The sequence below is a fragment of the Globicephala melas genome, chromosome 4 (assembly GCF_963455315.2).
Source record: "Globicephala melas chromosome 4, mGloMel1.2, whole genome shotgun sequence".
NCBI lineage: Eukaryota > Metazoa > Chordata > Mammalia > Artiodactyla > Delphinidae > Globicephala > Globicephala melas.
Window position 1 is genome coordinate 42,626,900 of NC_083317.1, and position 72,089 is coordinate 42,698,988.

The window sequence follows — 72,089 nt, forward strand, 5'->3', positions numbered from 1 at the left end:
TGCCAGTCACTCTTCTTGATGCTTGGGCCACATCAGTGAACAAAATAGAAAAAAATAATAACTCATGCTCCTGTGGAACTTACATTTCCTTTATTACACTGCTTTTCATGAAATTTCATTTATATAGATGAAGTAGCATGATACTAGTAGAGAAAGCCATGGTTCCCCATGCATTTGCAAATGTTATGTCCACTATCCTATATCAGTTATGTATCACCACAGCAATACACTGTAACTGTGAATAAACCATCTCAAGCTTAGTGACACAAAAGAATAAACTAGTATTATTGCTCATGAGTCTGAGTCTGAGTCACCTGGACAATTCGATCTGGCACATGGACTCTTTGGGCACTTCCTATTGACCAAAGCAAATTATAAGGCTAGTCCATATTCAAGGGGTAGAGAAATTGGTTCTACCATTGGAAGGGAGGAGCTGGTCACATTGCAAAAGGCACGAGTAGGTGGTGAGGAGTTGGGAACATTTTGGCATCAATCTACCACTGTTTCTTTTTCTGCAGATTCAGCATCTGATAGAATGAATGCTTATACAGAGGTTTTTGCTTGCCAATTATTTTACACAATTATCTTATTTCTGTATATATTTCCTAACTTTCTGTGATGCATAAAACTAAAAGGTAAAACTTTAGGTTTCTGTGAGTGCCTTGAGGACAAGGAACATACCTAATCTGCCTCCTCATCTCCATGGCACATAGCACAGCACATTGTACAGAACAGACTATCAAAAACATTTGTTGAATCAGTTATTCACTGAATCACTTATATGAATCTGCAATAAAGAGCAGAGGAGTGTCATGTTGAGATGTCCTTTCACATCTACTTGGCTTAAAAGGAACATGAAAACATTGTAACTTAAAGTGCTTTCCCCATATTATTTGGATAGCTGATATACTTCCCTATTTGATGGGGAAAAAGAGCTGTAATACATTAAACTTGACTCACTAACAGTAATCTGGTGATTCTGAGAAGAAATAAGGATTGATTTCTTCAGATAGTTAAAATGCTGGCTAAAGAATAGCAACAGGGCTTCCCTGGTGGCGCAGTGATTGAGAGTCTGCCTGCCGATGCAGGGGACACGGGTTCGTGCCCCGGTCTGGGAAGATCCCACATGCCGCGGAGCGGCTGGTCCCCTGAGCCATGGCCGCTGAGCCTGCGCGTCCGGAGCTTGTGCTCCGCAATGGGAGAGGCCACAATAGTGAGAGGCCCGCGTACGCAAAAAAAAAAAAAAAAAAAAGTCAAGTTGAACTAGGTAGAGCTAACCCATATATCCTTGTGCTTGGGGGAAGAATGAAGGGGTGGTAAAAAAAAATTTATCAAACACTTGCCTTAGGTGAACCAAGCTAAGGATGTTAATAAAGGTGAAACAAATCTTTCAGGAAAAGCATATAAAATACTCTCAGGAGGCCCTAACTATCTGGAGATAAGGTCCAGATTAAAAGATAAAATACAGATAAATTAGAATTTGAGGGAATGTTACTGCTAGAAAACTCTGATATTAATAAAGGAGTTTTTTTTTCTCATTTTTTCCAAGGATATTTTATTTAAATATATTCACTGAGAGAAAAATGAAAAAAAAAAAGAGGAAAGCTTTTTAGCTGTATTTGCTTTTTGCATTTGTAAATGTAACTGTCAACTTTGAAGAGTGGGAAGGAAATAAGATAGTTATGTATGTTTTAAAAAAATAACTTTAGAAGAATTGGAGAGATGAATAATTTTTAGTTAGATTTTAGTTTATTAAAGAATATTCTATTTTTAAAGGATAGGCTATATTTTCTCATATTACTTTATAAGGGAAGATTGGGATTGTTTAAATTAAGTTTGAATTTTAAGACTTTTTTTAAAGCAATTCTTATTTATTTATTTATTTACTTATTTACTTATTTTTGGCTGCGTTGGGTCTTCATTGCTGCATGTGGGCTTTCTCTAGCTATGGCGAGTGAAGGCTGCTTTTCATTGTGGTGCACGGGCTCCTCACTGAGGTGGCTTCTCTTGTTGTGGAGCATGGGCTTTAGGTGCGCAGGCTTCAGTAGTTGTGGCACGTGGGCTCAGTAGTTGTGGCTTATGGGCTTAGTTGCTCTGCAGCATGTGGGATCTTCCCGGACCAGGGCTCGAACCCATGTCTCCTGCATTGGCAGACGGATTCTTAACCACTGCACCACCAGGGAAGTCCCTAAGACTTTGTTTTAAATGAAACCAACACCTAGGTATATTAAAAAAGGAGATTAGAATCTCTTTCATGGGTAGTATAGTATAATTATTACAGAGTATTAATTTAATCAGAATAATCTCTAACATAAATGGAGTAAAATGATAATATTGATGTAAACTATTATATTCAAAGAAGTTCATCTTCCTTTTTTAATAGCATGGGCAGTCAGGTTTAGGTCTTACAATTCTAAATTTGTATTTTGATCAAGCAATCCAGATCTTATTACATTAGGCAAACACTATTCAGGAGAACAGTGGATCATGTAAATACCTTTAATATTATTCATGAATTTTTACTCCCACAGTTGGTCGGAAATATGCTACAGATATTCTCTTATGAATGACCTTATTTAACTTCTGATATTGCATTTCTGCATTTTTTCATTATAATTTAAAGAGGCTCTGATATACTTCCCTGCTACAGATTTAGTGTTATTATGTTACCACTTTTTGCTCCAGTTTTCTTAACTATGTTTCTCCTCTGTTTTTACCTTCCTGCTCTTTTTTTTCCATCCTTACAGGCCTCTTGGCACCAATTCATATCAGCATTCAGGGATGCAGGCTAAAGTTAATAAGTTTAGTGTTAGACAACACAAAGACTTTAGTGTGTGTGTGTGCATGTGTGTGTGTGTGTGTGTGTGTGTGTATTTTTTAATCAGCCTGTAATTTATGACTACTTCACAGTGTGTCATCCCCTGGCAGAACTGAGACCATTAATGAGCCCACACAGCTTTGCTAAGCACTACTGCTCATATGATATCTGTGGGTGTATTATTATCTCAGAAGAATGAAAAAAGAATATACAACATCGAGAACTAGACAAAACTACTTTTGTACTTCACATATTAACATATTTCCTAATCCCTATAAATAATTTTTCCACTTTAGTAAAATAATATTCAGTTAAGCTGAGCATACTTAGGCAATAGGGTCAGGAATTCGAGTAAAGATCTAAAAAATATGTAATGAAATGGATTTCCCTTTATAGTTCAGTTATCCACAATCACGTTCACTCATGCCATTCATTCATTCATTTATTCAATAAATATTTATTGAGTAGCCACAGTGTTCCAAGTACTGTTCTAAGCACTGGGGATAGAACAGTGAACATAAAACTTTTTTTTTTTATCTCTTGCAATTTATGATTTTAGTTGGGAGAAGAGAAATAGCAAATTGATCAGATGCTGATAAATGCTAAATGAAAGTAAATCAGGAGAGAGGCACACAATGACAGGTATGATTTTAGATAGTTTGGTCCTATCATTCCTGACAGGTGATATTTGATCAGAGACCTGCATGAAATATAGGAGTGAACAATGTGATTTCTGGAGGGAAGAGTGTGCTTCACAAAGCCACGTCGTTGGTGTGTTGAGAATGCCAATTTGGCTGGAGAGAATGAGTGAGGGGAGAGTGGGAGGTGAGGTAGGATGGTGGGTGTGGAGGTTGGTGTAGACCTTGTAGAGGGTAGTGGGGGTCAGTCATGCTTAGCCGTCTGAGCCATGGAAAAGGTTCAGGATTTTAGAGAGTACATTTGAAGTCATGGGATAATTTTTGAGTAGAGGAATTTCCACCATGATTTTTTTATTTTAATTTTTTTTTTTACCACTTCTAAATGTGTAATTAGTAACTTCAGTAGTATCAACTATATTCACATTGCTGTGCAACACATCTCTTGCAAAACTGAAATTGTATACCCATGGAATGAACAAAAACTCCCCATTTTCCTCTCCTATCAGCCCCTGTAAACCACTATTCTACTTTCTTTTTCTATGAGTTTGATTACTTTAGAACCTCATCTAAGTGGAATTATAGAGTATTTGCCATTTTGTGATATTTATTTCACTTTTAGATGATTTATATATATGTATACACACATATATATATTTTATGTTTTTGTATTTTTTCTTTCCTTTTTAAAGTATAATTTACAATGTTGTATTAGTTTCAAGTGTACAGCAAAGTGATTCAGTTATACTCACATGTATATTCTTTTTCAGACTCTTTTCCATTATAGGTTATTACAAGATATTGAGTATAGCTTCCTTTGCTATACAGTAGGTCCTTGTTGCTTACTTATTTTATGTATAGTATTGTGTATCTCTTAATCCCAAACTCCTAATTTATCCACTCCCCCCATCCCCTTTGGTAACCATAAGTTTGTTTTCTGTGTCTGTGAGTCTGTTTTATAACTAACTTCATTTGTATCATTTTTTAAGATTCCATATATAAGCGATATCATATGGTATTTGTCTTTCTACTTCACTTAATGTGATAATCTCTAGGTCCATCCATGTTGCTGCAAATGGCATTATTTTATTCTTTTTTATAACTTAGGAATATTCCATTGTATATATCTTCTTTATCCATTCATTTGTCGATGGACATTTAGGTTGCTTCCATGTCTTGACTATTGTAAATAGTACCACTATGAACATTGGGGTGCATGTATTTTTCAAATTGGAATTTTCTCTGGATATAGGCCCAGGAGTGGGATTGCTAGATCATACGGCAGCGCTATTTTTAGTTTTTTAAGGAACCTCCATACCGTTCCCCATAGTGACTCTACCAGTATACATTACCACCAACAGTGTAGGAGAGTTCCTTTTCCTCCACACCCTCTCCAGCATTTATTATTTGTAGACTTTTTAATGATGGCCATTCTGACTGGTGTGAATTGATACCTCATTCTAATTTTGATTTGCATTTCTCTAATAATTAGCAATTTTGAGCATCTTTTCATGTGCCTGCTGGCCATCTGTATGTCTTCTTTAGAGAGGTGTTTATTTAGGTCTTCTGCCCATTTTTTGATTGCGTTGTATGTTTTTTTGATGTTAAGCTATATGAGCTGTTGGTATATTTTGTAAATTAACCCCTTGTTGGTCACATCGTTTGCAAATATTTTCTCCCATTCTGAAGGTTGTCTTTTTGTTTTGTTTATGGTCTCCTTTGCTGTGCAAAAACTTTTAAATTTAATTAGGTTCCATTTATTTATTTTTGTTTTTATTTCCATTACTCTAGGAGATGGATCCAAAACAGTATTCTGCCTATGTTTTCCTCTAGGAGTTTTTTAGTATCCGGTATCCCATTTAGGTCTTTAATTTATTTTGAATTTATTTTTGTATATGGTGTTAGAGGATGTTCTAATTTCATTCTTTTACATGTAGCTGTCCAGTTTTCCCAGCACCTTTTATTTAAGAGACTTTCTTTTCTCTATTGTGTATTCTTGCCTCCTTTGTTGTAGATTAATTGACCATAAATGTATGGGTTTATTTCTGGGCTTTCTATCCTGTTCCATTGATCTATATGTCTGTTTTGTGCCAGTACCATACTGTTTTCATTACTGTAGCTTTGTAGTATAGTCTGAAGTCAGGGAGCATGATTCCTCCAGCTCTGTGCTTCTTTCTAAAGATTGTTTAGGGTATTCAGGGTCTTTTGTGTTTCCATAGAAATTAAAATTTTTTTGTTATAGTTCTGTGACAAATGCCATTGATAATTTGACAGGGATTGCATTGAATCTGTAGATTGCCTTGGGTAGTATAGTCATTTTAACAGTATTGATTCTTCCAATCCAAGAACACAGTATATCTTTCAATTTTTGTTGTCTTCAATTTCTTTGAGATGATTTTTATATTTTTACTTAATTATTATATTATTTTTATGTTATGGCTTCTGTGTGAAAGGGATATAGACTAAGAGAGGGGCAGAGGTACAAATTTTGAGGCTATTCTATAGGCTTGAGATGACTGTACCTTGAACATGGCTGTAGCAGTAGTGATGGTAACAAGTAGATAGACTCTGAATAGATTTTTAAGGTAAAGCCAATGGGATTTGCTGATATTTACAGACATGTGACATGAGAGAAAGAGGAATAGGATATGAATCATTATATAGTGAATTTTTGAATAACTTAATCATGAATCCTTTCTCCATTATTGAGAGTAATAGTTGTAAAATCCCCTTAAATGCTTCATGCCTTCTATAATATTGTGCTGGTGCTAAACCAGCCCATTTGATGGCTCAGGATTATTGTTTTGAGCTTGAGTTTTTATATAGGTGTGGATAGTATAAAACTTAAGGTGTGGGTATGTCAGAAAGATATGGAAATCTGCCAGTAGTGAACATTTCCATGTAGAAGAAAAGAATGTCTGATTTTGACAGCAAGTTGGCTCCACCCCACAAAATATTTTGGAATTTGTCTAGGTGCTATATTGCAAACTGCTTCCTCTGTCCTCCTTGTAAGGTCTGTGCATCATTATCTGAGTGTGTGATGAGTTTGTAGAAACTTGAGACCCAGTGAAGCTAGAGAAAGTGGGGAAAACAGAGGGAAGAATCCTACTTTCCTCTTGACTTCTAGCTTAGTATAAGAGGCAAAAGGAAAAAAAGAATTCTATAGCCAGATTTTTTTGTTTAAATGTATAAGAATATTAAACATAACCATTGAGGAATATCTCTAAGTGCTTAAAAGTTATTGTTTATTATTTGAAACTATGCAATGAAAAACCAATTATATGAGGTTTGAGATTTTTAAAAAATCTGGTTATTTGTGGCATGCCACATTCTTTATGGGACCATAAGAGATGTAATGAAAATGCACATGGCCTCAGGCTGTGCTTCTCTTCCTATTATCATCATGTCCTGTATTTTCTTGATTGACAAGAAGAGACTCAGTGTGTGTTGGGGAGCTGTATGCTGGTCATGTGTACTTTTTTTTTTTTGTAATTTAAATAAATTTTTTTGCCGGAGAAAAACATCTGAACCTCAGGTACAGTCCACAATGATCCAACAATAGTCATAACTCATTCTGGGAGTACTCTTACACAGTTTGCAGGAGAAAGTCCACATGGAGCATCAGCTGAACGTTTATCAGAATTCACAACGCCAATCTAACCTGAGTATTACACAGTACATAATGACCATGATATAATAATAAAAATACAATATCAAATACTACTTTGTGAGTTACAGCTAAAATATAAAGAATTTAGGCTCTTTTTTAAAAAATGAAAAAAAATTTCTATTATAGCTTTATTTCAAGCATTTTTTTTTTTTTAAAGAAGATGTTGGGGATAGGAGTTTATTAATTAATTGATTTATTTTTGCTGTGTTGGGTCTTCGTTTCTGTGTGAGGGCTTTCTCTAGTTGTGTCAAGCGGGGGCCACTCTTCATCGCGGTGCGCGGGCCTCTCACTATCGCGGCCTCTCTTGCTGCGGAGCACAAGCTCCAGACGCGCAGGCTCAGTAGTTGTGGCTCACGGGCCTAGTTGCTCCGTGGCATGTGGGATCCTCCCAGACCAGGGCTCGAACCTGTGTCCCCTGCATTAGCAGGCAGATTCTCAACCACTGTGCCACCAGGGAAGCCCTATTTCAAGCATTTTTAGCTAGATACAGCTTTATATATTTTCACTCAAAATAGACAGCAAAAGAATGCCTTCTTAAGTATCTGTAGATAAAATATATTACTCGTTTAAATGTTTGTACTCTGAAGCATACTTTGCCAGGTATGAGTTCAGATAAGAGTATGAAACTGTGCTGTGGCAAAATCCTGGCTGATGATCAAGACTTGGATAGTTTTCATATTTGTTTAAAAAAACTTACATCAGGGAAAAAAGAAGTGAGGACATAAAGAGAACCAACATTATTCGTTTTCAGTGAAGCAGTCTAATTCCAGAGAATGGGCTTTCCATTTTGAATTCAAGGTGTGTTGTCCCAAAGTTGAGTTCTTTTCAGCTCAAGGAGCTGCTTACGGCTGAGGCAGCACGCAATGATGAAGCGAACTGAGAGGAAAGCGTTAACTGAACTACAGAGATGGTCACTGATAAAACAAATTCCTAGAGGTCCTCGGGCCCACACAGAGGCGAAGGGCAGCCGGAACCATCAACACAGAAGAAAAATGTGCTCACTGAACTGCACACATGGAGCTTCTAAGAGGGTTAACAGTTCTTGACATAGGTTCCTGGTTGTAGTTTACAATATCTTCCTTCACCACCCTCTGTGACTGTTCTATTTCTGCTTTGTTTAACTTGATTCCCAGGATTTCAGCAGCAACTTGCTGAAAACACAGGAAGACAGAGTCTCCTGTCTTTGCTGAGACAGTGGCTACTAAAACCATTTTCCTGGCAAAACCTTAAGTGTTTTTCAGGTTTTATCATTTGCATATGCTCCAAATCAATTTTATTGCCCACCAAGGCAGCCAGTGGCCGAGTTTCTGATTCCTCCCTCACATTCCTCACCACAGAATACCAATCTTCTAAATTCTCAAAGCTTTGATAATTTGTAATATCATATACCAAGAGGGATTCCCTGTGCTCCATACATACATTTATCCAACAGCTTGCCTCCCATTGTCTGCTCTCCTATGTCCCAGACTTGAAGAGTAACATTCAAGTTTCCTGGCAACGTTATTCTTCTCAAAAAGAAATCCAGTCCTATAGTTTGTACTGTTTCCCAAAAGCTCCTTGAGCAAAACACGTAGCTAAGGAGGTCTGCCCTGAGGTGCCGCCCCCCAGCACGACGATTCTCAGTTGCTGGTCCTGGCTCCCCTCCTCAAGAGTCCGACATGGTGTCCCAGGAACCAGGCCCGCCCACCGGAACTAGGCGTGCCGCCCCTCCCTTCCCTTCCCACCCACCCCTACCCGAGGTAGAAGGAGAAAGGGAATGGGGGCGTCTCTGGGGGCAGGGGAGAGGAGGAAGGGCGGCAGGGCAGGCAGCACCCCTGCCCCGGTGGCTCAGCGGTCGCTGGAGGGATCTGGGGAGAATCGCTCGCCGAGTGTCATCTTGCCCACCTCCCTTCCCCCTGCGCCCATGTGTACTTTTTTTTGACCATTCTTAAAGCATGTCAGACAGAGTTTTGTAATTAGCTGAAAAGGCAAGCAATTCAGTTTCACTTTGCTGAACCCAATCTGTAGGATTGACAGCATGCCTTTAATAGATTCCTTCAGTAGATAATTAGTCCAGTTTAATGCAAGTACTGCATGAATTAACATTTGCACTCGAGTATGAACATTCAGGGCTACAGTGCTTTCTGCTGTGAGTTGTTTCCCTAGAATTTGCAGGAGTGCCTATTAGGTGCTTGTAATGTATTGATTAGTACGGAATGGCACCAATTAGAGGGTGTGGGAACATCCCTGGAGTCAGAGATGATATGCTTGTTGGTGATACTTAATGCTTTTTCCTGTAAACTCTAACCCAGACAACAGATAGCCTGCTTCAGTTTTGATGTGCATTTTACTTTAAATTGCCAGGCAGAAAAGTACTAAGATTCCTGGCCTTTCCTGGAATTATGCCGTCTGTTCGCTTTTCCACTCTTCATGAGACTTTTCATCTGTAAGATTAACTCAAAAGATCATATGCTCTAGGTGTTATAAATAAATAATGGAACAAATAAAAGAATCATCGGGCCATTGAAACTTGCCTTTTGTAGTGATAAAAATTGCTTTGGCACAGCTTGCTAGTATATCAAATATTGATTCAAAATTTTATTTGCATTTATTGGGGAATTTCAGAGAACCTTATGCTATATTCAAAATCAGCTCTGAAAAAATAAAAATTTAAATGTATGTACCATTAGGATAAACCTTGTCAGGTAACTTGGAGGTGGAGGGAGGGAGGGATTGGGTAACTTAGAATAAATCAAGTTAATGTTTCTGTATGTGGATTTAAAAGAAAAATAAAATTTAATTGTTTTCTAAAAACTGAAACAGGTGGTATAATATGGTGGTTAAGAACATGAACTCTGAAGCCAGAATGCCTCGGTATGGACCAAGCTTTACCACTCGTTTGCTAGCTGTGTGACCTTGGGTCAGTTACCTAACCTCTCAGTTCAGTCTGTCAATAGTATGATAACAGTAGTACCCACTTTATAAGGTTGTGAGGATTAAGGGAGTTTCATATGTGAAGCACTTAGAGCAGTGCCTAGTACTATGTAAGCCCTATGTATTTGCTCTTTATATTTGCTCATTTATATATATATACACATACACATATGTATGTGTATATATATATTTATACAGTATAGATATTTTGAAATGATCTTTTCTAAAGTATATAAAACATTGACTGTAAACTTTAAATATTTCAAATAGTTCTTACTTATAAGAGGTGACAACTATTCACAGTGGGGTAAACCTTGGATCTCCTTCCCTTCCAGGATTAGCAAGTCCCTGAGCCTTGTCCTCTGCTCCTGTGCCCCGTGCAAGATTGAAAATGCGTGTTTTTGAAGTATAGTTGACTTACAATATTGCATTAGTTTCAGGTGTACAGCATAGTGATTCTGAAGGTTAATGTTAGGTCTAGCTTACAGGTAGTATGTCCATGGTCTGGAAAGCAACCAAATGATTTGAAGTGTACCCTCTCCATGATTTTCAACGTTCCAATCCTACATTTTCGTAATGCAGCAAAGGTGCACATATAGATTGTGTATGAGCACCAGCTTCCAATCTGTGTGTTGTCCTATCCAGGGTTTAGGGCATTTGGATCAAGAATTGGAAAGAATGTTGAAAACTTTCTGTCTGCTGTAATTGAAAATGCCCCCAGGCCTGCATCTCAGTAAGAGAAGACCCATGCTGCTGTCAATAAAAGTGAGAGGGAAAGTAGAACCCCTCTGTGGAAAAATAAGTGGATTCCCTACACAGCAGAGATGAAGAGTTGTGTTACTGCTGGGGTAATTTAGGAATAGCCTGAAGGCCACCTATTCTTTCTTTATGGAATTTTCTTTATAGGTTTTCTAAGTGTTACGTAAATAAAAGTTGCTTAAATTGAGTTGGTAAGAGACCTCAGTTCTCAGAGTTCTAATGAACACTGTCTGCCAGTGAGAGCACAGGTGTCCTTCTTCTTATATGTTCTTTTAATTGAAGAATTCTCACTTTTTGAAACACTGCTTTTGCAGACATGAGAGCTGGGTGAGGCTATGTTCCCAATACATCTAAGAGAATTAAAGGGTGCTTTCTGATCAATACTAATAACATTAAACGGAGTTTATCTGTGGCTTTTTAAATTGGGATTCATCAGATATAGTATAATCATACCTTTTTTTTCTTTAGTAGTGCACAATGAATGCCATTGTCTTGTATCTGTAGTGAAGTCATTCATTTTAACCAGCATACTGCACATATTAAATCTAAAACTCCTGCTCCTCAGTAAAAATAGTGCCATGTTATTCAAGTATTTGTTTATTTGGGGAGATTTCTGTTAGGGGGTTGAAACAATTGATTTTATACAGGAAGTGCTTCAGTTGAGATGAGTGCTGTGATAATAATATAGGATGAGTGCCATGGGGTATTGCAGAGGTTTTCTGTGAGAAAGGCACAGAAGGTACCCTCTGTGTGTGGTGGGGAGGAACAGGAAGGGGGACACTTTTAACTTGGTCTCAGATTGAAAATAACCACCCTGTGTGCATCAGTGTCAGGATTCTGGAGGATGCCTTTTGTCAGAGCCTGGTTAAAACTGATTTCCCACAGCATAGATAAATAAGAATGAAGATTTGCTTTTCAAATATCTGTCAGATGAGATGAGAATGTCAGCATCACTTCTGCTCTTAAATTTTTCTCTTTAGTCTTATATGTGCAAACAGAAAGAGAAAAAAACCTTTCTGTCTCCCAAGTGTAAATCAGCTAGGATTTTTCTAGTTTCTTTCTCTTCTGACTTTAATTTTGCCATTTTGTAAATTGAATTTGTGAAATATAAAAAAAGATTAGCATTCTGTGAATTTCAAGAATTTCCCATAAGAATAAGGGCATGGCATATATTTTAAGAGCAGGTTGTGATGTTGGAGGAAATGTAGGAAATAAATAATAAATATATTATTAAAAGAAAGATAGGGGATTCATAATCAGCTGTTTAAGATTTGGAATTTGTCAGCTGCCTTATTGCGGGGGGGAAAAAGACTGGGGAGAACTTGCAAAATTTTTATGTTGCTCTGCCTACTTCATTCAAATGCCAAGTTAAAGAGTAACCATTTTTATAGGAAACTTAACTATAGTTGTACACTTCAGCATGATACAGCATTGAGTATTATAAGGGGATAATTCTCTTTTAAAAATGATGACTGGGCTTCCCTGGTGGTGCAGTGGTTGAGAGTCCACCTGCCGATGCAGGGGACACGGGTTCGTGCCCCGGTCTGGGAATATCCCACATGCTGCGGAGCGGTTGGGCCTGTGAGCCATGGCCGCTGAGCCTGCGCGTCCGAAGCCTGTGCTCCGCAACGGGAGAGACCACAACAGTGAGGGGCCCGCCCGTGTACCGCAAAAAAAATAAATAAATTAAAAATAAAAATGATGACTTTATGATTAAATTCCAACATGAAGAAATCTGGAAGTGTGATCAACAAAGGGAATCTAGAAAGTTGGAACAAATGAAGCCATCCATTTATTTCTAACAAAAAATATGTGCATTCTCCTGCTGCTGCTCCAGTTTCATTAACACTATGTGTGAGAACAGATATTGTAACTGACAGCTAAGTCTATTACTTAAGATTTTGTCTTTCATATGGGCGTGTGGGATGCGAGTTATGTGTTAGAAATTGTCATTATTGTTCTTAAGTGCATATTCCCCGATGTACAGCGTTGCTTTCTAAGCTCTCATTTTGCCTTTTATTTTTCTCTGCCATTTATTTCTCAAGGTACATACTCATTAGTAAGTTAAAGTTGTTTTTCTTTTTAAATTTAAGGCAGAATGTGTACCTGAAAATATCTTTTCCCTAAGCCTATTTGAAAAGTTTTATGTCTGAAACTTTGAGAAGTTTTATAGAGTATGAATGGCCCCTGAGTTGAAAGTTATGTGAAAATGTTACAAAACTATATCCTCATTTCCTTCCTGATTGCTTCATGTGTTTCCCTGTAAAAGATGTAAATTTTGAACGAGGTATTTCTTCCAGACCTGAGACTAGGAGTACCTTGCATTATAGGGAACCTAACAAGGTCATGTGTCACTAACATGTGGAAATCTGGTGGAGAACCTCAAACCTGAGTGAAAAAAAAAATGATGTCAAACAAATTGGCCTGAACATTTCAGGGTCAAAACTTATTATCTAGGTAACCTTGATCAAGATACTCAACTTTTATGAAACACGGCTTTTTCTGTGATGTGGAAATGATATACTACCCCTATTTCCTAAGATTGTTATTGCAGATTGAATGAAAAGCCTTTGGCTAAGCACTTTGCATAGTGACTGATCCATTACAGGTACTCAGCAAATGGTAGTTAGTCCCTTCTTTCCTCCCAAGGAAAAGAATTTGAACAAGGTTGCTGCTGGTGTCAGTACTCTTGCGTTTTCTAGCTTCTATTTTTCTTAATTAAAATTAAAAAATGTTTTCTTTTGTTTTTATGGGGAAACTGGAGAACCATTTTAAATGAATGGCAACTTGACTATATTGTGGGTAGGAAAACATACTGGTTCAACGTTTGGAATTATACTCTGGCAATATGTAGTAAGAGACTTAAAATCTACATCTTCTTCAAACTCCTTATCCTTAGGAATTAATCAGAGAAGTAAATAAATGTTCATGTAGCATTGTTTATAATATTGAGGAATTCGAAGCAAACTAACTATATTATTAGGGAATTAGTTTAAAATATTTAATGCATGTCCATAATGAAATATTTTGTGGCCATTAAAAATAATGTTGTGGCATTCATAAAGTTATATGGAAAGATGATCATTATGTATTATTAAAAGAAATATACAACAAAACAATATTAGCCAAGTTAAAAGTATTTTCACAATTTAAATAAATATGTACATATTAATGTTTTCAACTGACATCTCTAGATAGTGGAATTTGTTTCTATTTTGTATCTGTTGGTATTGTCAGAATTTTAAAAAACAGTAAGCAGGTGAGGCTTGTGTTTACTTAATTGAAATGATGTTCATTTAAAAAATTCTTTCATGAATGTATAAAATTACTAAGGTAGCACATGCTGTTTGGAAATTCAAACTATAAAATATATAAAGTAAGAAATGAGAGTTAATGCCACCTCCCCTATATATTTAATTTATAAGCAGTAAAAAACACTAAAAATTTTCACATTAATAATCAGATCCTTACTAATCTAAATTGCTATCATGAGAGCAAGCAGCAGAAATAGAGCACAGTATAGCAAGTTTCCTCCTTAAATGGTTTGGTGGACAAAGCCAAGATATTCTGAGGAACCGTGACTGTCACTGTTAACTTTTTCCTGTGATATTTACCATTGTAACCTCATTTGATGCTTTAAATGAATTCAGAATAAAAAACCTGTTGCATTGGCAAACAAGAGCCTTTCCTAATATGCAGAACACACAGGCCCACCCATTGTGTGAAATTGCACTGACAAGATTTTATTGGAAGCTTGCTGTGCCACAGTAAGCTGAAATGTATGCCAATCTACCTAGACCAGACTGAACTCAGTGGTGCTATATGGAAAGGGTCTGCAGGAGATTTGGCTAAACACAGCCAGGAAATCACACCTGGTTTAAACATCCATAATCACAATTAAGGTTGCTTTCTCTTAATTGACACAGAACCATCTGAAAGGTGTCTGTTATATAATCCTCCTGAAGAGCAAATTCTTCAAAGTGCACATGGTAGGGAGCAATGTTTATTTTTGTTCTTAGATTACAAAAATGGATCTCAAGGGATTTTAATCATGAAGAAACAGAGAATTACGCTTTTTAGCAGCTTTGAGAAGTAAGATAATAGAAATTTCATCACTAGTTTCTTTGAGCAGGATGCTATCACTATCAGTAAATGGTATTTTACCACATTATCCTAATAATTAGGTCTCACTCTCTTTGACCCACTTTCATTTGAGGAGTATGAAAAATCTGTAGTATTCACAGGAAGCTGCCTAACAGGAGAATGGGGTCTTAGGGGCCCTCCATATCTTAATAAGGGAGATGGCAAGGGAACTGCTGAAGTCACCAAGCTTGGGATTTGCCTTTCCACCTTGCACAAGCTTCTCCACCTCTCTATTTGGAAAAGCGGGTTGACTTGTGCCAGAAGTGGGGTTCGAACCCAAGAGGATGTAATTCATTGGATCATAAGTCCAACACCTTAACCACTCAGGCATTCTGGTACCTGCTGCTCCTCCACCTCTCTAAACCTTGGCTTTCACGTCTGTGAAATGTGGATACGTTGTTGCTATAATATTTATTGAGCTCCTACTATAGATAAGGCACTCCACTAAGTGTAAGAAAAGAAAGCAAATGCAACAACCATAGTCTTTATCCTCAAGGAATGTAACTGAGCCAAAAGGCAGCCTTAGGCAGAGGTTATGGGGATCCTGAGTATAACTCCTTAGTTCATCACTCAGAGTTGTTGTGAATGGGAAGAACTCAAGTACTTAAAACATCAGTGTTTTTTTTATCCTCTTTCGATGGAATCTGTAAAATAACCAACAATATAAGACAGCATGCTATCAGTGCTCCATTGTTTTGAATATAAGGACTTCTCATAAATTTTGTGATGCACCCAGCATGTTTGGGGATTGTAATAGAAACCTCAAGAAATGGGTTGTTGGGAAAATTAATTGCCCATAATCTCATTAAGTACTTAGTAACTTGCTCTCTGCCATGTTCTCTATTTTCTCATTGCAAAAATGTATCTGTTATATAGGTTACGGTCAAAGAATATCAAACATAGGAATTAAAAATGAGTCCACCTACTTATGTAGAAGACCTTCCTAATATATAACATTTTTCATGATAAAAGTGTATAATATCTAGTTGAGCTAATATTTGTGAAAGATGTAAGGTCTGTCCCTAGTTTCTTTCTTTTTTTTTTTTGGCATGTAAATGTCCAGTTGTTTCAACACTGTATGTTGAAAAGACTATCTGTTCTGTTGTACTTCCTCTGCTTCTTTATCAAAGATCAGTTGACTGTATTTATTTTCGTCTATTTCTGGGCTCTCTATTCTCTTCCATTGATCTATTTGTTTATGCTTTCAGCTATACCACAGTGTCTTGATTACTGTAGCTTTATAGTAAGTCTTGATGTCCAGTAGTGTAAATCCTCCAACTTTGTTCCTCTTTTTTCAATAATGAGTTGGCTATTCTGGGTCTTTTGCTACTCCATATAAACTTTAGAATTGTTTTGTTGATATTCATAAAATAGCTTGTTGAGATTTTGATTTGGAGTGTGTTAAATCTATAGATCAAGCTAGGAAGAACTGACATCTTGAAAATATTGAGTCTTCCTGTCAATAAACATGGGATATCGCTCCATTTATTTAGTTCTCCATTGATAGCTTTCATCGGAGTTTTGTAGTTTTCTTTAAAGATTTTGTACACATTTTTTATAAGATTCATACCTAAGTATTTCTTTTGTGTGGGGGAGGGTGCTAATGTAAATGATAATGTGTTTTTGATTTCAAACTCCACTTGTTCATTTCTAGTATATAGGAAAGGGATTGACTTTTGCACATTAACCTTATATCCTGAAAACTTGCTATAAACGCTTATTAGTTCTGGAAATTTTTTGTTCAGTTCTTTCAGGTTTTCTACATAGACCATCATGTCATCTGTGAGTAAGGACAGTTTTATTTCTTCATTCTCAATATGTATACCTTTTATTTCCCTTTACTGCCTTATCACATTAGCTAGGATTTCCAGTGTGATGGTAAAGGCAGTGGTGAGAAGGGACATTCTTGCCTTGTTCCTGATCTTAGCTGGAAAAGTTTGAGTTTCTCATCGTTAAGTGTGATGTTAGTTGCAGGTTTTTTTGTAGATGTTTTTTGTCAAGTCAAGGAAGTTCCCCACTATTCCTAGTTTGCTGAGACTTTTTAAAAACATCATGAATGGGTGTTAGAATTTGTTAAATGCTTTTTCTGCATCTGTTGATATAATTGTGTGATTTCTCTTCTTTAGCCTGTTGATGTGATGATATACATGAATAGACTTTCAAATGTTGAACCAACCGTGCATACCTCAGATAAATCCCGCTTGGGTATAATGTATAATTCTTGTTATGCATTGTTGCACTTGATTTGTTAATATTTTGTTGAGGACTTTACACCTGTGTTCATGAGAGATACTGATTTATAGTTTCTTTTCCTGTAACGTCTTTGTCTAGTTTTGGTATTAGAATAATGCTTGCCTCGTAGAATGAGTTGAGAAGTATTCCCTCTGCTTTTATCTTCTGAAAAAGATTGTAGACAAATTACACCAATTCCTTCCTTAAATATTTCATAGAATTCACCAGTGAACCCATATAGTCTGGATGCGTTCTGATTTAAAGATTATTATTTATCAACTCAAATTTCTTCAATAGTAATAGGCCTATTCTGATTGTCTACTTCTACTTCTATGCTTTGGCAGATTGCATCTTTCAAGGTATTGGCTGATTTTTAACGATATTGCATTTAATTTAAAGCTCAGTTGGAGAATAAGTGACATAATTATAAGAGTGAGTATCTTTATCAATATGGTATATCTTTCCATTTATTTAGGTCTTTTAAAAAGCCTATAGGAATATATTATAATATTTTTATGGTGATCCTTTCTATTTTTGTTACATTTAGTCCTAGAGACTTTATAGTTTTTCATGAGATTGTTTAACATTTTTAAAAATCTATTTTGTTATTACTGAATTATGAAATGCTGTTGATTCTATATGTTATGCCAACATCCAGAAAATTGATTGAACTTATTATTTCTAAGGGTATACCTGTTTATGCTATTTCCTTTTTGTATGCTGACAGTTATGTTGTATCCAAGAAAAAAAAATGGTCTCTCTCTTTTAGTTATTATTTTCTTTATTTAATTTTATTACACTAAGATTTTTAGACAGTTAACAAGTTGCATTGTACCTGGCTTTAATGTATCAAAAGTTTTGTAATTATTATGTTTGTTCCAGGGTTTTGTTGTTGTTGTTGTTAGATAAATGCCTTTTTTTAAAGTATGCTAAGGTTTTTTAAAAATCATGAATAATTTTTAAAAATCATGAATTAAATTCAATTTTATTTAATGTTTTTGGTGTAGTTTTCTGATTTAATTATTAGTAATAAGGAAAATGCAAATATTTCATGTGAAGAATGTTTTAAAAACCCATGAAAAGAGTGTAACTGTTAGAGAGAGAACAATGATTATAGCAAAGAACAGACATAATCAAGAATGCTCATGTTGAAGAAAGTTCAGGTAGATTAGTGTTTGCTAAAATGTAGGAGGAATGGTGATTGAAACCTTCAGATGACTTTATCTCCTGTAACTGTTTGACCTTAGCCACATGAAAGACTGAGTGTGAGAACCACCTAGTCTAGTCCAATCATCCCCAGAAGCCTGAGACATAATAATAGTATTATTGTATCAATATTTATTTTTTGAGGTGATTAATTGTACCATGATTACATAAGATATCAGCATTAGGAGATGTTCAGTGAATGGTATATAAAAGCTCTCTTTGCTATTTTTGCAACTTTTTGTAAGTAAAAGGTAATTTCAAATTAAATCCCCGGAACCATGATGCATAATAATAAATATTGTTGCTTTATGCCACTAAGATTAGAATGGTTTATCCACAGCAAAATGTATAACACAAAAGTAAAGTATTGTCAACTGAAGCTCATGAGATAGGGATGAAGATGGATTTATTATAAATTAGCTTTTAATTTGAAATCATCTTACACTTACTGAAAGTTGCAAAAATAGTGCAGAGAGCTCTTATATGCCATTAACCCAACTTCTCGTAATGTTAACACCTTGTATAATCACAATAAAATTAATGACATCAAGTAGTGAACATTTATGCGGTGATGTTATTAATTAATCTAGAAACTTTGAATTTTGCCAGTTGTACCACTAATGCTGCTTTTCTAGTTCAAGGTTCTATGCAGAATCCCACTTTGCCTTTAGTTGTTATATTTTGTTAGCCTTCTCAATTCTATTATAATGCCTCTTTGTTTGTCTTTCATGACCTTGACATTTTGGAGAGCATGGACCAGCTATTTTGTAGAATGTCACTCAGTTTGGGTTTAGCTGATATTTTCTAACGATTAAGTTTAATTTATTCATTTTTTAGCAAGAATACCACAGAAGTAATGTTGTAACCTTCTCAGTGTATCATATCAGGAGGTACAGCACTAAGACATGTCTTAACTCATGATGTCTTATTATGCAGTTTTAACTTTTATCACTTGGTTAAGGTGATGTCTGCAGGTTTCTCCACTATAAGGTTATATTTTCATTTGTAATTAATAAGTACCTTGTGAGGAGATTTAAAAAATTTTTTTTTTTGTGGCACACGGGCCTCTCACTGTTGTGGCCTCTCCCGTTGTGGAGCACAGGCTCCGGACGTGCAGGCTCTGCGGCCATGGCTCACAGGCCCAGCCACTCCGCGGCATGTGGGATCTTCCCGGACTGGGACATGAACCCGTGTCCCTTGCATTGGCAGGCGGACTCTCAACCACTGCGCCACCAGGGAAGCCCAAGGAGATATTTTGAAACTATGCAAATATCTTGTTTCTTATCATATTTTTATCTACTAATTTTAGCATCCATCTGTGACTCTTGCCTGATGTAATTATTACTGTAGTGTTTGCCTAATGGTGATTTTCTATTTTCATAATTACTTCCACATTTATTAATTAGAATCTGACTGTAACAAAAGCTGTCCCTTCTCACTCATTTATTTATTCACTTATTTATTTATTTCTATCACTATGGACTATGGATTATAATCCAATATATCATTTATTTCATTGTTCAGGTTGACCTAGGTTTGGCCGTTGAAATTCTCTTAAGTTGTTCTTCAGTTTGCTCCCACTGTCTTCCAGCATTTTCTTTCTTTATGCCACCACAGTATAATCCAGGATTATCTGATATTTTCCCTGCCCCAGCCCTGGAGTCCACCATTCCTCCAGGAACCCTGGTTCCTTTTAATGGAGGACAGTATTTAGAAACTAAGATCTGGGAACTAGGTGTTCTCATTACTACTGGAACAATATTGCTACTAGGGTCTCTCAGTGGCCAGAGCTGTGAAATATACATATTTAAACTATGGTCTTCATATAGACATTTCTGTATTTGTTTCTATATCTACTTATCTATGTTCAAACTGATACGTATATCTCTGATTCCAATCCACCAGCACAGATTTCATCCTAGCCTTCTTTCTTTCTTTATTTGTAAACTCATTTTTCTAACAATGAAAAAATTCACTCTCATATCCACAATATCCTTACATATGAAAATTGATTTTTGTTGGTACTCTCTTCTTTTGTCTCCCTATTCCCTACTTATAACTTGACTACTTTCCTTGCATTTCTGATCTCATAAAGGTAATTTTGTCAATAGAGACAAATTGAGACTATCAGTTCTGTAGAGTTATGCAGTTAAACAGTGCATAAGGATCAGGGCTGATAAGCAAACATAGACATTTAATTAATGTATTTAACTAACTCCATTTTACTAGGCTAATTTCATATTGGTTTAAGAAAATCAGTCATTTGATGGATTTTGTCGAGTGCAATGCTAACACCCTTCATCAGGATTTACAAAAAAAATAGCAAATTGAGACGGAATATATTCAGTAATATATGTCAGACATGTCCTAGAAACTGAAAACACACAAAATTAATATTATACATTATTTTAATTTTGTAAGGGATGTTAGAACACTATTTCTGTGAATGATGCCATACAAAACCAGTTTGTACTGTTCTGGTTATATAGTGACAAGAATAAATAAATATCAATTAGACATGTTTTTCTTTTAAGCTTAAAAAGTTAGCTATAAAATTTGAATAATGTATGTACCTATTTTAACTAATAGTCTGATTTTTTTCTGCTATTTAGTTTAGAAATGATAATTTTAACTTTAGAGCATGTCTTGATTTGCAAATTTGTTACCCAGTCTCTTTTCTTTATAAATAGATTTCTAAATATCCATAACTTTAGAAGTAAAGTACTTCTGTTATGTTCATGAAAGTCCTCATCAGTGAGTTGGATATCTTGCATGATTTTTTTTTTATATATATATAGAAACAATAGTTGCCATGGCAAGTGTGAGTTTTAGACTCAATATTCCCGTGAAGATCATCTTAGGAACTGTCTTCAAATACATAAAGGGTGAATGCTGGACAAATTGTACCAACTTTTTGTAGATGGTTAAAGTATGCACAAGAGAGCCTGAGACTTAAATTAGAGAAAGGAATTTAAATTTAATTCTGAGGAGCAATTTTCTAATAGTGAGGGATGTTAAACCTCAGATACGCTCTTGAAGGTGAGGATTTAGAATTTATTCTCTCAAGGTCTTTATAAACTAATAAATTTGTAATTCCAGGATAGTTTAGGTGTGATCTCACCTTAATATAGAGACATAGACTTAACAAGTCCCCCAAAGGCCCCATCATAGCCTTAAGATTCTAAGAATGCCATCTGCACTGAGAATTTACATCGGAATGGGACCAAGGAGCCCATCTGATTCTACCTGTCCACAGAGAAGTGACACCTACAGAAATGATGTGAGAGAGCTCCCGTATACACACCCACACATCAGTAGGTTTGGGACCAGAACTCCCTCTGATATGCTGGAATAACAATAACAGTAAGATCTTTTGTGTAGTATGCTACATAATTCTTCGGATTATTTTTTGAGAGGTGTATATTTCATTAACCATTATAACAACTATGTGAAGCACAGAATATACTATCTCTACTACACCTTCAGGGAAACAGGAGCAGAGATTTTAGAGTTCTTGTCTAAGGTCAAGAAGCAGAGTTCGGATATGAATGTTTACTTTTTGACAAAAGCCATTGCTCTTTACAGTTTCCTGATGCCTTTCGTTTGAAAATATTTGGAATGAAATGTAAATACCAGACATCAATGAAGAGTCCATGTGTTTGGACTCTTAAGATATACCTGGGTGGGGGAAGAGGCATGACGTTAGGGTTTGATTTAGCTTTGCATAATAGAAAAAAACCCCTAAAATCTCTGTGCTGTATATGAGATTGAAGATTATTTCTCTCTCACTTAACAGAGTCTGGAGGTAAGGCAGAGTGCAGCCACTGTGGTGGTTCTACAATGGTCAAGAAGCCAGATTCCTGCTGTCTTGCAGCTTTCTGGTCTTGACTGAGTCTCCTGCTGTTTCAACTGCTAAGGCTGTAGCCATCCATCTACATTCTGGCCTGCTGAAAGGAGGAAGAGGTGTGGCACAAAGAAAGGAGTGCTTCTTGCCTTTAAGGCTATTTGTAGGTTGTCACACATAACATTTCCACTTACATCTCGTTGATCAGAACTTAGTTATAAGTCCAGGACCCACAGCAAGGGGAGCTAGGAAATAAACCTATTAGCTAAGCAGCAGTGTGCCCAGATAAAACTGGAATTTCTATCAAGGAAGAAGGGATGAGTGGATATGGGAATGGACCCTATCAATGACTGCTACATACACCTATAAAATAGGCTGTGTTTAAAAATGAATTCTGTGGTCAAATAGCCCTCAGAAATGCTAGGTTAAAAATAAGTTAAGCAGATCTCTTTAACACCAAGCTTCTCAAAGATACTAATGCATATTGTGACAGTTTTAGAGTGGGATATACCATGTACAGTTCCCACTCTTTTATGACCTTAGAACTCTTGACTCATGGAGCACCTGTTGGGATGAATGGTCCACAAATATATATTCCTCAAATATACTTTGATGAAATGTTGCTGTAAACTGTAGAATCCAGGATAGGTAATTCTTATCTATTCCCTGCTGCCAAGTACTGACGGCACAAAGTATTGTGCCTCCTCTGATTTACTTAACCTGATTTTATTCTATGTGTAAGTCAGGGATGGTGAAGCATACATAATAAGCAGGACTGTGGAACAATTTGCAAATATAAAGGATTATGGAAATGCCAAGTAATTGGACATTAAAGAGGAAACTCTTAAATTTCTGCCTAAAATATGTCAAGCAATTTTCCTGTAGATAATTCAGTGTTCTCTAATACCTCGATTAAGGGAGAGGGTGCTTTCAAATAGCACAATAATAATAGTTACAGTGAACCTTGGGTGCATTAGCTGGGCTACCCATCCTGGACTGAGGATGCTCCCATGGTCCTGACCAGGCACATCCAGTATGTCTTTAAATTTACCCTGACAATCGCACTCTTTGTCTAGTCCATTTATTCTCTCAGTCTTTTACATGACTGTTTTACAACGTCTTCTCTCACCTCTGCGTTCCAGCTCCTCCTTCCTCACCTTCTCTTTCTGCATATGGATCTGTTTCCTATCTCACTGCATACTCAGAAGCACTCAGAGGGAACTTCCACACACTTCCCTTCATCCACCTGCCTAGCAGCCTTTGTATCTGCATACTTTATTTTCTCACCTCTTACACGGAAGAACTACACACATCTCATTCTAACGTCAATCCCTCTCCTTGGGCACTAGAGTTCATCCCTCTTGCCCACTCAAGGGCATTACCTCTGTGATTATTACCAGTGTCTCCTACATTGCTAATTCTTTTCTCTTTCCTGAGCTGCCCCCAATAACATGCAAACCTGCTTTTCCCCACATCTTAAAAAAAGAAAAGGAGAAAAAGAAATATTTGCTCTTGAGACTTCCCTGGTCGTCCAGTGGTTAAGACTGTGCGCTCCCAATGCAGGGGGCCCGGTTTTGATCCCTGGCTAGGGAACTAGATCCTGCATGCCGCAACCAAGAGCCCACGTACTGCAACTAAAAGAGCCCGCGTGCCGCAGCTAAGACCCAACATAGCCACATAAATAAATAAATAAATATTTTTTAAAAGAAGAAATATTTGCTCTTGACTCCATTTTTCTGCTCCAGTTTGTAATAAGCTCCCTGCTGCCTCGAAGTTTTCTCGTCTCTTCACATTTAACCTCTCCAGTCAGACTTTCCCCCCACGACCACTACTCTGAAACTGCTCTTGTCTAGGTCCCCCATGATTGTCATGCTGCTAAAACCAATGGCCGATTCAATTCTTGGGACTTATTCTTTTTACTCAGATAGCAGCGTTTGGTGCAGTAGATTGCTCCCTTCCTCATACACTTTTTTCATTTGGCTTTCAGTACGTTGCTCTCTTCTGGTTTTCCTCCTTACCTCACTGGGCATTTTGCTCATTGAAAAATATAATACATTAGTCATTCAACATACCAGAATGGGATCTCAATCTAAAGTCTTTTGGGAGTTTCAAAAAGATTTCAAACCCAAAATGGAGTAACACAGAACAGGTTACTTGGACTCTCTGAGTTAGTTTCTTCAGGTAACATGTAGAAGGGTTTGAACTGCATGGTCTTGAAGATATCTTGCACTACCCTGATTCCTGGGAAGTATTATAGGGTCTAAAGTATCCCAGATAATCGCTTCTCGGCCTTTTGGCTAAGATCAAGTGTAAAGTGTCCCAGATAAAGAGACAAAATACCCAATGTTGTAGTGTACAATCCATTCTAACCATATTGGGGCTTTAAGTTAATCTCATAGCTTTTCTCAGCCCTGGTCATCTCATCTGTTCCATGGGAAATAATAACATCTTTTCTTTCTAAAAAATGGTTATAAGTATCAAAACAAATGAAATTCTATGTATGAATTTACTTCAAGAATGCTGCAGTGCTATGTGACAAGGAAGGGGATGGTTACTTCCAGTCTTAGAATCAAAGAGGCAAATTCAAAACACAGTGGAATATTTCACTGTACAAATTTTATGATGTGAAGTTCATTCCCTCTACCAGGCTTCTGCATCACAGAAAATGGCAAGTTCATGCTTCCAGCTGCTCAGGCCAACCCAACATTGGGATGATGTACTTTTTTTCTGTTGCTCTTAACAGCCAACTCAATCAGAAAATACTTTCATTTGTTCCTTCAAAATCTGTGTGCAATCCAACTACTTCTCACCACTTTCACCACAACTTGCCCCCACCTTTCTGATACGTACCACAATCATCTTTCACCAGGATTGTTGCAGTAGCTTCCTGGTCTCTGGCTTTTGTCCTTACCCCAGGTAGTTTATTCTCTACACATCAGCCAGAGTGGTCCTGTTAAAGCAGATTGGAGATTATGTTACTTCTCTGCTCAAAATCCCCCATAGGCTTTCAATTTCACTCAAAGTAAAAGTGGAAATCCTCACAATGGCCCACAAGAGTACACATCACTCTTCCTTACCTCTTTGAACTCATCTCCTACTGTCCACCTCTTCCTTCATAAGGCTCCAGACACACTAACCTTTATACAGTCTGTTTCTTCTGCCAGAAGCACCCTTTACTCAAATTTCTACATGATTAATTCCCTCCCCTCCATTTTTTTTCCTCAAATGTCATTTTCTCAATAAGATCGACCCTACTCTCCCTATTTAAACTTGCAAACCGTTCTACTACTGTGACTCTTCTAGTCCCCTTCCCTGGTTTATATTTTTCTGTATCATTGTGACCCTCTAACATACTACGCCATGTACTTATTTATTATATTTATAGTTTATTGTCCCTATCCCTTTACCAGTTCAGTGATGCAGGGATTTTTGTCCATTCCCCCCCGCCCCCAACTAATGGATTCCAAGCACCCAAGATCATACCTGGCATTATGTGTTCAGTATTTCTCAAATGTTAAAGGATTGAGTTACGAAGGCAATACTACTAAGTGGGTATTATATCTCTTTGCAGCTACATAAACTGAGGTGTGGAAAGGCCAATAACTTCTCTAACACCGCTCAGTGAGGAAACTGCATAGCCTGGATTCAGGCCACAATCTTTGCATTGTACCACTACAGTCTCCTCGTTTAGTATGTTTTCTGATTGCTATGTCCAAAGCCACAGGATGAGAATGTTTCAAAAGCAGGGGATTGTCAGTGGGCTCAAAAGCTTTCAGAAATGTCATAAAGAAGGAAGAGTGAGGGGGAAAAAAGGCTATAGTTCTTTGTAACTGGGTGATAATGACCCAAAAGCTTTGCAAAAGCTATTTCAGTAGCAGTGGAGCCAAAGCCAGAGAGCAATGGATGAGGGAGTAAATGGACTGTAAGTAACACATCTCTTTTTTAGGATGAGTAAGACTTGAGCATATTTATAGGAGAGGGAAAAGACATAAAGACAGGTGAAATTATAGGTATGAATATAGAGTTAAATAGAAGGAATTTCTTTCTAGGAAGGGTCAACTCAGTGGGTAAAATGATGCATCAACATCCATGGAATTTCCTGGCTATGTTGTTTTGGCTGTATTATGAGGCATGGGGCCTGTGGGAAAGCAGGTGTTAAATAATCCCTCAACTTCATTTCTCCTTGTCCCTTGAAAGAAACTCTTCCCATTTTTCTCAGCTAGTTGCCACTTTCTTCAATTCTCCTACCTCAGTTCCAGATATTACTGTCCTCTCCCTCCTAAGCAGATGAACTAAACACATTATTATTTTGGAGAGAAAAGACAGACTAGCAGGTACGAGCTCTCTCAACTCATCTCCTGACTTCCGATCTCACTTGCATCATCACTGACTTTACCTTCTTCCCTCTTCTCTCAATAGAAAGGCATCTCTGTTTTCCCCCAAGTTTCAAATGTAAGCCTAGAATCATTATATATCCTTAAAGACCATCTTCATCAATTTTTCTTTTGTTCTAAAACTCTATTCACCAAGTTCTTTATAAACAAGATCTCCTATATATAGAATATTCTCTCTAGACATCCACTTTCCTGAATTTCCAACCACAGTGTAAAATAATTTACACAAAAAAGGATATGTTTAACTTCTACTGCACTGAGCATTGTTTTTGACATTGGGAAATCCTAAGATGAATAACTTCAGGCAAATAGACTGAGGAAGATAGACGCATAAACAGATTATAATACCATGTACTAAGTGTAACAATGCAGATTTTTCACAGTAAAATGGACATCTCTTCCCATGGGATGCTCTTCCTATAATTCGTTTTTGAGTGACATAGATTGTTTTTATTCTTCTAAGCTCTTTGAGTTGGGTTTCTGTGGCTTGGAGAAAAGGAATACTGATTAATGGACTCAAGTTAACTGGTGACAGGAAAGGCTTCCAGGAAAGCTTTGTGGAAGAAGTAATGTGTGAAGTGAGTAAGAATTAAAAGAGTAAGCAGGCTGTAATCAGGAAGTGAGGGGACAAAGGTGAGTGTGAGGAGGCAGTCAGGGTAGGGAATGGCACCAGCAGAGCTCTGAACGTAGACGCAGCTTAGTGCGGGTATAGGAAAGTGTCAGCTGGTGTTTCTGGAGAGGGAGGTACATGGCAGGGAACAGCAGGTAAAAGACTGGAGAAATGTCCACGGATCGGAAAATGGACGAGCTCAGTAAGCCACGTGAACAACTTTAACATTGTCTTTAGGCAGTGGGGAACTGAGCAGGAGAGTCCCATGACCAAGTTTGTAACTGTGGAGGACAGACATGAGGCTTGGAACATAGCATCATCAATCTCTAACCCATTTTCTGATTGCCTGCTCCCTTAAACTTCCTTTTGCTTTAATTTCTTTCTTTTTAAATTAGATAGCATTTGTGGCTTGCTGCTGCTTAAAGGTGGTGACCTTTCTTCTCCCTCCTCCTCAACATTTCATATCAATATTTTAAGTCATATTCATGGAGGTTTTTATTTGTAATTGGAAGAGGAGAAAAAAAAACTTGGGATGAGAGGAAAGACTGAAAAGAAGAAAAATGAAACAGGGTAGAGGGCATTTGTCCCCCTCCAGTTCCCTTAGACTGAATTGGAGCCCCATTTTGAGAGTGAAAGACATAACCAGAGTGCTGGACCTAGGTAGAAGACATTTTGTTCAAGATGGTTGGGACCTGTAGTGGCTTAATCAAAAAGTTTTCTAAAATACAGAATAAAAATCTTAAAAAAGTATAAACACGTTGCTTTCTATTTTAACCTAAATAAATATACTGTACACAAAAATGATTTGTCAGTCTTTTGATTTAGGACCAGTATCTAATTATTTGCACTGATTAGAATTTCTTTTTGTCTTTTTTCCCTTTAAATCACAGCCTCAATTTGTCACATTTAAGTTTCTTTAAAGTGGAGTAAAAGTTAAATTAATTGTGAAGCAACCTGAGAATAGAATTCTTCTAGATTATCTCCCGTCTTTTACAGTTGCTTCCATAGGTCTCGTTTGATAGCAATATTTGGAGCAACTTCCCTTTTGAGGGAAGTGGGTATGCTATGAAGGGGCAACATGGGGGATCTTGGTGGTGACGGAAATGTTCTGTGTTGTGACTGCTTTAATGTCCATGTACTGGTTGTGATATTGCACTATAGTTTTTCAAGATGTTACCATTAGGGGAGATTGCTAAAGGGTACACAGGATCTCTCTGTATTATTTCTTACAACTGCATGTGAGGCTAAAATTATCTTAAAATAAAAATTCAATTAAAAAATATTGAGCACCTGTTATGTGCCAGGCACTATTATAGATACAGAAGATACTACAGTAAATGAAACATAAAAATCTCTTCACTGATAGAGCATACATTCTAATGGAGGAGAAATTCTAGTGGGTGAGCCCACTTTTGCCCAATGTTCTGACTTGGCATGGAACTCAGTGCCATTCTGTAGGTTGTAAACATGGAAACCTTAGAGTAATTCAGACAGAGTATCTTTGATATGGTCATTGACAAGGCACTTTCTCGTGGCAGATGAGGAAGTTGTTCCAAGTTACTTTGCAGGTAGCAGATGTGGCTGAGTGGGAGCCCAAGCAAGAGAGAAAGAACATGGGTGGTGGTTTGTAATGACTCTAGCTGACTTACTGGCTTTGGGAACATTAAAAAAAAAAAAAAAAAAAAAAAAAAAAACTTTGAGGAGGAAGCTGAGGATCTGTTGCTATCACATGGAAGGCTATTGAAACAATTGACATTTGAGCTGTATTTTCTGCCTTGGTCAAAAGCATCATTGTCTACGTTGTCCTTCAAGCAGAGAAATCTTAATGTCCTACTTGTCTCTTCTCTCTCCCTGACACTCTATATCTAATCTGTCCACCCAGGATCTCCACCTCCTCACTTTCTCTTCAATCAATTTTTTTCTCTCTATACTTCCAATACAAATTAGATTATTATGGTCTCTTGAATGACTCCTCAGTATTTATTCAGTAGTTTCATTGGTTATCCAAAATCTCACCATCATGATTTATATTGTTTTCCAACTTACCTTTTAAAATAAAAATTTCAACATGTCACACTTCTGCTTAACATTAGTTCCAAGTCCAAACTCTATAGATTGGCTTACAAAATACTTCAGTATTTAACCCTATCATACATTTCAAAACTGTATCCTAAGCTGTCCCCATAATACACCCTGTCCTACTCATTGCTGACTTCCTTATCATTCCTAAATACCCTGCTTGTCTTTGCATATGCTTTTTTCACCATCTGAAGTTTCTACCCTGTCATTCTGCCCAAACTTCAACTGATGATTTATCATCTACTCTAACATAATCTCTTTTCTGGAACCTTCACTAAAATCCTCTCTTCTCAAAGAAGGGATTCTCTCTTTTACCACCGTAACAGTTTTCTATACACCTGCAGTACAGCATTTGCCTCATTGACTTGCAGTCATTTCTTGCTAAGTACCTCTCTACTACTAGTCCTGCTCCTAGGTAATATAGGAAGAACTGGGAAATTTTCAGCAGATAGATCCCTTCCTGTAATTATCTTGGGAAGGAATTTTTGTCCTTGTGCATTTCTCCTTTTCTGCTTATGTATTCCCAATCCTTAGATGTTTGATGGTCCAGTTTCTCTTGGAAGTGTAGAGGAGGAATAATTTCCCCCTACCCTTCTAGTTTCTTTGGCTGTTCTATTTTCTTTATCTTTTTTTTTTTTTTGGCTGTGTTGGGTCTTAGTTGTGGCATGTGGGATCTCTTGTTGTGGCATGGGCTCTTTGCTGCGGTGCACGAGTTTCTCTCTAGTTGTGGAGTGTAGGTTTTCTCTCTCTAGTTGTGGCACGTGGGCTCCAGGGGCGCGAGCTCAGTAGTTGTGCTGCGTGGGCTTAGTTGCCACGCGGCATGTGGGATCTTAGTTCCCTGACCAGGGATCAAACCAATATCCCCTGCATTGAAAGGAGGATTCTTTATCCCTGGACACCAGGGAAGTCCCCTCTTTGGCTGTTCTAATAATCAAATTAACATAAGACAGATTAACAGGAGAAAAGTTTATTACATACATTCGTGGCCCCCATAAGAATGTGAGACCCAAAACCAGTCAAGCAATTGACGCCTCTATGCTATTCTGAGCTAAGGAGAAGGACATGGGGAGCTGGGACTTCAAATGAGAGGAAGACACTTCACTCAAGGGGAGATGGGAAGAGCAAAGGTTTGCTAAACAAATGTTTGCCATACCATGTAGAGAAGTCTTTCTGATGTAAAAAGAAGTTAATTTTGGTAATAGCTCTCTTCCTGGTACAGCCTCCCTATATAAATTCTTTTAGGCAGTTAAAGGGGAGGTAAAAAGAACAACTTTCTGGATCTTCCGTTTCTCAGAAATACCTAGTCCCAAATGATCCTCATACCACATATACACATTTTGAGGTGGCAAATTTTGCTCCCTACAGAAGCAAAACAAGATCAAACCCAGCAGCACCCACCTTCCCGCAGCACCCACCTTCCCCCAGCTCCCTAACTCCTTGGTGACTGGGCCCTTCTTTAGCACCCAAGAATGTGCCTTTGTGTCACCCAGATCCATACTGATCTGCTTGAAAAAATCATCACTGTCTTATTTGCCTCATTTGTTACTTCTATTGACCTTGTGCTAAGGTCAACAACAGTTATCGCAAGCATGTCCATACTTGAACCTTTGATTCAGGGAGATTTGTGTTAATCCAGGTATCACTGTGCTATGAATACTGTCTCAGAGATCACCAGTTTTTAAAAACTACTTGTACAAATGACACTACTTAGCTTGAGATCTCTGTCTATAAATTTGGTTGTCATCTATACCGTGCTTTGAGTTTCTTTAACATGGGAAAATGTATAATGCTCTTATTTATCTACATCCTTTCTACATCTACCAAGTAGATGCTACGTTGCCATGCTGATATATTCAAAGCATTCAGAGCCATACAGACATTTACATTACTCTGCAAAATAATTATCAGAGCTTCTTACATTTGCCAGTGCTTTTGTGGTGATACATAGATAGCAGTGGATATCAAGGTCCAAAGAAGGACAGTTAGAGTGCCCTGAGAAATACTTTATGTTTTTATTAACACCTTAACTCACCCATCCCACATTTATTTCAGGCCTTCTACTAAATTATTGTGAATATTATTATTTTGGGTCATACACCATAGTCACACGCATGCACACACACACACACACACATGCACAAAGTGATGGTATATATATTTCTATTGTTCTCCTGAAGAGCCCCAGTATTATGCATATTATTTCACACTTAAAACACTTAACATCACTAAATTGAAAACAGAAGAAGCAGGGGAGGGAACAGAAGGTGATAAATGAAGAGGAGGAGGGAGAGTGGGAAGGCAGTGTGCAGCAGGAAGAGGCAAGGCATATGGGGAAACAGGGATATGTCAAGTTCATAGAAAATAGCAAGCCAATCCCTGATTGATGACATGCATTTGCTGAGTCTCTCATGGTGCTTCAATTTAAGGGGTGCTGTTACTGAGCAAGGGGACTGTCTCACAGTGGCAGAGACCTCTGTGTCTATAGCAGCCATTGATATAAAATTACAGACCTAGAAGTGTTCTTTAAAGACTGGAGCACAGTATATGGCTTCCTTAATTCTTTCTATTCATATTTGGGAGGAAATTCCATCCTTTTTGTCCCAGGTTCCCTGAAGGGCAGATTCATACACCTGCCGTTTCTAAAAGGTGTCTGATTATAATCACCATATAAATCCCAAATCCCTACACTCAACCAACAGAAAAAAACAGTTCAGAGAGCAAATATTCAGAGCCTACCCAACTGCACACTCAGTGGACTTTGTGACTCTTGGACGGCAGACCATGCAGATGTGCTCAGTGCAAAGAGGGGCTTTGCAGTGACACAGACCTGATTGCAATTCTGGCTCTGAAATAATGTGATCTTTGTAAAATTACTTAACTTTTCCAAGTCTCTATGTCTTCAACAAGATAACTGTGAGGACTAATTGAAAAAGGGATGTGTCAGCATTAATACCTGGCATAGCAAGTCCTGTAAATGTAAGTTTCTTTTTTCTTTATATCCATCTTAGCTGACCACCATTTGAGAAGCTCAATTTGGACAGAAATCTACTCCCTAAGATTCTGACTTGTCTAAACACCTCTGTAGACAGGGCAGCCTCTGCCAGCCATCATAGTCAGCAGCAGGAGGCATCTTGGGCAGGAAGCTGTCTTAGTGGAGGAGGTGGCTTCGTTGATATGGTATCTTCAGGAGTAGCTATCACAAGGAGCTATAGCAGGGAAGGGAGAAAACCAAAGGGTTATTGTAGAAAGAACTGTGTTGATATCCTAATATGCAGGCATTACATGTAGGCTGACAGAGTAGCTGGAGACAGTTCTAAAGCCAGCCTGGAGGTGTAGTGTCACGGCAGAAGAAATATTATTTTGTACTGCTTATTAGGGTCCTGAATTTACCTAAGGCTAAAACAAACCAGAAGACTTCTCCTGCATAACAGGTTACTGGCACTGGTCAATTTTGCCCCACATAATGCCTTACTCCAGTGTGATTTCATGTGGATTGCTAAAGACTTAACATCTTTTTTTTTTAACATCTTTCTTGGAGTATAATTGCTTTACAATGGTGTGTTAGTTTCTGCTTTATAACACAGTGAATCAGTTATACATATACATATGTTCCCATATCTCTTCCTTCTTGCGTCTCCCTCCCTCCCACCCTCCCTATCCCACCCCTCTAGGTGGTCACAAAGCACCGATCTGATCTCCCTGTGCTATGCAGCTGCTTCCCACTAGCTATCTATTTTACGTTTGGTAGTGTATATATGTCTATGCCACTCTCTCACTTTGTCACAGCTTACCCTTCCGCCTCTCCAAGACTTAACATCTTAACAGTATGAAAGAATCCCAAAAGGTTTTCAAGCCTCCTTTTGGAAGTATGCCATAACCTTGGTCAGAAAATATTTCCTAAATATCTGTACTGTTTGCTATTGTGTGGCTGGTGTCCTTAGGAATCACTAAGGTTTTGGAGCAAGAAATTCTAAATATGATCCTAAGAAGACATATCTGAACTCTGTCTGATAATGAAATGAAATCATGGGAAAGTAAGCCTTGAAGGATGGGCAAATTTGAGTAGAGAAAAATGGGCAGGCCAATCTTAGTTGAAAAATGAACAAACTCATGACAATGGGGATGATCTTGGCTTATTCAAAGTTTAAAGACCAGGTAGTGAGGCTTCAGCTGCAAGTGAAGAGGCAGGAGAAATCTCTGTGAGAAGACCTCAGTGCCCACAAACTTTTCAGCCCCTTAAAAATATGTGTTTTCAAGCACTAAACAACTTATACCTGCATCCCAAGAAATCAGAAAACAGTTAAGTGTTCAGACTATTTCCAGTCAATGCTTTAGTGGTCACTCCTCATGGGAGAAGCACAAAGACCTTAGAGGACATTCGACTTGAAGCTTCTTACTGGTTTTTTGTTAACAACAGCGTTTGTGAGTTACTGGGAACCCCTCTGAGGTTGGTGATACTGTGTCTCAGAATGTCCTGGTTGGAAAAAGGGGACTTGACAGATTTCTCCTTTCATGTAAGAATTATTTATTTGTTTTTTGTACTTGACACTACTTTGAAGGTATTGAGGAACAGCAAAAACAGCACCTTGCAAGGACAGTGAGATATCAATTACTTTTAATTACTCCCCAGCTCTCTCCCTTAATTACCTACTATGTTAGCTGGGATTTATTGCAGAATAATAATAGTGATGCGTTGCATTTACACAGTTCCGTTCTGCAAGGAGTACAAAGCACTTTATAGATATGACTTCACTATTAATGTAAAGAATAAAAATGTTGAAAAATACTTCTATGAATAAGGAAACGGTAAAGTAGCTGTATTCCCATTTTTCAGGTAGCACATAGTCTAGTTTACAGTAACAGCCAAATTTGAGGGATCCTGATAATAAACCTGCCCCTCTATATTTTACATGTTTATTTATCTTACATGGCTCTCATGTTTGCTGATTAAAAACTACTTTCCATAATATATAAAATAAGAATATCAAAAGATATTAAATAATAACAATCCTACCAGAAGTACAATACTCTGCTCACTCTAAGATTTAAGAAATGGATATTGACTTTTTTTTAGTCTAAAAAAATCTTTGTATAGTAGTAAAATATTTTGAAGATGCCAAAAAGATAAATCTTGCAATTTTTAGGCCTGTTGATTGTAAAATACATAATTAGAAATTTACTATTAATTTTGTTGGGATATTTATTATTTTGTCCATTATCCTAAAAACTATATAAGTGAGGGTAGCTCTAATTAATCTCATTCTGTAAATGCAGAATATTATTCACTCAGTCTGCATTTAATGTACTTATATCCCTCTTGCTTCATACCTTGTAACCCTGTTGCTTCTCAAAGGTTTGCCTCCCAATGTTGAGAACAAGTGGCCTAAGTTTTAAAACCAGTGTTTTCAGGAACAGTTGCTCATACACAGAATAATTATGTTGGACTTAAAATGAAGAGCTGAAGAACATCACTCAGCATTCAAGAGCTCCTCCATGCTTGGTGGGCTACCCTTCAGGGTTAAAACTACTTATACATTAAAACAATGGCATTTACATGCTTCAGAGGTTTTCTTTCCCCTTATCTTGTCTGTTAGAATTAATAAGTTAGAAGCATACAGCTCAGAATGGAGGCTTGATTGCATGCCTTTTGCTAAGGATCTGAGACGTGAGGAGACTGCACTTTGAGATACAGAGTAAGCACCTTTTGGACCTGAAACTGCCTTGCATAGTTTCCATCTTTATATCCTATTATTTGTATTTAAATACATTCTATTGCTTATAGAGATATACTAAAAATTGTAAGGTCTTTACATCTAGGCTAGAGATGGTAATGAAAACTAAGTGTTTTGTTTTTAATTTGTCTTCTTTGAATAGTAAATTATGCCACAAAAGATCAAAAAGCATTAGTATTATCTTCTTTTAGAATTTTGTTTAGTAGTCTTCATCTCTGGTTGTTGTAGATACTCCTAGAAAACAAGTTAATGGAAAAAGGCAATGGAATTTTGATTAGGAGGCATTTATTCTTAATTCTAGTTTAGGTTTTACCTTATATTGTTTTGAGATAGAATTACTATACATAGCAAAAAAAAATTTGTTTAGCATCTTTCTTTTCAGGAAATTGAAAGGTTAGAAGCAACATTTTATTTATCAGGTAGGATATTGAGAAGGAAATTCTAAATCAGTGATTGCCTCTGAATCAGTTACTTGATTATATTAATTATCTCTTATGCCTTGGTTCTCTATTTACAGAACGAGGTTAATTATAGCTACCCTCACTTATCCCATAGGATTTTTTAGGAGAATGGATGGAATAATAAATATACCAGTATATATAAAGTGAGATATTCAAAATACAAAGTATAACACTTTTTTAGTACAGGAATGTATTACAAAAATAAGAATTTTTATTTAAAATGAGAATATTTGCTATAAAAGAAAGATCCTCAGAATTGAATGGAAAGAGAGTAAGTGGATGGAGAGGGCGGAGATGAAAAAGGATAACAGGGAAGGAAGGGAATTAGATGATTCCAACAAGAAAAAGAATTTAAGGTCTCTGATGTGTCATTTAATTGGAGAGAATTCCAGTGTTGGGTTTGGGCTTTGAGAATGACAGGGCAAGTAAGTGGGGTGGGGGCCCTCGATCTCTGTGTCCCATGGAATTCTGAAGGGCGGGGATAGGGTAAACATTACTGGGATCTAAAGTGGGTATGTCTAAATCTGAAGTTATTGGCTGCCCCCATACACTAGCTTCTGCTCCATTGTTCTCTAAGTTGTTCAACAAGATGATAATTCCACTCTAAACCCAGAAGTGAAAGCTTTAGTCATTGCTCCCTTTTCACTCTTCTTTATCCTCCATATCAAAGGAGTCTTCAGATGCCATCAGATTTCCCCCTACAATGTTGCTTCCAATTCTCTCTGCCTCTTGACTCTCAGTGCTGCACTGTAGTCCTGCTGCTCTCGTCTTATACCTGGTCTCCAAGTCTCCAGTCATTCCCTTTTCTGATAGAGAATACAACAGACCAATCACTCCTCTTACAGAATTACTATCATGAGGTCAGCTGTCTCTTCATGAATCTTTGGTGAATCCTCACTTGCTACTGAATGAAGTTTAGACCCTTTAGTCTACTCTACTTGAAATTGCCACACGTCCAAATCCACTTTTCCAAACTCACTATTTATACTCTAATCACGCTGACCTCACACCATCTCCCTTAATACTTCAGAGGCTTTATTCCAGCTATACCTCTGCCCTTGGAACTTCTACTCTCTAACATTTTTTTCATTTCAGTCAGTCTTTCAAAGTTCCTTTCAAATTCCGACATTGGTGTGCTGGAGCCTGAATCAAGTGTTCTCATTTCTTCTCAACTCTGTGTTCAGTGACATCTCATTAGTGGTCTGAAATCAGCCATGGTGGGAATATTTACACAATAATGATTGGCAAATAGTACCCCTCCCCAATCAGAACCAGTTTTAAACCAGCACATCACTGCTACTACCTCTAAATCTTTGATTGTTCCCACTGACTTTTTGTATCACTCATTTGAACCCTTCTTTATGTACTGAAATAAATACTTTTAAAAATTGTTTAATTTATGGCTTGACTTTCCCACCTGATTGTCTTCCGAAGTTCATTGGGCAAGTCCCATGTTTTCCTTTATATCTTTGTCATCTGAAGAAAGATACTAAGTGAAAACAGAAACATTAGTATACAACTCTTCTTGGCGTCTCTGTCTCTGAAGATTATTGCCTTTTATAAATTCAGAAATTATATCTTATTAATTTTTTTCTTTCTATCCATACAGTGCCTAGTGTGATGTCTCACTTACCATATGTATCCAAAACTTTGTTTGAATCACCTCTGTATGCTCACGGTGAATGCTAAATAAATACTGACTTTTACCTGACAATGAAGAGCCATATTAAATGGTTTTTTTTTTTACATTTTATTCCAAACATAAACCAAACTGAAGGTGTAATTTTATCTAATAATCTTATAATTTTAATACTGACCCAGTGTCTCTGATGTTGATTAGAATTTGTAAATATCCCACAGATATAATTGGGATGTTTGGTAGGTGAATAAAGGTACCAACTAGCTAACAAGTATTGAGCATTTACTATGTGCCAAACACTATGCTAAGATTTTTTACATATATTTTCTCATTTAGCCCCGACATCATATTTCAAGGTGAGTACCATTACTACGCTCATTTTACAAATGAGGAACCTGGCTCCGGTATAGTTATGTGACTATACCAAATAGCACCAGCTTATTAAATGATGGGGTGGCTCCAAGTTATTCTGACTCCAGAATTCTCATCTTAACCACTATATACTTTAATTCCACATAAGAACAGCTCTTTAATGGTGGAATTGTATTATATTTTCAATGTTTGCCCATACCAAATCAGGAAAATTCTGAATATTGAACTGAATTTTTTGAACTAGTCTCTTAATAATACTTCTTTTGATTAGTGAAGCTTTATTTTCATCCTACTCTACTATCCCATTTTAAGGTTAAAAAAATATTGTTGGTTAAGGCATCATTTAGGAGCCTCTAAAAACAATTTTTTAATGGAGAGCTTATTACTTTGTGCCTTAGTGCTATTCCAGGTGGTCTGGGAATTAAAAGGGGGTAGGGGAAGATATGATACCTTTCCTCAAAGACTTGATAAGCTACTTGAGAAATTGCAGTTAGCACACATGGAACAATTAGAAGACAGGTGGTAATCTCTATGGTACTAACTGATAGAATTTAAAAATTAGGAGGTATCAATAAAGGCAAAAAATACAACAGCTTCAAAGAGAAAGTGGAAGTGGAAGCTTGAAGGTTGATTTTGGAGAGGGGCAGATGAGAGGATATAGTAAAGAGAGGAAAACAAGTGAATGTGCTGAGGCAGAAAATGAACATGATATATTTGGAGACTTATTGCTGAGGCTCTGAAATCTCTGAATACTACTGAGTTTTAATGCCATCAACTCTCAATATCATTTGTACAAATCATAGAACCTCAAGGTCATGACGTATTTTATCCAGAAGAAACAATTGCCTCACTGACAAGGAAAGTCAAATTAAATGCAGTGTTTACATTTTTATTTTGTTATGCATGTAGGCTCCCAGTTACTCATAGCATTCATTTTCCTCTCCTTGCTCCTTGATCTTTTGATGGTGTCTGGCAACTGAAAGCATTGGGGCCTTTGACAGAAAGCACTGAAGCCTTTGACTGGGAGCCTGTCCTGCAGGCTTGAGACTGTTGTTTTTGAACCAGTTATTGTCCTTTTTTTTTTTCCAAACTCAGTTTATTACCTTTGAGTCTGTGATCTCACACTAGAAAGACAGTCATGGTCTCCACAATGTTTTAAAGTCATTTTACCTTGTGATTCAGCAAGTGCCTGACCGCCCTTCTGCTCTTCTCCTGTTTGTCTTGTTTTGCTCCTAGACCAGATTCCCAGTTCACCCTCAGATTTGGTTAAAGGTAATAAGTGCTTCTCTATCTATCCTGTGTAGTCCTTTCTCTGCCTTACCCTTGTTGGGTAAACGAATGTCCTGGTTTCATTTACAGTAACAGACTTTTGTAAAAGTGTTCTTCTGTGGAGCCAACGTAGGAGCACATTCACTGATCTGGAAGGGGTTGCTTTTCAGATCAGTGGGTTGCGTTTCTTACTAACACTCTGAGAGGTTGGGAGGAGAGTACAGTGAAAATCTTCTGTCCTCCTTCTCCTCATTCTGGAGCATTTCCCCTTTTTTTTCTGGTGCATTTTACTTCATATGGTAACCCAACCATAGCTATGGCCAGCACTCTTTCTTAGGTCTCAGATTTCTTCTTGTTCATTTTTAATTTGGGAGATAACTGTTTATCAGCCTCTGGTTGGATTTCCTCCCAAGTTCTCAGTACTGAATCTGGCTCTATAATAAATCTGAGTCAGTATCTCCTTAAAGAAATTTTATAATAGGAGATAAGCCCATTCAAGTTGTAACACTCTCTTAAGATTCTTCACAACAGGGGTTTCACCTACATGCTAGATGTAGCAGGTTCTTTTTGTTCCAAGTGGGGCTCTCCAGTTTTAGCTCAAAATGCATGTTGGGATGCATTTTCTTAGGTGTTGATGCCAAAAACTGGCCTCTGTGCACTGGTGCTGAATTGAATCTCAGAGACAGAGTTTTGGGTGAAGTAGAAAAGAATAGCTTTATTGCTTTGACATGGAAAGGGAGACACAGCAGGCTCCTGCCCTGAAAACTGTGTGTCCCAAACCAGGAGGATTTGGTGAGGAATTTTATAGCAGTAGTTCAAGGGTGGGGGTGTTGATAAGATTAGGGTGTGAGCAGGGCCTGTACTTCTTTAATCTGGCTGCAGGTAACCTCTTGATGAGCTTCTCTGGCTCCTCTTAATCTGGCCTTCTCTGGAATGAAGAATGCTGATATCTTCCATTTATTGGGGGGGTTTAGTTCTATAAAGAGCTCAAAAAATATTGATATGTGTATCCCTTGAGGTGGAACCAGGACCCTGCCCCAAGGCTGCGCTGTTGTTTCTTGGCTTCTCCTCCCTTGTCTCTGCATCCCCTCTCTTCCCTGATTAGCAGCTGTTTGAATCTGCCCTTTGGAACTCAGGAAATGTCATGGAGGCTGGAGTCTGTTCCGTACAAGCAAGGAATGGGGAACACAGAAAGGCTTCCGTGCCCAAGAGATCCACAGGGTCCTGCTCGATTTGGTATGAAACCTGAATCACCCTTACCGGGCTCACGGCAAAAAAGACATGCTGTTGCTGGCTTACTCATATCTCAAGAACTCTTCCCTAGACAACATCTTCAAAATCCCTGAGAAATTAATTATAGGAGAGTTTCAGCTTTGGAAAGAGCCATGCTCTCCATTTTCCTTCATTATTTCTAAACCAACATGAGAATATAAGTAGAAACAGTGGGACCTCTTGATGACTATAAAAATATGATAGTGTGGGTGGAGTGCAGTTAGAGTTGATGAGCATAAGAAGTGTGCTGGTGTTTTAAAATGTACCTGAGACTTGTTTTAATCAGACATAGTAAGATACACAGACACAGAAATGACTGTCATGAAGGAAGAAGTTTTTATACTCACAGACCCCTAGAAATATGAAGCATGGTGCTCTATGTAGGGCCACTTGGCAAAATAATAGAGCTGGTCAGGAGGCAAAGGGAAAGGAAGGCAATGTGGGTAAAAGCCTTTATTGTAGTTTCTGAGGGAGGGAAATGGTGAGGCAGGGTAAGCAGGTTTAGGATTGGCTAGTTTGAGTAATTTGGGTGTGCTCTGGGACAAAGAGGTTATCCCAGCCCTGGAGTAGATGGATAGTGGCCCTGAGTATAAGAGCTAGAGAGAGGAGGTAGTTGTGGGATATGGATTGGTTTGGATTGGTTTGGATTGCTTGGTTTGCATTTGAAAGGCACACTCCCCAGTAAATTGTCTGCTATCTCTAGGAATTAGCTAACCCTGGGAGGGGCAGTCTCTACGAGGGTCAAGATGTTAAAGCATAAGAATAAAAAGACATGCTTAATACAGCTGGTAAATGTTAAAAAAAAAATGGCTCTTGGAAAAACAACAAAACACAACCTGATTTGTAGCACTTGCTGAATTCCATAGGAGCTTGAGCAAGGCTATGACTTAATAAAATCCATTTTAAGGACAACTTCTCTGACATGGCTATGCCGCGGGGCTGAGATAAGGGAGAAATTAGAGTTAAGGTGATATGCAGGGGGTCATGATGGCATCCCACTGTAATCAGCAGAGGCTCACCTTGGTGTTGGGGATGGATTTCAGTAATGATCAAAATTTAGTATTTCCTCCCTATGTGTGATGACTCATGTTTATCCCCTGTGCAAACCACTAATGTATTTACAGTTGCATGTATAGTGATTAAATATTACGTAAAATAGATTAGAGAATGAAAGAATGGAGTTAAAATTTTCCTTAAGAATTTTAGGAAATAAAGAATGGTTTGTGGAGAATTTTACTTTTCCCAGCTATAAAGTAAGAAAACAAACCAAACATTTCACTCTGAAGTATCTTTAAGCCATGCCGTTTAGACCTTTTAAAATAAAATTTAAAATAATTTCACCTCTAATAATTCATTTCACAGTTTTAAGTATGCTTGTAAATGGAAATCTCAATATCTTCACAAACTCTTTAAGTACCTCAATAGGAATTTTTTTTAATTAAAGAAGAAGAAAAATCGATAAGAAGGTTAATTTTCTGATAAAAATGTTATTTAACTAATGTTTAGAGACAATTTTCCATGGGTTTCTTACATTTCTGTACATCTTTTAGACAAAGGCCCTAACTGCCTTTTTTTCTATGATTTCCAGAATATTTGTGCAGAACATAGACTTGGAAGATAGATATAGTGTTGCTACTGGAGCAAAGGTTGGTCAGGCTTATTGTCCATTATAAAAAAATTGGGTCCCTGAGCTTTTGCAACACAGCACACTGTATTTATAAGCATCCATCTGGCCCTCTTTGTGTCACTTTGTGGGAATTGATGTTCAGGGAACCAGTACAAATACTGACTCTCTGGCTACTACAGTTGCTGTGAGTGGTACATTGCCCTTTGCTTCTGACCCAGGAATCTCATGTCTTCTACCAACATTCATGAAATTTTGGTAGGTTGACTTGTTAGCTTGCAGACGGGGTATAATCTCAGACCCTCCACAGTTCTTAATACCTAGAGAAACTTGTACACATTTGTACCAGGGTACATTATAAGAATATTCAGAGCAGAATTGCTTGTGATATCCCCAAACTGGAAACAAACCAAATATCACAAAATAATACATCCTAATCAAAACAGACACAAGTAAACTATATTTTTAGAGATAAATACATTGGCAATAGTAGTATAAAGAAAAAGAAAAAAATGTATAATAAAAGTCATGGTAGTGGTTATCAACAATGGATAAAGAGAGGTAATTTCAAGAAAAAACTCACAGGGGACATCTACAAGGCCATCAGCACCCCATATCTTGACCTAGGTGGTAGATACATGGGTGTTTGCTTTGTATTTATTCACCGTACTGTGTATTTGTGCTTAGTGTACTTTTTGTGAGAATGGTATTTCACAATAAGAATGGTTAAAAATTACTTTAGAAAGAATTCCTTAATCTATTATTCTTTGTATGAGATAACCCAACATAACTGCTCACTGTGAAAAATATAAAAGAAAAAAGGGAATTTTATATTAAAGATTAACTAAACCTTTACAGTCATTAACCGCCAAGTTTTTAATGCTTTGTTGAATAAGATTCCTTGAAATGCTACTCTTATAAATTTGCCAGACTATTAAGATGGAAATCAGAGTTTGTTTTGAGAATGATTTTTATGTGTTTTCTATAGTGTTTCACTTTTGAGAGTATGTACTGTGAATGTATACATAAGGAATACATCCCTTATGTACAGCGTAATTGCCTGTTTAAGGAAAAAATGGCCTATTAACAAAGTAGGTATTTGGAATTATTGATGCTGTCTCTGTGTTATGCTTTTGAAAGAATACAGAATATATGGCCATTTGATAAAATGCATGTAGTGGTTAAGAAAAATTTTGTTTTTCAACTCCCTTATGTTCATTCCTATGTATGAAATATTAATATTTCTTTGATCTGCCAATGTATGCATCTCTAATATATCCCCTTTGCTGGTCGCAGTATTCCTTTCTGTTTATTAAAAAAATACAGAAAATATACTCTTTTCAATCTTAAATATTTTTAAAGGAAGAGCAGTTTTCTCCAATTATTACAGAAGTAATAATTATGAGACTGATTTAGCGGTGTAGTATGTTGAATGGCTGAAACATTAGGGCTTTCTTTATGTTTTAAATAGTTTGAAATCTTTTCATCTTATACCTGCTGAAAATTATACTACAGTTTCACAGATCATTTATAGGAGGTGCTATGCTCTAGGGATGAGGAAATGAATGCCAAGCAAAAGAAGACATTAACACAAGGCTACTGCATTGAGAGTAGGATTCAAAACCAAGAAGTCAAGATTCAAACCCAAGTTCAAAGCTCTTTTCTACTAAATCACAAGTTCCCACTCCCAAACCAAAGCCATCAGTACTTCAGGAAATTCTTCTATGGCACCTGCTCCATTTTTTCCTTCCTTAGGCCCCCAATTTGTCTCCTTACACTAGTCCATTGACTTGAATTCACAGCTCTCTAATTTTAGTCTCAGTCCCTTTCTCTAGCTTGGGTGTATGAGGAGGGGAGAAGAATGAAAGATTTCTGGAGCTCTGAGGGCTGATTTTTCATTAGCATAAATATAAGCAACGAGGACAACAGAGGACTCAGCAGCAGATGGCTCATAAGATCTCCTCTTGTTCAGTATATTCAGAAATGGAATTAATTTTTAATACCGCATATTAGCAGTCATCTAATACATAGGTAATCTCCTTGCATTCCCTTCCAGGAAGCACAGATGCTGTTGATAGAATAAATGGAAGTCAGCCTGATCTAATAGAAAGTGTTTTTCCACCTTTTCCTAGGATAGGCATTTTGGTCTGAATTTTGCTGGCATGTACTTATAAGGCACTCAATAACTGTTAGCTCTATTAGGGTATGGCTGAGTGAACGGATCATGGTATAGTGGGGACAGTACTGGACTGGAAGTCAGAGAAATTGAAATCTGGTTCTTGGCTTTTTTGCTAACCAGTGGTGTGAGTATAAATAAATCACTGACTATCTTGATTTTAGTTTATTTATTTGTGTAAGCAAACAAACGAATGAATATGAGGATTTCTAAGATACTGTTAGCTAGTTCTCTGTTTCTCAGACTTTGTGAATGATGAATAATACTCATTATTTTCAACTATTCAAAGTAAAAAGATAATAACTATGTTTTATTTATTTATTTATTTTATTATTTTTTTTGCGATACGCGGGCCTCTCACTGTTGTGGCCTCTCCCGTTGCGGAGCACAGGCTTCCGGGTGCGCAGGCTCAGCGGCCATGGCTCACGGGCCCAGCCGCTCCGCGACATGTGGGATCTTCCCGGACAGGGGCACAAACCTGTGTCCCCTGCATCATCAGGCGGACTCTCAACCACTGCGCCACCAGGGAAGCCCAATAACTATATTTTAATTCAATGATGTAAATAGGGTATATTCTTCACAAAGGCCAGTTACCTGATATTTTTATTGTACATAAAAATAACAGATACAATTTATAGAGCCCTTAGTATGTTTCAGATAATATATTAAGTACTTTACAAATACTACCTCATTTAATCCTTTATGAATTAGTTATATAATTTTATAGATGATGGGACTCAGGCTTTGAGAGTTTGAGTAACTTGACCAAGTTCCAGAAGCTGCTCCGGATTGGTAAGACATGACTTTGAATCATTTCTGTGTTACTCCAGAGGCTGTGCTCATAACCACTGCACCTGAATGGAACCTGATAATACAGGATTATCAAGGGGAATTACTGGCTCGAGATAGGAGGGTTTAATTTTTTTTTAATTTTAAAGTTTGTATATAATTATGTTCTTTGTGCAAAATTCAAATAACACATGGCAAGATGTGAAATTTCCTCTTTACCCGCCCTTCCACTCCTACTCTCCTTCCCAACAGCATAATTGCTGTCTATAGGCTAGTTTGGGAGGTGGTGTTAGTGACCAAAAGGAACACAAGGGACCCTTTGAAGTGATAGTTGTGTTCTAATTCTTAATCTGGTACTTGGTCACCCAGATGTGTCCATTTTTGTGAAAAAATATCAGGCTGTACATTTATGGTTTGTATACTTTGTTTATGTACATAATATTCCAATAAAAAGCTTATCAAAGAAAACACCATATTGCATAAACATGCTGTACTATTAGTTGTCCAGGGCCTCTCTTTTGGGAAACTATGGCAAAAGCTCTATAAAAATTGAATTCTCTCTTTATTTCTTAAGGATTGATGATCCTACCCTATAATTCCTAGGATCCACTTTGGTGGCCTCCTACATACTCAGCAATCTCTGTACAATGTGTTTCTCCATGTGGGGCTGCCCACATTCTCAGAAGAATACCTAACTTCAAACTGTGCTTAATTTTTAATCTTAGTTGAACTCAAATTTTAGATTTTCACAATGGATCTTGTCAGGAATAATACCTCTTCCCCATTCACCTGGTTTCCACGAGGAAGGATTTTTCTTAAAGTAGCATTATCTATCTATGTGAAACTCTGAGTGACAACTTTTGGTATATGTAGCCTAACACCTCCATTTTCATGTCTCTTAGGAGGCTGCATACTGACACAGAGCTCTTGTCCACAGTTGGCCATAGAGGTGCTCATTGTTTCTGCTCACCAACATCCAGTACTCTTCTCTGGACATATGGAAGGCTAAATTTACTGATGGGGCCATATTATCAGTTTTGGCCACTGGGTTGGGATTGACAGTCGTGTGATTCACTTTTGGAGCAGACCATGTGATTGCCAGAAGAAGAGAGACTTTCCAGAACCCTGTCTTATCTTTCTACGATAGCAACCAGCAGCATCTGAGATGGTAGTTGCTTCTTCAGTTTGGGCCCCAGAGAGAGGACCAGAACATAGAGCAGAGTCTCTTCTGACCTGTGATGGACATGTTAAATGAGCAAGAAATATGCCTTTGTGGCTTCAAGCCACTGACATTTTGGGGTCGTTTCGTGTTGCAGGATAACACAGGCTCTGCTGATCTGCAGATCAGGAGTTAAACTTAGCAGCTGAGGCTCTGCCCATGGGCATGAAGAGAATCATACAGTGCTGCCTGTATGGGTGGGTAAACCTAATTCTCAGGTTTAGGCTTCAGGAATTCATTTATTAAAAATTCAGAACTTGGGACTTCCCTGGTGGCACAGTGGTTAAGAATCCACCTGCTGGTTAAGAATCCGCCTGCCAGTGCAGGAGTCACGGGTTCGAGCCCTGGTCCAGGAAGATCCCACATGCCACGGAGCAACTAAGCCCATGCACCACAACTACTGAGGTTGTGCTCTAGAGCCTGCGTGCCACAACTACTGAAGCCTGTGCACGTGGAGTCCGTGCACCGCAACAAGAGAAGCCACCACAATGAGAAGCCTGCACACTGTGAATGGTAGCCCCAGCTCACTGCAACTAGAGAAGGTCTACGCACAGCAACGAAGACCCAACACAGCCAAAAATAAATAAATAAACAAATAATAAATAAATAAATAAATAATTCAGAACTTCATTTTAAGGCTCTATCCTTCCATACCAATGTAATATGTGTTAGAGATTTTTAAAAATGTCTCTCGGGCTCCCCTGGTGGCGCAGTGGTTGAGAGTCCGCCTGCCGATGCAGGGGACACGGGTTCGTGCCCTGGTCCAGAAAGATCCCACATGCCGCAGAGCGGCTAGGCCCATGAGCCATGGCCGCTGAGCCTGTGCATCTGGAGCCTGAGCTCCAAATTGGGAGAGGCCACAACAGTGAGAGGCCCGTGTACCGCCAAAAAAAAAAAAAAAAAAAAGTCTCTCGTTTACCTTGCTCCTTAGCCTAAATTGTTGGTTTAGAAATTGTATAGTGTAGAGGAACATTGTTTACTAGATCTCTTCCCTTCTAACTCCATCAGGTTTCTAAAGGGGGCCAGGTGACCTAGAAAGGAACTGAAGAGGTAGGTAGAGGCAAGATCATGCATGGTCCTCTGGGTAATGTTAATGATTTTGTCTTTAATCTAAATTCCATTAGGAAGTCACAAAAGGTTTCAGGCAGACATGTGACAAGATAGGATTTGCATTTTTAAAAAAGCAGTCTGATGGGTGTATAGAGAGTGCTTTAGAAGGGTATGCAAACAGACCTGGGGACACTGGTTAAGAGCATATTGCTGGAAATCCTGATAAAGCATGGTTGTTACTCAAAGGAAAAGAAATTACTGGACTTGCCATTTTTAAGGAAGAAAATTGGGTATGTCTTTAAGACAAAATGTCTTTTGGGCTAAAGAGGCCAGTGCTTTGGTGGAGAGTAAAGGATTATATGGATTTGGATTATCCATCACATATGCTCTGTGGATCCCTTCATTATTAGTCTTTTCCATTATTCCTAGGTACTTAATTTTCTTTAGCAGTTGACTAACCTTGTAAGAGTCTGTTAACTCTTAATCTTCTGCAGAGGGTAGGATGGAGATAATGGAATGAGATAGAATGAAGTAGTGAGCTACACTGGCAAGGTGGTGTGATGTGATTCCAGTATTTGATGGTATTATACATGATCAGATAATGAACTTTTCTACAGCAATGTTCAATAAGTACACAAATATATTTTAGAAATTACATCTTTTTTTTGTTATTGTTTCAATTATTAAATCTCTACTGTGTGTCAAGTCTTTTACATATGTTATCTCTAAATGTTATAGCAATCCTGAAAAGTGTCAGTTCCTATTTTACACATGAGAAAACAGGCCTAGGGAAGATAGATGAATTTCTTACAGCCAGATATTAACTATAGGACAGAATCTGGACATCCAGGTGCCTACTTAATATCCGTTCTCCTTTCTGAGCATTGGAACCCCAATTTTGCTGAAGATTTCAATGTGCCTAGCCAAAGCTACATTTCACAGGCTCCTTTGCATAGTCAATAGAAACTAACTGGCTGGTGAAATGTAGCTGGAAGTTGTTTTGTAGGGCTTTGGGAAAGTGCCTTAAACAGAGGGCTGACTCGGTTAATACGTACATTAATGTACGTACATTCTTGTAATTGGTCCTTCCTGCTGGAACAGGATATGATGCCTGGAGCTCCAGCAACCATAATATAAGCATAAGCACCTAGCCAGACTATTAGGATGGTGTAGCAGAGACCTTGATGAAGCATGGGTCCCTGAAGAAGTCATGGAGCTGTTTTATCAGCTCTTATGTTAGAGGAAAATAAAATTCCCATCTTGCTTATTTTATTTCTCTTATATAGGCAGTTATACACAATTCTTACAGTTAGACACCAAATACAATTCTACCCCCCTCCCCATTGCTTTATCTTAATGCTTTATTTAAAAGAAAAATTATAAAATTAGAGTTATAAAAGTAATAAAATAATATTGCACATCGAAGAATGTTCACACACAATCACAAGCCTCTACCTCTGCAGAAGATTAGGAAGAATCTTACTTGTCTTGAGACATCTGAACTCCTTGATTCTCAGCCCCTGCAAACTTGTATTTCCAAGGCTTGCTTTCTTGTTCTCCAGTTTCAGTCTGTGGCTTCCAAAGTAACCTTTTCATGTTTCTGCCTCTGAGAATGAGAGTCCTTGCCTTTGCTTGAATTTTGTGGCACTAAGACTCCTGTAATAATTGCGGTTTCAAATTTCAGCTGCATGAGAATCTCATGGTATATTTGTAAATTAAAAAATCTGATTTTCAGACCTACCATAGAGATTTTTGAATCAGTTGTTCTGTGGCAGGGTCCAGGAATTTGCATTTTTAACAAGTACTCCAGGCAGTTCTTAGGTATATGATACATACGTTGCCTTTGAGAAACCCTGCTAAAATGTTTTCCCCTAACTAGTGGCTTGTACTGTGTTATCTGACCCAAACTTGCAATAAGGTGGGGGGAGATATTTATATGGAGTTATGTTTTCCTCTCATGTAAGCCCTGCTGTGGTGTGAATATCAAAGATGATTTCTGAAATTTAGTAAGCTGGTCAGGGTAATATAGCTTAAGTTTTACTTACTATAGAAAATTTCTTGTAAGTATTAGTATTAATTGGTATGGCTGGCACAAATTGAACCAGATGGATAGGTAAGTCTCCTACTTTTGCAGAGATCCAGTTCCAAGTTGCCTTTCCTGTTCTTAATTATTCAAGATTAATTTTATTTTGCAGAACATTCACAGAGAATTGCCAATACCTTTCCTCAAAGGACATAATTTAAAAACTTTAAAAGATTAACATTTTTTTGAAAGTTTGAAAAATTGCCACTATCTCTACAGAAGCTATGATTTCAGTTCAATGCTACTTATTAGAGGCCACAGTTATGAGAAAGTGAACCCTAGGCCACACCTTGAAAGAACACATCTCCCTAGTGGCAACCCAGGTCATTTTCTGTTTCACAGGGGATGTGTTTCTGAAAAGTGCAACAAAGTGCCAGGCGTAAAATTAAAACAATCAGCCTATATGTTTTAAGACAGAGCTACACTTTTTACAAAATCTGCAATTTTACCTGACTACTTAATTATATGCTACTAGTATTTCATACATGCTGTTATGTTCATACCTGCTCTTATGTTCCATTTGTTCTTTTCCTTCACAGTTTTTCTTTCTTTCAGCCAGGTTTAAGTTAACTTACTCTCACAATTTTGTAATAGGATCACTACTACTGTTGCTGCCGTTACTATTACTACCACTAACACCACCACTACTACTGCTAACTATTGCTACTACTTTATCTCCAACTTTCCCCCAGCTATTTATCTTTTCAACATAATGTCAATATTGCGGGTATGCTATCAATTTCATCTTTTTAATGACACATCTCTCTGCTCCTATATAGATTGGTTGATCTCTATACTATATAGATAGGTTGATTTCTATACTATATAGATAGTTACCGTCTAGATATTTCTGTTCTCCATTACCCTTGCATTCTCTTTCATGCTGGATCCTATTTTTCTAGCTCTCTGGTCTTTCTTTTCTCGTTATGATGGAATATATTTCTGGTAGCATCCTGAAAAAGGTTGCGTGGTAGGTAAACTTTTTGAGGCCTTGCATGTTTGAAGGTGTCTTTTTTATACCATCCCTCTTTATTTTATTTTTTATTTTTTTGAGGTACTCAGACCTCTCACTGTTGTGGCCTCTCCTGTTGCACAGGCTCCGGACGCGCAGGCTCAGCAACCATGGCTCACGGGCCCAGCCGCTCCGCGGCATGTGGGATCTTCCCAGACCAGGGCACGAACCCATATCCCCTGCATCGGCAGGCGGACTCTCAACCACTGCGCCACCAGGGAAGCCCTACACCATCCCTCTTAATTGCTAGTTTGGCTGGGTTTAGAATTCTAGGTTGAAAATTATGTCTGTTTGTAATTCTGATCACAATGGTCCACTCTCTTGAAACTGCCATTTTAGTATTGAGAAATCCATTTCCATTGTTATTCTTGATCATTTTATGTACTGTGATTTTTTTTGCTCTTAAAGCTTTTGTGATTCTTTTTGTTGTCCTCAGTGACATGAGACATCATACAATATACATCTTAGTCTATTTTATCTATATGTCAGAACGCTGATGAAAATTTTCAGTCTCATGATTCATGTTTTTCACAGTTTTGTGGACTTGTCCTGAATTGTTTATTTATTTTTTCTTCCTCTCTTTCCCCTGTATTTTTTTCCTGGAACTTCTATTATTTCAATGTCAGACTCTATGGATTGACTTCTGGTCTTTTTTAATGTTTCTGTTCTATTTTCTATCCCTTTGCCTTTTTGCTATACTTTCTCAGTCTGTCTTCCACCTTTTATACTGATTATTTAATGACTGCTATTACACTTTTATTTTCCAAGAGTTATTTTTTTGTTTTCTGATCAGTCTTTTGATTTCTTTCTTTCTTTCTTTTTTCAATTGTGTGGTGCAGTCAGCTATCCAATATATATTTGTATCTCTTTCCTTAAAATAGTGTTGCTGATGGAAAGTGACTGCTCAGTCAGGGACCATATTTCCAAGCTCCTCTTGCATCTTGCTAATGGAAAGTGAATAAAAATAGCATATGTCTTTCTAGGCCAAAGAGTTAAGAACTAGGTATTTCTCCTTTGCCATTTCTTTCATTGTTGGTCAGATGAATAGATAGAACTCTAAGGACCAAAGAGATGGAGAAGTCACAAATGGAAGGAGCCTGGGACCCTGAATAACTATGTGGAACAGAGCCCCTCCCTCCATCCTATTACTAATTGAACTTTATATAGGTGAGAAATAAATATCTATGATGTCAAGCTATTGAGATGCCAAGGTGTTTCTTTTGTAGCAGTTAGTATTACTTTAATTAATGTATCATTCTTTTTTTGATTGATTGATTGATGTAATATCTTCTTTTATTTCTCTGAAAATACTAATGCTATTTTAAAAATTCACTTTTCTTCTTCCAGTGTAGTCTTGTTTTCCCTCAGGTTACATTTTTGGGTATTTGGTCATTGTCTGTCATTTGGAGGCTTGCCTCAAATATCTTTATTGCCCATTCATATTTAAGAAGAAGGCACCAAAAAAATCCTGTTTGGAAGCTGTGTGCATGTGTGGGGTGTGTGGACTGTGGGCTACAGAGTAGATTTGACCAGTATGTTTCCTTGGGAAATCCTTTATGAGAATGTTTTTAAGGCTCTTCTCTTGGAATTGCAAGACTGCCCAGAAAAGGTGCTTCTGACTTCCTGTCTGGAGGGTATAGTCCTCACAGCCAGTATGCGAAGAGACAGGGTTAGAGGGAGGAGTTGGGGGGGAATAGAATGCTGGGGGTCTTAACATTTAGCATGGGAACTTTCATTTAATTCCCCTATTTTTATTATGGTACCTCTACCTGCAACTCTGCCTAGTGGCACTATAGCAGAGATACACTCATTTTTACTCTGTCTGCAGAGTAAATGTCTAGTCAGCCAGAGTGAGAGAGGAATAGCTGTCCAGCTTCACAAAGTTGGTGAGGGTTCAGGAGGTCTAACTGTTTCTCAAAAAGGACTTTCAAACAATCCTGCTGTTTTTATCATCACTTTTACCCCCAACTCTTCCAGAGATACCTGGTCCACTAAATCCTGGGTCTTTGGGGGACTCTGTTGTATATATCAGGTTGCTTCTCAGCCTTTCCTACTGCTGCGTTAGAATTCAGCTTTCTCAGATTTGCCAAGCAATTTACACATATCCAGCTGCTTTCTTTTTGTCTCCTTTCCAAATATTCTTTGTCCATGTGAGTTTATGCCTTTATTAAAAAATACAGCTTATTGGGCTCTTAGGAGACAGCAGAGGCCTATAAGTGCATTAATTTGCCATCTTCATCTGGAAACTTAAAAAAAATTTAAATTAAAACCCACTCCATTTTATAATTTCCCAAATAGTAGGACATCCAGTATTTTTACCCCTGTCTTCTGAATTGTTCAGTGACCCCAGAGGATTACTCAAAGGGGCAGATATTGCTTACAGTTGCCTCACCAAGAAAGAACTGGGGAAATGGCTGGTTTTCTAGTGGGACTCATTTTGCTGCAGCCATTGTACCTGTAGCTGGTATACAGTGTTGCTCTTGTAAATTGGTTTGGCACAGCTCACTGCTGCATTTATGCTTTGCTGGTCCAGATCCTTGCACAGGTTTTCTGATGGAGGTTAACCTCACTCCTTCAGCCAAGGGTGGTCCATATTTTCTCTTAGAGTTGCATCTTTTTAGTTCATACTCACATGCTCAACTATTGTTTTAGAATGTGGCCCATATTGGCTAAAATGAGCATCCAACTTCAGCTACATATTGAGCCAGAATGAAGCCTCACTGAATAAGCCTGGGTACCCAATTCAGATTCCTTGTCCATAACAATGTTATTAAAGGACCCTAGAGTCTTTTCCTACCAAAAGTCATTCTAGAAACTGGAAGTCTGGACACTGTTTGAGAACTTCTAGCCCCAGACAGAGGAGAGAGCCCAGATTTTTCTGATTAGCAGCAATTGTATGAGATTTGGAAGGTAAGAGAGAAGCAGAAATCCATTATTACTCCTCTTGGCAGTCATGGTCAGATAATGTGGATCTCAGCTGATGTGAGGTTTTGAGGGGCCTCCGGTATTGTCCTGTAAATGACTCAGCTTGGTGCTAGAGGCAGCTCTGATCACTGTCAGCATTTTCCCATGGTTATTGCAAACTTTCAAATCTCTGAGAGGTAATGGCAAACCCTGAATGCTAGTGGCCCAATTTCCTGACCTCTATTCCTCCAGCATGTCTGACAGTTTGGTAAGCATGTAACTCCTTGTATTCTCTTTGTGCTTAAAACATGAGAGTGGCCTGATCATGACTACTATTGTACCCATCTTCTCCTGTCACACATTTTTCTCAGGGCTTTGAGTGCTGTTGTCTATACTGAGATGAACATGGTAACTTTCAAATGGAGATTCCCATAGGGGGGCCTTGTTGGTGGTTTTTTTTTTTTTTTTGCGGTACGCGGGCCTCTCACTGTTGTGGCCTCTCCCGTTGCGGAGCACAGGCACCAGACGCACAGGCTCAGCAGCCATGGCTCACGGGCCCAGCCGCTCCGCAGCATGTGGGATCTTCCCGGACCAGGGCACAAACCTGTGTCCCCTGCATCAGCAGGCGGACTCTCAACCACTGCGCCACCAGGGAAGCTCTGTTGGTGAGTTTTGAGTTAAGTTCCACTGAACTAGGTAGGCACCCTGCTCCACAGAAAAGTGTGGGAGAAATCCAAGAGTCAAGTGTAAATTATTTGCCTTTATTCTCCAAAGGGGACAGGAAATATGATTAGAGAAAAACTAATTTCTTTAGGTAAACAGGTAAATGAAAACTTTTAATATTTTCTTCAGAAATCAGTCACATTGGCAGGCACTGTACAAATGGTATAGCAACCAGAGCTATAATTCAGTGGATCCCAGCCTATCTAATTTAAATGTCTTATTGTCCACACTGTCATCCTATGGAAAAATTAGAAAACATTTTTTGGTTTCTTTTTCCCAAAGAGCCTTGATTATTGGATTTCTCTTTTCATTATGGAAAGATTCTCTTTAACATTAAATATACTGATTTCTTAGTGACTCAGTCATTAATTTGAATTCCAATTACTTCTGTCTCACTGGAAGTTTAGACCAAAAAAATCTCTGAAAGTAGAGAATACATCATTCTAAGAGTATAACCTTGCCACTTCATGTTTATGTATAAATTTATAAAGTCACTACAAATTGGAAGATATCCATCAAGGTCAGGTAATTGAACCTTTCAGAATAGTCTTTTCATAGTAGTTTAAAGTATACAGAATATTTTTTATTTTCTATTATTTTTATGGGACCTGTTGGTAGATTATAAAAGGATCCTCTGATTGACCCAAATATATTCTGATCTCAAATCATGAAAAGATTGTAGTAAAAATCTCATGCAAAGGCCAGTTGTTTGAAACTTGTAACATATTTTCCCAGAGAAATATAATTTATTTTGTTTATGTGATATTTATACCCTACCTACTCCGGAAAAGACTGGGAGAAGCTCATGTAATTAAGTATAAGACAAAATAAGAAAACTTCAAAATTGAAAGGAGCAGAAAGATAATAAATGTCTCTGGGTACCCAAGATTTTCTTAAAGGGAGACAGGTCAGTATAAGTAAAAGAAAAATTAATAAAACATAGATCCGTGTCCTAATCTTTCTGCTGGAAAAAAACGGGTTGTGTGAATTTAATCAAGCTTCTAAATCTCAGCATCCACGACTATGAAATGGATATAAAGTATAACTAACCTAGCCAATGAATGTATTCTGTAACAGTTCCTTACTGGAAGATTCCTTCTTCCTCAGATCTCCTTTGCATTTCCTCTAGGATCCCTGGCTTGGGGAGAATGAGGAGAGTTCTGAAAAGTGCTACCTGCAATCTCTCTACTTCTCTTCATCAGCTGGACCAGTTGCACCAGCCTCTGCCTGTGCTGGTGCTGAGCTCCTCTGATGTGCTGACTCCATGTCACTCACAGGACCTCTGTGCTGCTGTCAACCACCATTACCCCCGACTCTTATTTATCTTCTCTTCCAGTAGCCAGGAAATTGCCTTCACTTTCTATTTTCAACTCTAAAGATGTTACATCACTAGTGATGCTGAATTCCTCTTAATATTGCACCTTTCTGTGCCCAGAGGACAGAACTTTTGGCAGGCTAGGGTAAGGGATGATCAAGCCTGTTCAGACCTTCATCTGGAACTCCTGGTTCCTCTGCAATCCCCACCTGGCTACTCCATCTGGACCACTCTTAACTCACAGTGGATTTTTCTCTGGGGTCCCAGGGGTTCTTTCTAGTGTAATACAACTTTGGGGAAACTTCCAGGCCTTTATACAAGATTGTATCCCAATTGGAACACAAGTTCAACTTCTCTCCCATTGATCACAGGACCTCAAACAAACGCAGGAACACAGGCTTACATCCATTATAATGTCTGCTAATGAAGTTGCTTGTCCCAGAGCCGAGAAGACCACCAGGGGGCATTGTCGCCTAATCTTCCATTCCAGCCAAACACTCATGGGGAATGCAGCCCCAAACCTTTTTGTTGAAAGCAAGTTTAGATACATTGTGAAGCCTAAATAAGATAATATATTAGTTACAATGACTGTTTCTTAAATACTTTCTAAGTGTTAGGTATTTTATATATTATTTCATTTAACTCTCATGTATCCCAGATAACATTTATGGGTTTCTCTGCCAATGAGATTTAAATGGTACTGCTTCAAACACTAACAATTCCGTGACAACTCCCCACAAGTTCTGTTAATTTCTCTGTGTTAAATACTTATGTTTCTCTGTGCCTGTGGCTCCTGAAATTGTCCATGCTGCCTCTATTTGTGCAAATCAATTTAGTTTTTCTGAAAAGCATAGGTCATCCATTTCTGTCACACTAAATCTTTCAGGGAATCCACAGGTAGGGGTCAAGTTGTTGTCTTTTTTCATTTTCCCTCCACACTTTTTTTATTTCCCTCCCTATCTTCCCAAAACACCAGTCAAATTCCTTCCTTTCTCTCTCATAACAAGCAAATGAAAGTGTTGCTTGATCTTCTTTCTCACTCAAGTTACTTATTCTCAAACAATGGGAAAGAGAAATCTGAAAGTGAAATCTTGGTGGAATCTCTGGATGTGTGAACTCTTTGGCAATGGAATGTTTATAATTTAGGAACTTTGAGCATATGCAAAAAGGCTCTTATACTAATCAGAATTTCATAGGGTTGTTCTCCAGCAGTTAAATGTGGAGTGAGTTAATTATGAACCACCGCCTAAAAAAGTTTAGCACACTGAGAAGATATCAGCAATATCTCAAATGAATATTAATGTTTTGAAATGTCTATGTAATTGAAATCAATTTGAATGTAAAAATAATTTGAAGAATGCTAATGCAATGGCAGAGTCTCCCACAGATAAATATGTCAAAACACATTAGAATTTTTCTGAGGCTATGACAGAAACCTGCATTGTAAGCAGGCTGTTGGGTAGGTAGATTTGACTTTATTTTTGCTCCTTTAAGACTACTTTTCAGATTTTCACATTTGTATCTTTAGTCAGAAGATTTTTGCTTTGGCCTTGTTGATTTTTCTTGGAAATAATACTTCTGTTTTTATTTTGATTTTGTTTAAAGTTGACTGACTTATCTAAATGTCCAGGTTTTGGTTTGAGAGTCATAAATAAACTTTAAAATGATTAATAATTTGAAAAATATGTTGGTCAGATAAATAATGTGTGATTCCACTTATACGAGGTATCTAAAATAATCAACCTCGTAGAAGCAGAGAGTAGCATGGTGGTTTCCTGGTTCAGTGGGGGAGGGGACATGGGGGAGCTGGATAGATAGAAAGTTTTGGTTATGTGAGATGAATAAATTGTAGGGATCTGCTGTCCAACATTGTGCCTATAGTTAAAAATTCTGTAAAATTTGTTGAGGGTAGATCTAATACTAAGTGTTCTTACCACAAAATCAAACCCCCCCCCCCAAGAAACAATAAGAGAGGCATGAGGAAACTTTTCGAGGTGATGGATATGTTTATTATCTTGATTGTGGTGATGGTTTGCAGGTGTATATATCCAGACTCATTAAATTGTATATGTTAAATATGTCCAGTCTTTTTGCATATCAGTTATACCTCAATAAAGGTGTTTTTAAAAAGAAACATGTATGGTAAAAAATTAAAATGTGTTGATACATTTTTTTATTGAGATATAGTTGACCTATAACATTATATTAGTTTCAGGTGTACAACATACTGATTAGATACTTGTAGAAAATGCCAAATGATCACCACAATAGGTCTAGTTAACATCTGTCGTCACGTATACTTAAAAACTATTTTTCCTTGTGATAAGAATTTTTAAGATCTCTCTTAGCAACTTTCAAATATACGATGTAGTAGTATTAATTACAGTCACCATGCTGTGCATTACATCCCCAGGACTTATTTATTTTTGTAACTGGACATTTGTACCTTTTGGCCACCTTTACCCATTTCACCCACCTCCCATCCACCACCTCTGGCAACCACCAAACTGTTCTCTGTATCTCTGAGTTTGTTGTTTAAAAAAAAATTTGTTTTTTAGAGTCCACATATAAGTGAGGTCATACGGCACTTGTCTTTCTCTGTCTGACTTATCACACTTAGCCAGTGCCCTCACAGTCCATCCATGCTGTGGCAAATGGCAGGATTCCCTGGTCATTTTCTTATTAAGCCTCATGTGAAAAAGGCAGAGAAATCATGACTGTTCCCATTTTGCAGTTAAAGAACCAAAGGTCAGATGCATTAAGTGACCTAGGCCATTGTATAATTCTTTACAGTTATATTGTGCTTGTCCATTTCAAAATGATTTCAGATACATTATCTCAACTGAGCTGCTTCTACATTCTTTCTATGCAATGAATCATCAAGTTCTATCCATTCTTCCTCATTTGCTTTTACACCTGTCAAAATCTTTCATTTCTTAAGACTCAGTGTATCCAGCTTTTTTCTAACTTCCAACCAGAAGGAATCTACCCCATTTTGAACCTCCAATAGCATGCATTTGTTTCAATCATATGACGCTTGCTGTATGCTTCCTTAAGTGCACTATTTTCTGTATCTGATTTATTGACACTTCTTTATGACAATTCTAGAAATTATTAATTTGTGTATACTTTCAAAGGCTTACCGAATTTTTTTCCCATATTACTCAAGAAATGTTTGTTAAAATAAATGAATAAGACATTTCCTTTTTCTTCCTATTGTCTAAGATTGATCCTCTCCTTTCTGCCCAAACTTAACTCTAGCTACTTATCAATGTTTTCTTCTTCCCCAGTCAAAGCTGTGATACTATGCACATTTTTTTAGTTTAAAAACAGGCAAATAAACAAACTAAAAACAAAACTAAACTTCCCATGGCCTTGCTTATATTATTTTTTTTCCCTTGAGATTCTCTTTGAAATTTTCCCAAGCTATTCTGACCTAATTCATCTCTCCCTTCCTCAACCTGTTGTGTTTAGAGCTTGCATCTCTACAGATGTATTTCTGTTTTCTGATTTTTCGTGAGCACTTAGAGGGCAAGTTAGAAATGATATAGGCCTTTCATGCTGATTACTCAGACCAAATAAGATGACTGTAGAATGCTGTATTATTTGTTGTGTTTTAAAACATCCCCCAAGTGCCTAGCACAAGATGATGCAAATGGTAGGAACTGAAAAATAAATGAGTTGAATTGATTTACATAACTCATTTCCTGGTGAGTCTGGTTTCAAGATTACACTATGCTCCACAGATATTTTCTTTTATGTGTTCTTCCATCTTATAACATTGCAAAGCAGTTTGCATTCATTATCTAGAGTATTTAACACAAGAGTTTATTGACTTTGGTTTTATTTCCTGACCAAATTGGAACCCTTTGGACTATAAATTGGGTTGTAAATCTGATGTTATTAGGTTTTCTATTACAAAATTACATTATCCTCATGTTCTAAATAGGTTAGATATTTCAACTATCTCTAGCTGTCTTCTGAAAAATCGTGACTCTATATAATCTGAGAAATTTGCTTTGTAATTCCCAACAAAAATCAAGAAAATAGATTTACTTTTCAGCATTTTAATATGGTCTTAGTGTGATAGTTTGATATCAAACTTCCTTATGGAAATGAAACACTCCAATAGTTTTATACCTTTATAATGTTTCTATGGTCAATAGAAAGACATTGATTTTTGGTAATACTCTGCTCTAATTTTCCCCCTGAGTTTATATATTCAGTGCCTTCCACCGTGTCTGACACATAGTGGGTTTTCCTTAATTGCTGGTGGAATAAGTACAAGATTGTATCAATAAAAGCTTTTATGCGTACACACATTTTCTGTTTATGCTGTTTGATTTTTTGATTTATGATCTTATAACAAATTTGCAGGGAAAAGAATATTCCAGTATTCTCCAAGTGAGATTCATGGAACATCAGTCTTAAAAGAAATTGACAAATGTTACTAAAAAAAAGGTAGAATTGTTCATGGAAAATAGAGAAATCCCAAGTTAAAATTAAACAATTTTTTTTTACAGCAGGACTTCTTATGAGTTTAATATGCTAATCTATACTAGAACTCTCCAGTATAGTATGTACTATTACCCAAACTTAATTATTATTAAGTATTATTAGAGTTCTTGGGGGTTTTTTTGTTTGTTTGTTTTTGTTTTTTTGTGGTACACGGGCCTCTCACTGTTGCGGAGCACAGGCTCCGGACGCGCAGGCTCAGTGGCCATGGCTTACGGGCCTAGCCGCTCCGCAGCATGTGGGATCTTCCCGGGCCGGGGCACGAACCCGTGTCCCCTGCATCGGCAGGCAGACTCTCAACCACTGCGCCACCAGGGAAGCCCGAGTTCTTGGTTTTTAAGTGATAGAAACACAACTCAGATTGGCCTGACTTAAAAATAGAATTAATTTGCTTATTAAATATTCAGGGGTAGATTGGCTTCAGGCATGCATCAGTATGTTTGCATCAATTTCCCTTGCCCCAAGTCCCATGTGATATGGGGCAGATGAACGCCTCACATGCAGTTTGTTTCCCCACAATAACTTGGGGGAATTGACTACTTGTACAGCAAGCAGTAAGTAAACCTTTTCTTTGGGGAGAAATGTTACCTCATCTCTCAAGATAGTTCAGTGCAAACACACCCCTGATAAAAGGCACTGTGTAAAGGGTAGTCATGGCCTTCATTTCTGTCATACCTGGCGAGATGCGTAGAAGAGAAATACATGAAGGACTGTCTCCCAACACCTAGCTTGAAAATATTACTTTAATTGCATTTCAACCAGTTGAGAAGGTGAACAGAAAATTTTGGAGTTGTCAGGGCTTTGTAATATTTCAGAAGTCATGTCACATAGACAGTTGCCTCCTATGTGGAGCTATGCTCACACCAGGAGCATAAATTCAAATACAGGAAAAGTGTGCATATGCTTTGCGGACATTGGGGTTTACTATAAAATGGAGACAATATTTTTACCTCTTATGATTGCAGAATGTGATTTCTTTGGTGTAAAAAAGAGGATAAATGAAATTATTTGGTTTTTTTAGAAGAACACTTAGCTATGCTTTCTTTTAATACATTTGATTTCCAATTATTAAGCAATTTCTCAGCATGCGTTGTGAAGAGTCTTCATGAAAATGAAGAGCCCAAAAGGTCTTCAGTATGCCTTGTTCTAAATCTGGCCCCTGTAGTTGTTTGGCAGTTTATCAAAAGCCACATTAATCCTCATAAATAGTGCTTGATTTTCAAAAGACAACCCCCTTGTTCCAGCCTTGCAGATTGAGTCACACTTATTATTTTCCTTGACTTCTTGTACAGAGGCTGCATGATTACCAAGTGATCATGTGTGAACAAGAGGCTTTTTTGTGCTGATAAATGGATCCCCACTGTTGCACAAGCCCCTAGGAGTCTGCATTAAAAACAAGTTGAGATGCAAAACAGAACATAGCATTTGTTTTAACAGCAGGCACTTATTGGTGTCATTACCTGATATGGCTGATAATCTAAAGCATTATGACTTTGGAGCAAAATTTGGTTCATAAAGACATACAAGGAGATAAACCATGGCTACTAATAGAAATTTTGAGTAGTGCTTTGAATAGAATAATCTTGTCTACATTCATCATCGAGTTAGCTCTCCCCTCCCCATGAAATGAGACAAGGTAAATTCACAACTCCCATTAATGCTAATAGCAGCTTCAGAAGGAAATCCCTTGTTCCTCCATAGGAGAAGACAGCTGCCCTCTCTTATTTCAAAATGCTACAAACCTGTGCCAGTAGAAACTAATTGGTGAGAATTCGGAATACAAGCAATTTGAAATTAATCTTTTAAAATAGTGGCTAATACGTTTGTTGATGATAGCAGCCACTGGCTAAAAAGAAATGACATTTCTCCTTGGAGTGCTGGCTTTGGTAGGTTGATACTAAGCCTTTACTGTTCCTGAACCAGGTTATCTGCTTTGAACCTGTTTCTTCTTCTGACACCAGCCTGTCAGGATGTACCTGGGTAAACGAGGAAGGAAGCCTGTGGGTAAGGCATACTAGCATGGGGTTCACTATTTTATAGCAGAATGTGCCTCTGAGACATGAAAAGTAAATTTAGCCATTTTTCTACTTTGTGAGGATGGGTGAGTAGCTTAAGATTCTCTGCATCCCAATTATATCATCTTTAATATTAACTCTTCTAATATATCACTGTGTTTTTCCTGAAGGCTAAATGAGATAACGTAGTTACAGCAATAAGGGGTAAAAATAAGGTTCTTGGGCTTCCCTGGTGGCGCAGTGGTTGAGAGTCCACCTGCCGATGTAGGGGACACAGGTTCGTGCCCCGGTCCGGGAAGATCCCACATGCCGCGGAGTGGCTGGGCCCGTGAGCCATGGCCACTGAGCCTGTGCGTCCGGAGTCTGTGCTCCGCAACGGGAGAGGCCACAACAGTGGGAGGCCTGCGTACCGCAAAAAAGAAAAAAAAAAAGGTGCTTGTAGAGGCTCCTACTCGATGTTACTGAGAGATGACTGCTAGGAAGAAGCTGAATCTCCAGAACGCTGATGTCTGCTAGATCCAGCTTGTCTGAGGAAGAAGAAGAAAATAAATCTATAAAACAAAGGAGAGAGGGATTTGGCATTCCTTTGGGGGAATCTGGAGGGTTGAGGGAGGGGAAAGGAAAGTTGAATCCAGTGCTATGGAGGAATGATAAAAGATGAGGCCTGCACTTGACAGAGACTTTGGGGAAGGGAAATGGCTAAAAAATGTTAGCATATGATACACAGGGGTATATCTGATATATGCCTGTCATCTGTCCCTGTGACGTCTTCAACAAAATCTTTACTGTTCACTAAGGTATTTGCATAACTGAATTGTCTGGAGAACACAGGTCTTGGTGCTGGGTGTGGCAACCAGGTTAACTTAAGAGGGTGCAAGATTCTCATGGTTACAGGATGTTAAAGTTGAAAATTTCAGCTGAGGCACCCACAGAGACAAGAGATAGGAAATCCTTAGTGAGATACCAGACCAAAATGCAGAAATTCAAGGAAAATGATAACAGGTAGGAATGCTTTCAGCTTGTAAGAAGGAAGTGAAAGGACAAAGTGGAGTGAAGAAAGAGGACAAGGACGTTGAAGAGATTCGTTTTGTGAAGAGGATCTTTTAGGAGAAGGTTGTCCTTTGAGCCCTGCTCTGTCCCATCACTCCTAAGGGTGGAGGGGGATGGTGGCTGTCACTTTACTTCAAGGCCTGGTGAGGAAGAGCCTCAATGGAACCAGTCAGAGAGCCTGATGTGTTCTCTATGCTTTGGGTACAGCTTGCATGGGTAACTGAGAAAGCCACTGTGGCCTGTAGCAGAGTAGAGAGTGTGTGCTCACAGAGAGCTGCATTTGGGAAGTTATAACACCCCTCGTTGGCTGGCATTGGGGCAAGAAATGTGTGAGTGTTCTCCATGGCTCACATCTGGAGAGAGACTGTTGGCCTGGAACCGTTTTAACAGGTCCTCAAGGGAACCCCCAGGGAGCAGTTTTCATGTGAGAATCTATGAGTTGAGTGGACTGAACTGCCAGAGAAGCAGAGCTCAGAGAATAGCCACCAGTCAATGAACAGGTGTCACTCTGCTCATAGGAGCTTTGGTAGGACAGGCTCAGGGTGGGGGGCCCCAAAGGACCCTAAAACGTGCCCAGGAAACAGTTAGCTTTCCACACCTGCCAGACCTAGGGTGCATGAGCCAGCTTGTCATAGCAACAGCAGCCAGTTAAGAACTTTCCAATCTTATTTCCCGTAATTTGTTTCCTCCTCATATCCCTCCCCCAGCTAGTAGGGTGTATGCCAACAGTTCGCAAGTGGGGAGGAGAGGAGTGGAGAGAGAAAGCAGAGGCTGACAATATTCCCTTTGCAAAAGGTAGACAGCCCACCGGTGTACCAGACTTGAATAAGAAACACTGGAGAGCTCTGATCCTGAATTGGAATTAATATCTTGGCTTGGATACTTTTTTAAAAAAATTTGTTTCATTGGAGTATAGTTGATTACCATATTCTGTTAATTTCTGCTGTACAGCAAAGTGATTCAGTTATACATATATATATATACATTCTTTTTCATACTCTTTTCCATTGTGGTTTATCACAGGATATTAAATATAGTTCCCTGTGCTATACAGTAGGACCTTGTTGTTTATCCATTCTACATACAATAGTTTGCATCTGCTAATCCCAAACTCCCAATCCATCCCTCCCCCAACCCCCCTCCTCCTTGGCAACCACAAGTCTGTTTTCTATGTCTGTGAGTCTGTTTCTGTTTCATAGATAAGTTCATTTGTGTCACATTTTACAATCGCATGGAAGTAATATTATATTCGTATTTGTCTTTCTCTTTCTGACTTACTTCACTTAGTATAGTAATCTCTAGGTCCATCCATGTTGCTGCAAATAGCATTATTTCATTCTTTTTTATGGCTAAGTAGTATTCCATTGTATATATGTATCACATCTCCTTTATCCATTCATCTGTCAATGGACATTTAGGTTGCTTCCTTGATCTTCGCTATTGTAAATAGTGCTGCTGTGAACATAGGGGTGCATGTATCTTTTTGAATTATAGTTTTGTCTGGATATATGCCCAAGAGTGGGATTGCTGGATCATATGGTAATTCTATTTTTAGTTTTCTGGGGAACCTCCATAGTGGCTTCACCAATTTACATTCCTACCAACAATGCAGGAGCGTCTCCTTTTCTCCACGCCCTCTCCAGAATTTGTTATTTATAGATCTTTTAATGATGACCATTCTGATCAGTGTGGGGTGATACCTCATTGTAGTTTTGATTTACATTTCTCTAATACTTTGCAATGTTGAGCATCTTTTCGTGTGCCTGTTAGCCATCTGTATGTCTTCTTTGGAGAAATGTTTACTTAGGTCTTCTACCCTTTTTTTTTGATTGGGTTGTTTGTTTTTTTGTTGTTGAGTTCTATGAGCTGTTTGTATATTTTGGAAATTAACCCCTTGTCAGTCACATCGTTTGCAAATTTTTTCTCCCAGTTCGTAGATTGTCTTTTCATTTTGTGTATGGTTTCCTTTGCTGTACAAAAGCTTGTAAGTTTAATTAAGTTCCATTTGTTTATTTTTGCTTTTATTTCTGTTTCCTTGGGAGATGACCTACGAAAACATTGGTCTGATTTATGTCAGAGACTGTTTTGCCTATGTTCTCTTCTAGGAGTTTTATGGTGTCATGTCTTATATTTTAGGCTTTATTGGCTTGGATACTTTTAATGTCTATACTGAGACAGTGTTTTTTTACTTAAGCTGACTATAGTATTGTGTGTGATCTCAGCAAAAGCAGAAAAGTCATAGGACCTGCAGTGAACGTCTAAAGCCTGATTTCCGGCAGCAGCAGCAGCATCACCTGAAAACACATGAGGATTGCAAATACTCAGGCTCCAGCCCAGACCTCCCATATCAGGTAGGAGTAGGGCCCAGGCAGTCCTCCCGGCAACTGTGATGTGCACTAAAGTTTGAGAACCACTGAGCTAGAGGAGGGAGGCAGCTCTGGCTTTACAGGGGCTTCTTCTATCCTGCTAATAATAAAATATAGGAAAAGGGTGGAGAAATGCAGTCTACACTTCACGATATAACCATTGGGGGTTATATGAGGAAATGAAATAATGATTTTTCATGATAAATGTTGGCTGACAAACCTGTTTTCTAGCTGGGGTGTCTGCTTGAACTTCACGGGCAGCAAAGATCCATATTGGGGTGGTTTGATAACTGCATCAGCTGGGCAGGCTATATAGCTGTGCTGAAGCTGGGTCACAGAGTCTAGAGGAAGCTTCCCCGTATCTGCTCTACCCTTCCTATGAGGGTTCCTTTAACTGATGTGTAATGTTTAGGCATGAGCAGGATAACCACAGGCAATATCCTAGTTTGTCAAAGACATTCTACTATGTTAATATCTCCATATTGTACATGGAGCAAAACTTAAGGAAAAAACAAATTTAAGAATAGAATCTAAATACTTTTCTGGACTAAAAAAAGTAAGGACTAGCTGTTAGTAAGTATGTCAAAGAAAAAAAAAATACAAATAAGCGATGAACAGATTTTCAAACCTGAACATTGTGCCAACCCCATGTCATTTGTTAAATAAAAATACATGGTACCGCACAGAGGTATTACCAGGTGATATGAATTATAATGGTTGCAGAAATGTGAAAACCAAAACCAAATAATCCCAAGCCCTTAAAAATGAGGTCTCGTATAATATTAAAAGAATTTAGAATTAAATGTAAATTAGGAGCTACAGTCACTCAGAACAATGAAAATTTTATTCAAAAGCACTAGTATTTAAAAAAAATTTTTATTGGAGTGTAGTTGTTTTACAATGTTGTGTTAGTTTCTAGTGTACAGCAAATTGTATCAGCTATATGTATACATATGTCCCCTCTTTTTTGGATTTTCTTCTTATTTAGGTCACTACAGAGCACTGAGTAGAGTTCCCTGTGCTATACAGTAGGTTCTCATTAGTTATCTATTTTATACATAGAATCAATAGTGTATATATGTCAATCCCAATCTCCCAATTCATCCCCCCCCTTGGTATCCATATGTTTGTTCTCTACGTCTGTGTCTCTATTTCTGCTTTGTAAATAAGATCGTCTATACCAGTTTTTTCAGATTCCACATATATGCGTTGATATATGATGTTTGTTTTTCTCTTTCTGACTTACTTCACTCTGTATGACAGTCTTTAGGTCCATCCATGTCTACAAATGACCCAATTTCATTTCTTTTTATGGCTGAGTAATATTCCATTGCATATATGTACCACATCTTCTTTATCCATTCCTCTGTTGATGGACATTTAGGTTGTTTTCATGTCCTGGCTATTGTAAATAGTGCTGCAATGAACATTGGGGTGCATGTGTCTTTTTGAATTGTGGTTTCCTCTAGGTATATGCCCAGTAAGGGGATTGCTGGGTCACATGGTAGTTCTATTTTTATTTTTTTAAATTTTTTTAGTTTTTTAAGGAACCTCCATACTGTTCTCCATAGTGGCTGTATCAATTTACATTCCCACCAACAGTGCAAGAGGGTTCCCTTTTCTCCACACCCTCTCCAGCATTTATTGTTTCTAGATTTTGTGATGATGGCCATTCTGACGGGTGTGAGGTGATAACCTCATTGTAGTTTTGATTTGCATTTCTCTAGTAATTAGTGATGTTGAGCATTTTTTCATGTGTTTGTTGGCCATCTGTATGTCTTCTTTGGAGAAATGTCTATTTAGGTCTTCTGCCCACTTTTTGATTGGGTTGTTTGTTTTTTGATATTGAGCTGCATGAGCTGTTTGTATAATTTGGAGATTAATCCTTTGTCAGTTGCTTCATTTGCAAGTATTTTCTCCCATTCTGAATGTTGTCTTTTCATCTTATTTATGGTTTCCTTTGCTGTGCAAAAGCTTTTAGGTTTCATTAGGTCCCATTTGTTTATTTTTTTTTAATCTCCATTACGCTAGGAGGTGGGTCAAAAAGGATCTTGCTGTGATTTATGTCATAGAGTGTACTGCCTATGTTTTCCTCTAAGAGTTTTATAGTGTCTGGCCTTAAAATTAGGTCTTTAATCCATTTTGAGTTTATTTTAGTGTATGGTGTTAGGGAGTGTTCTAATTTCATTCTTTTACATGTAGCAGTCCAGTTTTCCCAGCACCACTTACTTAAGAGGCTGTCTTTGCTCCATTGTATATTCTGGCCTCCTTTGTCATAGATTAGGTGACCATAGGAAGCACTAGTATTTTAAAGAATACTTTAAATATAAACAACATGAGACAAAAAACCATAATGCTACAAACTTTGCATGGTGATGGTGATATATTTTCTTATAGTCGATTACAGTATAGTATGAATCATGTTATGTAACCTCCTGGTTGTTACTATACTATGATATAGTATAAGAGAACATAATACCCTGGTTATTGTTTCAATTTTCTTTAAAAACCTGAGTTTTAAAGGGTTTATTTTAGTCTTAAAATGGAATTTTGTCCAGAGGAACAATTTTTTATATTGCTCTGTTGAATCCAAATATGATGTGTGTGTGTGTGTGTGTGTGTGTGTGTGCACACGTGTATGTGTGTGTGTAAAAGGTTGAGGTAGGGATATCATTAATTAAAATTCACCTTGTATAAAACTTCCCTGTGAAATATGTTTTTTAAAAATCATTCTCTCGTTTCTCTTTATTATGCTCTTTCTTTTCAGCTGGGTTGTAAGCTCCATTTTGAATTTCTCTTGTTATTTAGTATGGTGCAGTAAACACAGTAAAGGCTCAATAAATGCTTATGCAATGGCTGGATAAGCTAGAAAAACACTTTTCACCAATACCATCATCTGTCTATTGAAGTCTTTATTGTCAGTCCCTCAGCAGACAGATGATTGAGTTAATTTGGGTTAGGATAGAAACAGACTAATATCTGAAACAATTTCACTAGGAATAATCAGTATAAAGGTCATTCAGAAGCAGCCAGTTGTTATTACTGCCCCTCCCTCTTTTTGTACAGCAAGACCTTTTTCTTTCAGAGAAGTGATTTTGAAAATTACTAAAAGTCTCATCTACAAACTTTCTAAAATAAAATCAACTTCCTATGAAAATAGTATCAAAATATTATACTTTGAGCTGTATAACATTCCATTATCGATATGTGTCCAGACATACATACTGGATTTGGATTTATCCCATGAGATAGTAGGCTTATTGACAGCACAACCTTGCACATCTAGTTAACTTCTTATACTTAGTTGGTTGAACTGTTTCTAGTTCCTCAATCAGGAGAGGAGGGATAATAACATCTGCGGATGTGGAGGAATTTAAGTCATGTTGGGAACAGTGGTCAAGTTCTTTGGCTTCTGCAGAGGGAAGACCCGATAATCGTGTCATGGCTGCATATCTCTAAGCTTATGAATTGAGAGCTTGACCTAGCAACAATCTGAAAAGCAAAGAGTGTTTTTTCTTAGTGCCAGTTTTCCTGCAAAAGCATATTTTTGATTGGACTGCAGTCGAAAGCATAATTAAATGTTACAGAGACTCTCAGAACTTTAAACCATTCTCTTTTTCCTTTTTAATTTGATAACACAAACAAGTCTAATGTTTCCTTTTGCTGGCTCCAGATGTCCATTGTGAATGTAAATGATGAGCCAGTAGAGCTGATGCTTCCACAAAACTGATATTCAGAGTAAAAATGAATCGTTGCACATCCTGCAGGTGCCTCTGCTGAGGGAATCTTTTCACGCTGAGGACATTTAACAGATAGAATATACAGCTGGTCAAAGAAAGCCTTTAGGCTATTTCAAAGTTTCTATATGAAATAAAATGCCTCATAAAGCTTGCTTGAAAGTGGAATTTTGTAAAATATGGTTATCTCTGCTCTATCTTTTTTTTTTTTTTTTTGCGGTACGCGGGCCTCTCACTGTTGTGGCCTCTCCTGTTGCGAGCACAGGCTCTGGGCGCGCAGGCTCAGCAGCCATGGCTCACGGGCCCAGCCGCTCCGCGGCATGTGGGATCTTCCCGGACCGGGCAGGAACCTGCGTCCCCTGCATCGGCAGGCAGACTCTCAACCACTGCGCCACCAGGGAAGCCCTGCTCTTTCATTTTTATTCCAATAATTCCAGGCTCTTTTCAAGGCTGAAAATACTATTTTTAAGAATCAGATAAACTCCAATATTTGGAATTCTGTCAGTGAGACAAACTTTCCATTTGGTATGTAATTTGTAGGTTGTATTCAAGGTAACAAAAACAACAGAAATGCAGTGATTCTTATATCTTGTCAATAATTGCCACTTGATTATTTCAAAATTTTCAAGATCTCTTCAGCCAGCCAGGCATTTGTGCCAAAGCCCTTCAAATGACACCTAATGAGAACCATTTATGGAGATGGCATTGGTGTCTGACTGGGGAGAGTGCTGTTCATATACTTAGCATTTGGACTAGAACTCACCATCTGATTTTCTCAACCAGGGTCTGGGATTTGGGAAGAATCTGTTGCTGAGCTTGAATTGCCTACTGAAGTACTTATGACTGCAGAATTTGGAATCAGAAAAAGTATCTGGAGAGTGTTCCTTCTCTTCTTTTCCTCAGAAGCCCTGAACGATTATATACCCTGTGTCTGCTGGGCTCCCTTGTGATGACTCAAGTGGATTCCTCTTCCCTCAAAGATCATTGCATTCTAAAATAATTTTCTTCCTTTCTAACTATGCTAAAACACCAGTTCTTTCAGCACAGCTGACCACAGCAAGAGGAAAACAAACAGATGGAATTAATTCACGCTAAGATGAGAAAGGCTGCTAGCCTCCATGGGGGTATTTGCTTCATAAAAGAGGTTGCTTGAGAAGCTAAATTTATCCCTAATTTTCAGAACATAGGAAATGAAGTAAAGAATTTCAATTATGGAGAAGAGTCTTGGATTTTTAATTTTTTCAGTATTTGGACCATAATAGATCAGAAAAGAGATTTGCAAACTTGCTTTATGCTGACCAGAAAAAAAAGATTGAACTATGATTGAATGATTAACATATATAAGGGAAAAGGTCTCATTCAGAGATTGTTTACTCTTGGGAGTATTGCAAAGAACATGCACAGGGGGCATATTTTGGCAAGGCCTATGCTAGCATAGTTCAGAGAAGAGAGTCTTAGATAACAGAATTTTTAGTAATCTTTCTCTACAGACAAGAAGATCCTATATTAAAACCAATCTAATTTATATTAAATATTTGATTCATCTAATTAACTCTCTGTTCTGTTTCTAAGCTTTCTAAGCAAGCTTCTGGTTATTATTTCATTCCCAGTTACTTTTGTGTACAGAGAAGGAATGTGCTGGCCACATAGGCTTGAAGAATGCAGGACTCATTTTAGTTTTTTTTTTTTTTTTAAATATAAATCAGGGTAGGATCAGAGAAAGAGAACCACTATAATTTTTTTTTTAAATAGAGATTGTACCGTATGCAATTGTGGGAGATGGTTAAACAGTCTCTGTAAAGCTGCAAAAAGCCTCTTTTGGCCAACGAGAGAAGAGAATAATGGGACATGTAGCTCCAGCTTAGCTAAATTGCAGTGGTTCAAACCCATTACACAGAATAATAACACGTTGGCGTTCTGGTTTTGAATATCCTCTTCGTAAATGTGTTGATAAGAATCTGGCCCTGAGAGATGGATCTACTCTTGGTGTTCTGACGAAATAAGGGGCCTGGCTGAGGGCCAGAACCTGGGGAGAAGTTTATCCCACAAAGCTACTGAGTGACACTTTGTGAAGGCTCTTATTAGACAGTCTACTTCATACCCCAGGCAGTGCAGAGGCAATCTTTCATCACTTTCCTTCTGGTCACTGGTAATCCTCTTTTTCTTTTTGAATTTCTATACCTGGAATGTCTCATATTCCCATCTCAGAGGTTACCATGGGCAGTGATTTTTCTTTGGTGTCCAGAAGACAGAAAGTGAGAATAACAGTTTTTCTGCCCCTACCTTATATTTCTCCTCTAATTATCAAGGTTCTTTCATTGTCTGCCCTTACACTCCTTTTTTTGGTCAAACTTCTATGGTAACCAAAATATCCAAATATTATATGGAGATATAGTTATGGATATACTTTGCTAGATATGTCAGCCTGCATAATCCTACTAGCTTCTCACAGCATCCTCACAGTCCCATATGAGGGAATTGGTTCTAACTTCTAAGAATCTACTTGGTGTTGTTGTAATTAAATTCAGATTTAGCTTGACTGTATTTACAAGTATATAATACATCCCAGTCAGTGATTCCAAGCAGGGCTTGGGGTTGAGTTGGGGAGGGAAGAGTATTGATTAACCAGTACGAGTCCATTTTCATGCTTAGAAAAACTTCTTTTTCCAGGAGTAGATTATTTAGAAAAAATATAAACAGCAATTTATTAAAAAGAAATTCTCCCATATTCTGCAGCCTTCATCCTCTGGTGGTTCTAGTAGGGGATTAACAGTTAATAAAATGCTAGAAAGAAAATGGTTGTACTCAGCTTACCTTTTTTTTTAAAAATGAACTATAGTTGATTTATAATATTGTGTTGCAGGTGGACAGCAAAGTTATTCAGTTATATATATTTTTCCAGATTATTTTTCATTATGGGTTATTACAAGATATTGAATATTGTTTCTTGCATTCTACTGTAAATCCTTGTTGCTTATCTATTTCATATATAGTAGTGTGTGTCTGTTAATCCCATAGTCCTAACTTATCTCCCTCTGCCCCCATCCCCTCCTCCCCTACCCCTTTGGTAACCATAAGTTTTTCTATGTCTGTGAGTCTGTTTCTGTTTTGTAAATAGATTCATTTGTATTATTTTTTAGAATCCACATATAAGTGATATATAATATTTGTCTTTCTCTGTCTGACTTACTTTACTTAGTATTATATTCTCTAGGTCTATCCATGTTGCTTTTAATGGCAATATGTCATTCTTTTTTGTGGCTGGGTAATATTCCATTCTGCGTGTTTGTGTATACACACAGACACACACACCATATCTTCTTTATCCATTCATCTGTTGATGGACACTAAAGTTGCTCCCGGTGTCTTGGCTATTGTAAACAGTGAAAGCAGCTTCCTTTTGAAAGGATGAGTTGTATCAATATAAAAATTATTTTTTCTCCTCATATTCAATTCTTTTGGC

General features: G+C 37.8%; 1 pseudogene; it reads right to left on the bottom strand.

Annotated features, from left to right (window-relative positions):
* Positions 1-8,121: 8,121 nt before the first annotated feature.
* LOC115855672 (ras-related protein Rab-28-like) lies at positions 8,122-36,625 on the bottom strand (annotated as a pseudogene).
* Positions 36,626-72,089: the final 35,464 nt, after the last annotated feature.